The sequence below is a fragment of the Haematobia irritans genome, chromosome 2 (genome assembly GCF_050003625.1).
Source record: "Haematobia irritans isolate KBUSLIRL chromosome 2, ASM5000362v1, whole genome shotgun sequence".
Lineage (NCBI taxonomy): Eukaryota > Metazoa > Arthropoda > Insecta > Diptera > Muscidae > Haematobia > Haematobia irritans.
The window spans coordinates 137,909,815-137,981,903 of record NC_134398.1 but is presented as its reverse complement, the minus strand read 5'-3'; the positions used below and the strand labels follow the sequence as shown (position 1 = coordinate 137,981,903).

At 35.2% G+C, this 72,089-nt stretch overlaps 5 protein-coding genes across 5 annotated transcripts; 3 read left to right on the top strand and 2 right to left on the bottom strand.

Annotated features, from left to right (window-relative positions):
* Positions 1 to 9,617: 9,617 nt before the first annotated feature.
* LOC142225083 (trimethyllysine dioxygenase, mitochondrial-like) lies at positions 9,618 to 17,574 on the bottom strand. The gene is made up of 2 exons (XM_075294856.1): positions 17,442 to 17,574; positions 9,618 to 10,525 (listed from the first exon to the last, which is right to left on the bottom strand). The coding sequence occupies exons 1-2, from the start codon at positions 17,572 to 17,574 to the stop codon at positions 9,618 to 9,620; spliced, it is 1,041 nt and encodes a 346-aa protein (XP_075150971.1).
* A 3,778-nt stretch (positions 17,575 to 21,352) lies between these two features.
* LOC142225082 (trimethyllysine dioxygenase, mitochondrial-like) lies at positions 21,353 to 22,560 on the top strand. Its single transcript, XM_075294855.1, has 2 exons — positions 21,353 to 21,560; positions 21,638 to 22,560. Exons 1-2 carry the CDS (start codon positions 21,353 to 21,355, stop codon positions 22,558 to 22,560), a joined length of 1,131 nt encoding a protein of 376 aa, XP_075150970.1.
* Positions 22,561 to 36,406: 13,846 nt separating this feature from the next.
* On the top strand, positions 36,407 to 46,254 carry LOC142226310 (phospholipase A1 2-like). The gene is made up of 3 exons (XM_075296233.1): positions 36,407 to 36,811; positions 36,870 to 37,260; positions 45,396 to 46,254. The coding sequence occupies exons 1-3, from the start codon at positions 36,760 to 36,762 to the stop codon at positions 46,120 to 46,122; spliced, it is 1,170 nt and encodes a 389-aa protein (XP_075152348.1). The 5' UTR covers positions 36,407 to 36,759; the 3' UTR covers positions 46,123 to 46,254.
* A 7,399-nt stretch (positions 46,255 to 53,653) lies between these two features.
* Positions 53,654 to 56,256, top strand: LOC142226309 (phospholipase A1-like). Its single transcript, XM_075296232.1, has 3 exons — positions 53,654 to 53,980; positions 54,046 to 54,406; positions 55,407 to 56,256. Exons 1-3 carry the CDS (start codon positions 53,929 to 53,931, stop codon positions 56,128 to 56,130), a joined length of 1,137 nt encoding a protein of 378 aa, XP_075152347.1. The 5' UTR covers positions 53,654 to 53,928; the 3' UTR covers positions 56,131 to 56,256.
* A 14,145-nt stretch (positions 56,257 to 70,401) lies between these two features.
* LOC142226307 (uncharacterized) lies at positions 70,402 to 71,469 on the bottom strand. The gene is made up of 4 exons (XM_075296230.1): positions 71,326 to 71,469; positions 71,105 to 71,257; positions 70,869 to 71,045; positions 70,402 to 70,802 (listed from the first exon to the last, which is right to left on the bottom strand). The coding sequence occupies exons 1-4, from the start codon at positions 71,386 to 71,388 to the stop codon at positions 70,515 to 70,517; spliced, it is 681 nt and encodes a 226-aa protein (XP_075152345.1). The 5' UTR covers positions 71,389 to 71,469; the 3' UTR covers positions 70,402 to 70,514.
* Positions 71,470 to 72,089: the final 620 nt, after the last annotated feature.

The window sequence follows — 72,089 nt, the reverse complement described above, 5'->3', positions numbered from 1 at the left end:
AAATACGTCAAGTTTATATTGAACAAATTTTGACCGTATCACCCTTTAGACCCAGATAAACCGATCCCCAATCACACAATTATGCACCATATCGGTTCATAATTGAATATAGCCCCCATATAAAGCTACCCCCATATTTAAATTCTGGCTCTAAACACTGAAAAAATATTATCGTGAGGTCAAAGATTTCATGCCTTTAAAATACGAATACAAATTTTGCTTAGCATAGAAGACGAATTTCTCTAATATAAAGTTTTTTTCCTTGTCCAAAAGCAGATAAAGTTTCCAATGAAGTGGTGTTGTCCTTATAATTAAGTGATTTGACTTAAAAGTGGTTATCATAACATGAAAGAAAAAATGTTTGGGCTTAGGTCAACTTGACTTTAATAATTCACAAAACTTCTTTAAAATTAATGAAATTGTCTTTAAATTTGTTGTCTTTTTGCATCTTGATTACAAAGCAAACAAGTAAAGGGTGATTTGTTAAGAGCTTGATAACTTTTTTTAAAAAAAAAAACGCATAAAATTTGCAAAATCTCATCGGTTCTTTATTTGAAACGTTAGATTGGTCCATGACATTTACTTTTTGAAGATAATTTCATTTAAATGTTGACCGCGGCTGCGTCTTAGGTGGTCCATTCGGAAAGTCCAATTTTGGGCAACTTTTTCGAGCATTTCGGCCGGAATAGCCCGAATTTCTTCGGAAATGTTGTCTTCCAAAGCTGGAATAGTTGCTGGCTTATTTCTGTAGACTTTAGACTTGACGTAGTCCCACAAAAAATAGTCTAAAGGCGTCAAATCGCATGATCTTGGTGGCCAACTTACCGGTCCATTTCTTGAGATGAATTGTTCTCCGAAGTTTTCCCTCAAAATGGCCATAGAATCGCGAGCTGTGTGGCATGTAGCGCCATCTTGTTGAAACCACATGTCAACCAAGTTCAGTTCTTCCATTTTTGGCAACAAAAAGTTTGTTAGCATCGAACGATAGCGATCGCCATTCACCGTAACGTTGCGTCCAACAGCATCTTTGAAAAAATACGGTCCAATGATTCCACCAGCGTACAAACCACACCAAACAGTGCATTTTTCGGGATGCATGGGCAGTTCTTGAACGGCTTCTGGTTGCTCTTCACTCCAAATGCGGCAATTTCGCTTATTTACGTAGCCATTCAACCAGAAATGAGCCTCATCGCTGAACAAAATTTGTCGATAAAAAAGCGGATTTTCTGCCAACTTTTCTAGGGCCCATTCACTGAAAATTCGACGTTGTGGCAGATCGTAAGTCTATTCATGATGAAATGTCAAAGCATACTGAGCATCTTTCTCTTTGACACCATGTCTGAAATCCCACGTGATCTGTCAAATACTAATGCATGAAAATCCTAACCTCAAAAGAATCACCCTTTATATACGGCCGTAAGTTCGGCCAGGCCGAAGCTTATGTACCCTCCATCATGGATTGCGTAGAAACTTCTTCTAAACACTGCCATCCACAATCGAATTACTTAAGTTGCGGTAACGCTTGCCGATGGCAAGGTATCTTAAAACCTCCTAACACCATCTTCTAAATTGTATGTAAGTCCATACGTGGTATATATTAAATCAAAAAAGATCGATCCAACGATCAGTTTGACAAAGTAGACATAAAACTTTGGCAAAATTTTCTACAGAAATAAAATTTTAACAAAATTTTCTATAGAAATAAAATTTTCACAAAATTTTCTATAGAAATAAACATTTGACAAAATTTTCTATAGAAATAAAATCTTGGTAGATTATTTTTGGCTCGAGTGGCAACCATGATTATGAACCGAATAAAATTTGAACAAAATTTTCTATAGAAATAAAATTTTGACAATGATGAAAATTTTATTATGAACCGAATAAAATTTTAACAAAATTTTCTCTAGAAATAAAATTTTGACAAAATTTTCTATAGAAATAAATTTTTGGCAAAATTTTCTATAGAAATAAAATTTTGGTAGACTATTTTTGGCTCTAGTGGCAACCATGATTATGAACCGATATGGACCAATTTTTGTGTGATTGGACCAATTTTGGTATGGTTGTTAGCGACCATATACTAACACCACGTTCCTAATTTGAACAGGATCGGATGAATTTTGCTCCTCCAAGAGGCTCCGGAGGTCAAATCAGGAGAACGTTTTATATGTGGGCTATATATAATTATGGACCGATATGGACCAATTCTGGCACGCTTGTTAAAGATCATATACTAACACCATGTTCCAAATTACAACCGGATAGGATGAAATTTGCATTTCTTGGAGACTTCGCAAGCCAAATCTGGGGATCGGTTTATATGGGGGCTATATATAATTATGAACCGATGTGGACCAATTTTTGCATGGTTGTTAGAGACCATATACTAACACCATGTACCAAATTTCAGCCGGATCGGATGAAATTTGCTTCTCTTTTAGGCTCCGCAAGCCAAATCTGGGGATCGGTTTATATGGGGGCTATATATAATTATGGACCGATGTGGACCAATTTTTGCATGGTTGTTAGAGACCATATACCAACACCATGTACCAAATTTCAGCCGGATCGGATGAAATTTGCTTCTCTTTTAGGCTCCGCAAGCCAAATCTGGGGATCGGTTTATATGGGGGCTATATATAATTATGGACCGATGTGGACCAATTTTTGCATGGTTGTTAGAGACCATATACCAACACCATGTACCAAATTTTAGCCGGATCGGATGAAATATGCTTCTGTTAGAGGCTCCACAAGCCAAAACTGAGGGTCCCTTTATATGGGGGCTATACGTAAAAGTGGACCGATATGGCCCATTTGCAATACCATCCGACCTACATCGATAACAACTACTTGTGCCAAGTTTCAAGTCGATAGCTTGTTTCGTTCGGAAGTTAGCGTGATTTCAACAGACGGACGGACGGACGGACATGCTTAGATCGACTCAGAATTTCACCACGACCCAGAATATATATACTTTATGGGGTCTTAGAGCAATATTTCGATGTGTTACAAACGGAATGACAAAGTTAATATACCCCCATCCTATGATGGAGGGTATAAAAATCGTTCAAATATAGGATATGTTTTCCAACACTTTATTTTAGAGACGTTTTTTACTTGGAACATAGCAAAATTTCTACTGAAAGTCGAGTCTGAATTTGGAAAATTAAGTTGTCGTTAACTCGTTTTTAAATGACTTTGACTTTATGAAGAAAAAAGGCTGGAAAAGCGAAAAGCTAAAATTTGCTTCCTAGAAGCAAGTATACAAAACCCAAATTTAAAAGAGAATTGTGTCTTAAAACTATCCTTACTTGTATTCTCCGCTTCTTTGGCTCGGAATCAATACCAAACTTTTTAAAGTAATGACAAAATCTTTGGAACCGGGTATGCTTTTCTTTCAGTGTAATTACCGTACAAAATCGGTTCGTAATTATTTCCCATACCGATCATGAACTGAATTATATACGTATTTAATCTCCGTTTTTGTCTAATATATACCACGCATGGACTAACCTACAATTTAGAAGACGATATTTAGAAGTTTTAAGAGAGTGGAATTTCACATACACCCAAAAATAGTTTACTTGGATCCAAAGATTTTGACCTTCCCTTAAGGATTTTGGTATTGATTCCGAGCCAAAGATGCGGCTTCTTTAAAATAAAGAAATTTTTATCGACCTATATGGTTTTAAATCTAGGGCCAATAAACTTAAAATTATGATACAGATCTCATTTATCACATTTTCATACTCTTTTCGCGGTTTATTAATAAAGGTACTCACGTGCAAACAAATGCCAGCTTAAAAATTCAAATTATAACGGATACTTCAACGTAAAAAATGTTTTCTTGACTCCAAAAAAACAAACTCTAAACCAAAGACGAAAATTCTCAAAATAAGTCTTAGCCTATATTTGAAGCATTTTTATCTTAAATCTAAAGTTTCAATATTTCAGTTAATTTAAGGACAATTTCTTTAAATCAAAAATGTGTTCTTTACTTTAAGGAAAGTTAGCGACGGAGGGACGAAAATTTACAAAATTTGTGTCCTAAATTTAATAAAAAAATTTTTTGAAGCAAAGATTATTCTAATTAAAATTTCATTATTTCTGTCCTTAATATTTTGTAAATTTCGCATCCTAAAATCTAGGTTGCGTAATCTTTAATATCACGTAAATGTTTTCTTTTCAGTGTAGGTACACAATTTTATCTTCTAAATTTGTCAATTAAAAAAAACAAGGATTTGCCCAAAAACAGACCATCTAGGTTCAAAATACTAAGACTACTTTATTAAAATTTTTCAAAAAAAAACTAAATTGTGGGCCCTATATCTCACAAACTATACAAGATATTGGCACACACAACCGAACAAGTTCTATACAGCAAAAAAAAAAACAATCATCAAAATTGGATAATTGCGGATTTTGCAGCTAAAACAAAATTTCATACCCCCATGTGACCAATTTTCAATGACTACAGGTCAGCACGTGGACCCACAAACTTAGAGAAAAACACCTCAGCTTCGATATCTTTATCCGTTCAAAAGTTACAGAATTATTTTCAGAATTTCTGCTGACATTTCAAACTGTTCTTCATTTTTAATTCATAATAAAGAACGTCTCGAGAAGCAGTTCGAATATTATGCCTTGGTGTTACGATCATATCAGGTACATTTTAATTGGCGTTTCAATCTTCTTGTTCAATGGCGTTTGTGGCTCCGTGTGTTATGGTGCCAACACACCAAGGATGAACACCAGGTCGGAGCGAAAAAGTTTTCAAATTTAAAATTTAGATAATAAGAAGATAAAAGTGTTATAAAAAATATTGATCGGAATAAAGTGATATTGGTGAAAATAAAATTTTTTCGTATTATTAAATGAACTTCCAAGGCACAACTTCTAAAGCAAAAGATCCAAAAACGGGAGATTATTCATTGGAGATTATCCAAGTTTTCACTACTTTTGGATCACAAATTGGGGATCCAAACTACTTTTTTGGAAGCTCTTTTTTTGGCTGGGATTGTTATTACAACACAGACAGACACACAAGCATGATTAGATCGTCTTCGAATTTTATCCTGTGTTTTATAAACAGAATGACAAACTTTTTATAGCATCCTATGGTGTTGCTTATAAAAATTAATGCAATGTCTGAGTCACCTTAAAGTTAAATTTTTGTAAATACATATTTTTATGTATTTGTTGACAAGCAAATGACTTCACATATTTCTCAAATCTCACCTTGAATGAAGGTTTTTTCTATGCAAAATTCCACGTGCTTTTGTATTATATGACCGGATGTGGGTATGATAGCATGCATCACTCCATGATTTGAGATACGCTTACGTGCTTGGAATTAATTATAACACGGTAGCTTCTACACTACATTGACATTCTTTCCTGTCACATACTTTCAAAAAGATTTCTTAGAAACATGTCTGTATAAATTTGACAGTATTTTGTCATAAATGTCATTAAATGTAAAATATATGTTCTATGTTTATTTGAAATTGAAAATGTTGAAATAAAAACTAGGAGGTGTGAGAAAGATCAGAAGTCGAATTATTAGTATCAGTTAAGAAGGACTACTGAAAATAAAACTTGTTTTTTATACCCTCCACCATAAGATGGGGGGTATATAACATTTGTCATTCCGTTTGTAACACACCGAATATTGCTCTAAGACCCCATAAAGTATATATACATTCTGGGTCGTGGTGAAACCGATAAACCGATATAAACCGATCCCCAGGTTTGGCTTGCGGAGCCTCAAAGAGAAACAAATTTCATCCGATCCGGCTGAAATTTGGTACATGGTGTTGGTATATGGTCTTCAATAACCATGCAAAAATTTGTCCATATCGGTCCATAATTATATATAGCCCCCATATAAACCGATCCCCAGATTTGGCTTGCGGAGCCTCAAAGAGAAGCAAATTTCATCCGATCCGGCTGAAATTTGGTACATGGTGTTGGTATGTTATGTGGTCTTTAACCACTATGCAAAAATTGGTCCACATCGGTCCATAATTATATATAGCCCCCATATAAACCGACCCCCAGATTTGGCTTGCGTAGCATCTAAGAGAAGCAAATTTCATCCGATCCGCTTCAAATTTGGTACACGGTGTAATTATATGGTCTCTAACAACAATACAAAAATTGGTCCACATCGGTCCATAATTATATATAGCCCCCAAATAAACCGATCCCCAGATTTGGCTTGCGTAGCATCTAAGAGAAACAAATTTCATCCGATCCGGTTAAAATTTCAAGGGCCGATGTTGATTTTGAATAAAACAAACTATTTAAGAAATTATTGTAATTTTATTTTATTATGATATATTGGTATTACTCAATTATGTATGAAACAAAATATCGGCCAAATGGGCGCCGCGACCTCGGTGGCACACCTTCATCCGATGGTCCACATTTTCGATGACGCTGAGGCATAATGGAGGTTCTATGCCGTTAATGTGCCGAATTATCTCATCCTTTAGCTCTTTAATTGTTGCTGGCTTATTGACGTACACCTTTTCTTTCAAATAACCCAAAAGAAAAAAAGTCCAACGGTGTCAAATCACATGATCTTGGCGGCCAATTTACATCGCCATTACGTGAGATAACACGGCCATTGAATTTGTTGCGCAAAAGAGCCATTGTTCCGTTAGCTGTGTGGCAAGTGGCACCGTCCTGCTGAAACCATAAAAAGTTCGTTATCATCTCACGATAGCGAACACCATTCACAGTAACTGCCTGACCAGCCTCATTGGCTTTTCACCAAACATTGGTTTTTCGACAATCACTCTTGGATTCTCATTCGCCCAAATGCGGCAATTTTGTTTATTGACGAATCCACTGAGGTGAAAATGTGCCTCATCACTGAAGATGATTTTCTTCGAAAATTGATCATCCACTGTTGCCATTTCTTGGAACCATTTAACACTTTTTTGGATTGTGTATCTCTCCATGGTTCAAATTGAATAAGTCTGAAATAGAGAAATGTCAAAAAAAATTCGGAAAAAAACTTGGCGTTTAGGTGTGGTTCACATTCAACATCGGCTCTTACAATTTAACCACCCTTTATATGGTATCTAACAACCATGACAAAATTAGTCCACATCGGTCCATAATTATATATAGCCCCCATATTAACAGATCCCCAGATTTGACCTCCTGAGCCTCATGAAGAAGAAAAATTCATCCGATCCGGCTGAAATTTGGTAGATTTCGCTAGTGTATGGCCGATAACAACCATGGCAAAATTGGTCCGTATCGATCTATATTATACGAGGGCAGTTCGGAAACTTCTTAGCCTAGCACAAAAAGCGCGGTATAAACAGAAAAAAGTTAATTGTTTTAGAAACTTCCATCTCTGTTATGAACACATGTTAAATTTTGTTTCGATTTGGCATCTCCTTCATATAGAAACAGGTGTTCAAAAAAGACGCATCCTCAATTTTTTTAAAATGGAAAAATTAGAAATGCGTGCTGTCATTAAATATTTACATAAAAAAGGTTTATCGGGACAAGAAATTCATAATTATATGGTGAATATGTTAGGTGAAAGTGCTCCTTCATATGCAACAGTAAAAAATTGGGTTGCTGAATTTAAACGTGGTCGTACAAGCATTGAAGATGAACCACGTAGTGGACATCCAAAAACAGCAACAACAACATAAATTGTAGCCAAAGTGCATGATATGGTATTAAATGATCGACGAATAAAAGTGCGTGAAATTGCTAATATCATGGGCATCTCAAATGATCGAGTCCATTTAATTTTGCATGAAGAACTACAGATGAAACAGCTTTCTGCACGATGGGTGCCGCATTTGTTAACAGTCGATCAAAAACGCATAAGAATGAACATTTCTCAAGCTTGTTTGGATCGTTTTAAGCGAAATAAAATGGATTTTAAGCGTTGTTTCATAACTGTAGATGAGACATGGATCCACCACTATACTCCAGAGACAAAAGAACAATCCAAACAATGGACTGAAGCTGGAGGAAGAAGGCAAAAACAATTCAATCGGCTGGTAAGGTTATGGTTTTTTTTTTTTTTGGACTTCAAAGATATTTTATTGATTGACTATCTGCAAAAGGCTAAAACAATAAATTCACATTACTATTGCAACCTTTTGGATCAATTAAATGTACAAATTCGAGAAAAACGTCCTGGTTTACAACACAAAAATTTTATCAAAATTTTATTTCTATAGAAAATTTTTCAGAATTTTATTTCTGAAAAAGATGCATCTTCCTGCATCTTTTATTGCTAATATTTCAGCCTTAAAAACACGATAGTGATTAGGGTATCTTTTCGCTATTTGGGTATTATCCAAAACCCACATGTCCATCCAATTTCGTGTCGGGGACTCGTGAATAATTGTAACAAATTTCTTGCCAAAAATGTTTCGCCAGAGTGTAATCCACTGTGGTTTGCACCAAACCTCTGCAACAAATACACAAGCAATTACTTCAAGCACACACCAAACAATTCGAGTAGTAACTTCATTGTCCATTTCTCAAACGAGTAAAATATAAACCTTGCAAATTGTGAAACATAACAAATAGAACCCAGTAAAGCAAGCACCAAACAATGTTCTGAAGTATTCGAATGTAATCGGAATTCCAATTCCATTCGATTGTAATCGGAATTCCAATTTCATTCGTTTTATAATTTCCATTGCTGTGTACATGAAGTTATTTCGTTCTCTCAAATATACACACACACTCCATTCCTATTTTGTGTGTTGTTGGCACATACAATAAAAAGCACAGACCCGCTCACAGCCAGCATTCACTGACTTCTGTCAATCAACTGATCGACGATTGTGGTTATTTTTCGGTTGATAGTTACTTCGTGTCGCATACGAAGTTTCGTCTTTGCTAAAGCAAAATATTCTATCTTCACTAAAAATGTTATGGTTTACTCGTATCGTGACGATTACAACAGAACCAAAATATTGAAAAGAACTGTACAACGATTCCTTTTGAATGTGATGGCTATGCAATGCTTGATACTGTAATCGCTTTACAGTGTTTCTGTTCTATTCATTAATCGAAGTATTCGAAGTGTACGTGGAGTGTATTGTCTTCACTAAAACATCGATTACTTCGAATAGGCTTGTGCAGGCCTTTGGTTTGGCAAACTGAATCTTCGTTTCAACCTAACCTAACTTATCCTAAATATATTGGAAATACAATGTACTACTCGCAAGGTTGATACCTCTTGGCATAATCCGCCACTTGATGACAAGTATAGCCTGAATACGAGGAAAACCAGCGCATCCACTAAATCAACCGCGAAGGAGGAAAAGCCGATTGCGAACAAACCATTTTCACATACATAGTTAAGAGCTACTACCGGGAAAAACCAACCAAAATAGACCATCTGGCAAAAATCTCTCAAGATCACCAAACGAAAATTTGATGACCGGATATTCTTCTTAGTATGATGGAGAGCAGAAATTCGGATGAAGCACAACGACTGCAATTATAACAACTAAAATCATTCAAGTCTTATGATTTATGATATACAAAAACAATAAATAAAACTATAGTAGACTTCTAATCATTTTATTATTTTATTATTTTTAAAACATCGTCATCTAGTCAATAACGCCCATATTTCTTGCTTTACTGAGGAAATCGGTTCTTTGAACAAATGCCCCGATCATAACACGTTTTCCAGTATATGCTTGACGGCCATGCAATAAACGCCAATTATCAAAAATAACCGCCGTACCAGGATTCAATTTTAATTCGAACCAATTTTCACGGTCATGAGCAATTTCAAGAAACTCCCGCAAACTTTCATAGAAATCTCGCATCATAGTCTGTGGTAGAGTATCGAATACCGAACGATCATATAAATTCAAACGAATTTGATAAACCTTCTGTGTCAAGGGATCCACCCGAATTATAGGTGCCGAGAAACGATGACCTTCATCTTTATCGAAAAATTCCGCTGGTACATGAACTGTGGAAAGAATCTCAAAAGCTTTAGGATTCCGACGGCGTAACATTTCGGCAACATGATAGCCATCAATATAGAAACTCTCACCACCTGTACCATCATGTTCAGAACATTGAAAAATCTGCAAGGCTCCAGCATCACAAAAGTACGTGTGGTCAGTATGGGGACCAATGTAGTCCTGTGAGTAGGTGATATCATCATGTATGTAGACATTGGAGAAGCTAAACATTTCTCCATAGAAAGTCTTCATTATGGGAAACAGACGACGCAAAGTCATTTCAGTCATGGTAACGTTTGCTGGCACATTCTCAATAAAGACTAAGCCATAGCGTATTAAGGAGGTTATAAGATCTTTGACCACAGCATCAGATGTACATAGGTTTCCCAGATTATAATGAAGACTTTTAAGATTCGCTTTAATTTTTGGTAAATTCCAGAGAGTTATTAATTCATCATCTTTTGATAGTTTTTCTTGAAATTTCTCAAATTGCGAAAATGTAATGAAGTCGATGGAATATTCGGATACATGATCATCATTCCCTGCAAAAGAATTAAAAATTGTATTAATGCTTAGAAAAATTGAATTTGTTTCTTAAAATGGGAAGAAGAGCTAAAAGTATGTGGAGCTAATGCATAGAGTGGTGTTATGTTATAATACTTCGGCATAGAGCGGATCTTCACCAGATATGTAGAAAGTCGAGCGCGTTTTTGGAAGCGCATGCCCATATAGACAACAAATAACCCAATGCTTAAAATGTTTAATCAAATGGTATTTAGGTCCTGTTTTTTTAAGATCCTAAGCCTGAGAGGAAATATTTTCTTCCTATTTTCTTGAACGATTAAACGAGAAATTAGGGATTTCTCTAGAACTTAATTTTTTGTCTTTTGAATAATAAACTAAACAAGTATATATGGAGTTAGGTTCGGTCAGGTCGATGAGGATATCTTAAATAAAACAAATTCCTTTGAAAACTCTTTGTTGTAGTGGGTTACTTGAAAATGTATAGAATTTCAGGTGGATTTGATGACAGATACTCCCGCAAGCAGATCTCTTCAAATGGTACGCTTCCTGAAATTAAATATAAACTTTCTACACATGGAGACAACACCAGATTCTGGATTCATAGGAAGAGCATTTCGCCTATTTAAGCGTGCCAGAAACCCCGATAAAATAGCGCCATATTTCATATGATTTGAAATCTAATTTCTGTATATTTTCATTCGCATAATTCGAATAAGCACAAAAAATAAAATAGGAAAGTTTTACTTTTAGTTTCCTGCAATTTCGATGATCACGGCGCATTATATTCCCTCAAGAAGTTAAATCGGGAGACTGGTGTATATGAGGATTATATCAAACCCTTATCGATATAAGGTGGGTATTAAATTCGAGTTTAGCCGCTAAAATCTCCAATTTTTCACGATTACTTTTCTCTAATAATCCATTACAAATAATATAATCTTTGTGAAAAGTTGCTTTGGGGTATTCCCCATCAAGTTTTAATATAATTTGCATCAAATAGGTATAATTTACTAGTGCTTTTATACCCTCCACCATAGGGGGTATATTAATTTAGTCATTCCGTTTGTAACACCTCGAAATATTGCTCTAAGACCCCATAAATTATATATATATTCTAGGTCCTGGTGAAATTCGGAGTCGATCTGATCTGTCCGTCTGTTGAAATCACGCTAACTTCCGAACGAAACAAGCTATCGACTTGAAACTTGGCACAAGTAGTTTGGCTTGCGGAGCCTCTTGAAAAAGCAAAATTCATCCGATCCGGTTGAAATTTGGTTTATTTCACTACCATGCAAAAATTGGTCCGTATCAATCCATATTACATATAGCCTCCAAATAAACCGATTCCCAATCACAGAAAAATCTCGATTGCCACTCGAGCCAAAAACAAGTATATACGGCCGTAAGTTCGGCCAGGCCAAAGCTTATGTATCCTCCACCATGGACTGCGTAGAAACTTCTTCTAAACACTGCCATCCACAATCGAATTACTTGGGTTGCGGTAACACTTGCCGATGGCAAGGTATCTTAAAACTTCCTAATACCGTAATATATACCACATAGTCCATACGTGGTATATATTAAACTTAAAAAGGCCGATTAAATACGTATATAATTAAGTTTGACAAAATTTTCTATAGAAATAACATTTTGACAAAATTTTCTATAGAAATAAAATTTTGACAAAATTTTCTATAGAAATAAAATTTTGACAAAATTTTCTGTAGAAATAATTTATTTTTGGCTGGAGTGCCAACCATGATTATGAACCGATATGGACCAATTTTTGTGTGATAGGGGATCGGCTATATATAACTATAGACCGATATGGACCAATTTTGGCATGGTTATTAGCGGCCATATACTAACACCACGTTGCAAATTTGAACCGGATCGGATAAATTTTGCTCCTCCAAGAGGCTCCGGAGTTAAAATCTGGGGATCGGTTTATATGGGGGCTATATATAATTATGGACTGATATGGACAAATTTTTGAATGGTTGTTAGAGACTATATACTAATACCATGTACCAAATTTCAGCCGGATCGGATGAAATTTGCTTCTCTTAGAGGATCCTCAAACCAAATCTGGGAATCGGTTTATATGGGGGCTATATATAATTATGGACCAATATGAACCAATTTTTACATGGTTGTTAGAGACCATATACTAACACCACGTACCAAATTTCAACCGGATCGGATGAATTTTGATTCTCTTAGAGGCTCCGGAGTTCAAATCTGGGGATCGGTTTATATGGGGGCTATATATAATTATGGACCAAATTTTGCATGGTTGATAGAGACCATATACTAACACCATGTGCCAAATTTCAGCCGGATCGGACGAAATTTGCTTCTCTTTGAGGCTCAACAAGCCAAATGGGGGGATCGGTTTATATGGGGGCTATATATAATTATTGACCGATATGGACCAATTTTTACATGAGTGTTAGAGACCATATACTAACATCATGTACCAAATTTTAACAAGATCGGATGAAATATGCTTCTCTTATAGGCTCTGCAAGCCAAATTTGGGGGTCCGTTTATATGGGAGGGGGGGGGGGGGGCTATACGTAAAAGTGAACCGTTATGGCCCATTTGCAATACCATCGGACCTACATCAATAACAACTAGTTGTGCCAAGTTTCCAGTCGATAGCTTGTTTCGTTCGGAAGTTAGTGTGATTTCAACAGACGGACGGACATTCTCAGATCGACTCAGAATTTCACCACGACCCAGAATATATATACTTTATGGGATCTTAGAGCAATATTTCGATGTGTTACAAACGGAATGACAAAGTTAATATACCCCCATCCTATGGTGGAGGTTATAATAATCAACCAAAATTTTATTGCCGTAGAATATTTTGTCAAAATGTTATATTTCTATAGAAAATTTTGTCATCATTTCATGTCTTTAGGAAATTTTGTCAAAATATAATTTCTATACAAAATTTTGTCAAAAATTTATTTCTATAGAAAATTTTGTCAGAATTTTATTTCTGTAAAATATTTTGTCAAAATGTTATTTCTTTCAAAAATTTATGAAGCATTTCATAGTTGGAGAGGAATATTTTACAAAATCTTCCAAAACATCAAGAATTCTACCAATCTACCAAACAGTAAAAAATCTGTCATTTTTGGTAGACTCGTGTTCATAATTGTATATAGCCCCCACATAAAGCGACCCCCATATTTCAATTCTGGCTCTATAAGTACAGCTCAAAACTTCATATCGGTCCATAATTATTTCTTCCTTATATATACCGGTCAAGAACTGAATATATATGTATTTAATCGACCTTTCTTTTGTCTACTATATATCCCACATGGAATAACTTACAATTTAGAAGATGATGTTTAGAAGTTTTAAGACGCCTTACCATCGGCCGCAACCCAAGTAATTTAAGTGTGGATGACCGTATTTAGTAGAAGTTTCCTTTTATATGGGAGGGGGGGCTATACGTAAAAGTGAACCGTTATGGCCCATTTGCAATACCATCGGACCTACATCAATAACAACTAGTTGTGCCAAGTTTCCAGTCGATAACTTGTTTCGTTCGGAAGTTAGTGTGATTTCAACAGACGGACGGACGGACGGACGGACATTCTCAGATCGACTCAGAATTTCACCACGACCCAGAATATATATACTTTATGGGATCTTAGAGCAATATTTCGATGTGTTACAAACGGAATGACAAAGTTAATATACCCCCATCCTATGGTGGAGGGTATAATAATCTACCAAAATTTTATTGCCGTAGAATATTTTGTCAAAATGTTATATTTCTATAGAAAATTTTGTCATCATTTCATGTCTTTAGGAAATTTTGTCAAAATATAATTTCTATACAAAATTTTGTCAAAAATTTATTTCTATAGAAAATTTTGTCAGAATTTTATTTCTGTAGAATATTTTGTCAAAATGTTATTTCTATCAAAAATTTATGAAGCATTTCATAGTTGGAGAGGAATATTTTACAAAATCTTCCAAAACATCAAGAATTCTACCAATCTACCAAACAGTAAAAAATCTGCCATTTTTGGTAGACTCGTGTTCATAATTGTATATAGTCCCCATATATAACAAACCCCATTTTTCAATTCTGGCTCTATAATTACAGCTCAAAACTTCATATCGGTCCATAATTATTTCTTCCTTTTATATCCCGGTAAAGAACTGAATATATATGTATTTAATCGACCTTTCTTTTGTCTACTATATATCCCACATGGAATAACTTACAATTTAGAAGATGATGTTTAGAAGTTTTAAGACGCCTTACCATCGGCCGCAACCCAAGTAATTTAAGTGTGGATGACCGTATTTAGTAGAAGTTTCCTTTTATATGGGAGGGGGGGCTATACGTAAAAGTGAACCGTTATGGCCCATTTGCAATACCATCGGACCTACATCAATAACAACTAGTTGTGCCAAGTTTCCAGTCGATAACTTGTTTCGTTCGGAAGTTAGTGTGATTTCAACAGACGGACGGACGGACGGACGGACATTCTCAGATCGACTCAGAATTTCACCACGACCCAGAATATATATACTTTATGGGATCTTAGAGCAATATTTCGATGTGTTACAAACGGAATGACAAAGTTAATATACCCCCATCCTATGGTGGAGGGTATAATAATCTACCAAAATTTTATTGCCGTAGAATATTTTGTCAAAATGTTATATTTCTATAGAAAATTTTGTCATCATTTCATGTCTTTAGGAAATTTTGTCAAAATATAATTTCTATACAAAATTTTGTCAAAAATTTATTTCTATAGAAAATTTTGTCAGAATTTTATTTCTGTAGAATATTTTGTCAAAATGTTATTTCTATCAAAAATTTATGAAGCATTTCATAGTTGGAGAGGAATATTTTACAAAATCTTCCAAAACATCAAGAATTCTACCAATCTACCAAACAGTAAAAAATCTGCCATTTTTGGTAGACTCGTGTTCATAATTGTATATAGTCCCCATATATAACAAACCCCATTTTTCAATTCTGGCTCTATAATTACAGCTCAAAACTTCATATCGGTCCATAATTATTTCTTCCTTTTATATCCCGGTAAAGAACTGAATATATATGTATTTAATCGACCTTTCTTTTGGCTACTATATATCCCGCATGGAATAACTTACAATTTAGAATATGATTTTAAGAAGTTTTAAGACGCCTTACCATCGGCCGCAACCCAAGTAATTTAAGTGTGGATGACCGTCTTTAGTAGAAGTTTCTACGCAATCCATGGTGGAGGGAACATAAGATTCGGCCTGGCCGAACTTATACTGATTTGTTTTCGATTTTAGCGGCTAAACTCAAACTTAATACCCACCCATAGACCAAAATTAACATATCTCTTTATGGTTCTAACATACTTCTAGATTTACAATTTTAGGTGATCGGTCTAAATTGGGGCTTTACCAAAATATAAACCGATATAAACAAGATTCGACACAGATATCAAATCTGGAGACCGTTCTATATGTGGAGGCTATACCAAAATATAGGCCAATAAACACCATATTCGGTACAGGCTTACAATACATCTATAATTCTAATTTCATGCAAATCGGATGAAATCTACGTTTTCTAGAAGCCCGTTCGGGAGAACGGTTTATATGGTGTTTAGCCAAAACATGGACCGACACATCTATTTGTAGGCCCTAAATACCTCTAGATATCCAATTGCAGGCAAATCGCAAAAAACTCCGGTTTCTAGAAGTCCAAGAAGTCCCATCGGGATATCGGGATATCGGTCCATATAGGGGCTATACCAAAACATTGACCTCTACACACAATATTCGGTTCATCTATTTCCGGATCTAAAATACCTTTAAATTCTCAATTTCAGGCAAATCTTATAAAAACTACGATTTCTAGAAGCTCATGACCCCAAATCGGTGGATCGGTTTTATGGTGGTTACATCAAAACTGATATCGACCATCTTCGAACTAGCCCTGATTGCAAACAAAAAACGAATCTGCGCCAAATTTTAGGACGATAGCGCCATTATTTCAGACTGTAGCGTGATTACAAGAGACAATCAACCAGACAGACGGACTTGGACTTAGACTCGTCTTAGAATTTATCCTTGATCAAGAATATATATATATATAATTTATATAGTCGGAAATCAATTTTCCAATGTGTTACAAACAGAATGACAAACTTATTATAGCCCCATCACCATTCTATGGTGATGGAGTCTCATCGCCAAAAATGAAAAGGTGAAGCGTACAATTGCGAGATGTCCAGTTCTTCTATAAACTGGCCATCATTTGCTTGGAAGTTTTAAGTTAGATTTGCCCCATGTTGAAACTCCGGCTGATGTATACTTTCGGGTTCATACGCGTAAATCCATGATGTCATATACATATTTCGAAGCACCGCGACCGTATTTTTTGAAACATTTCTTTGGACCAATCGGCAGCTTTTTTTGAGCGATTGATAAATTGTATGGGATCCAACACGACGAAATTTTTATTGACGGTCAAATGTCTACGCAATATTGAATGTATGCTGGTCCCACTTATGTTTCCTCCATCTCACGATAGATCACATGACGATCTTGCAAATATCAATTGACGCACAGCATCACTGATTTCCATAACAACAAGTGAATTTGGACGACCCTCTCAAAATTCGTCGTGGAGTGAACCAAGACCTCGGTTGCATTTACCTTACAATCGACAAACACTGGTCCTTGACGGAGTCTCATCGCCAAAAATTGAATTATGTTCATCGATGCATTGTTGATAGGTAATCCAAGTGGAAAGTTATAAAAACTGACCGCACGAAAATGATTTAATTCCATTTTTGGGCGAGATGAATCTTTTAAGTTGCTGCAAACAACACAACTTGCGCAATTTGTTACCCACACTGGCAAGGAGCGAAGGCTCGGACTAACGACAACTATAGGACACATTCCCTCTGGGGCTTATTGGAGTCATATCGACTTGACTAACGTTAGCGAATGTGTGATGAACGTAGGTAGTCTGGTGTGGACGATTCTCGCCAAGGCTTGACATGGATCTTAGCATGTTATGTCGCAGTTACCCCAGTTTAACTACACTCTATATCTGTGAACATTCGACTGAAAAGATCCGACACCTCTGTTTTTGTATATAACCTGATAATATGCAAAAAAAAAACAACAACATTGATCTTACATGTTATCTCAACATTTCTTCCATCTTTGCTATATTTCATATCAATAGCTTTTAAATTCTTAGGTATGTCCAGCCAATTGAAAATTCTACGCGATATTTTTGGATTAAAACATTTTTTGCACATACAATGATCCCTCAACCATATCGATTCAACTTGAAGAACCTTTCCCTTAGAGTCAATTTTTATATTCAACATTATGAATTTTTACTAACGCGCTTAAATGGCTAACTTAAAATTATTATGAATTTTTAAACATATTTATATTACAATCGCAATTGAAAACATTTTAACTCGATATGATATATTTATTCAAAATCAATGGTATAATTTTTAATTATAATATAAAAAATGCGGGTATTTGAAATTCACAGTCAATTCTAAACGTTATTCATACAGAACAAATAAGAAAGAGCTTAACTCGAACGTACCCACCTATATAATACCCTAAACTCTACCTACTGTGTAACTATGCCTCCAAATTTGTTATAACCTCCACCATAGGATGGGGGCTATATTAACTTTGTCATTCCGTTTGTAACACATCGAAATATTGGTCTAAGACCCCATAAAGTATATATATTCTGGGTCGTGGTGAAATTCTGAGTCGATCTGAGCATGTCCGTCCGTCTGTTGAAATCACGCTAACTTCCGAACGAAACAAGCTATCGACTTGAAACTTGGAACAAATAGTTGTTATTGATGTAGGTCGAATGGTATTGCAAATGGGCCATATCGGTCCACTTTTACGTATAGACCCAATATAAACGGACCCTCAGATTTGGCTCGCAGAGCCTCTTGGAGGAGAAAAATTCATCCGATCCGGTAGAAATTTGGTACATGGTCTCTAACAACAATGCAAAAATTGGTGCACATCGGTCCATAATTATATATAGACCCCATATAAACCGATCACCAGATTTGGCTTGCGGAGCCTCAAAGAGAAACAAATTTCACCCGTCCGGCTGAAATTTGGTACATGATGTTGGTATATGGTCTCTAATAACCATGCAAAAATTGGCCCACATTGGTTCATAATTCTATATAGCCCCCATATAAACCGATCCCCAGATTTGGCTTGCGGAGCCTCAAAGAGAAACAAATTTCGTCCGATCCGGCCGAAATTTGGAACATGGTGTTAGTATATGGTCTCTAACAGCCGTGCCAGAATTTGTCCATATCGGCCCATAATTATATATACCCCCCTTTATAAACCGATCCCCAGATTTGGCTTGTGGAGGCTCTAATTGAAGCAAATTTCATCCAATCCGTTTATAATTTTGAACATGGTGTTAGTATATGATCTTTAACAACCGTGCCAGAATTGGTCCACATTGGTCCATAATTATATATAGCCCCCATATAAACCGTTCTCCAGATTTGACCTCCGGAGCCTCTTGGAGGAGCAAAAATCATCCGATCCGGTTCAAATTTGGAACGTGGTGTTAGTATATGGCCGCTAACAACCATACCAAAATTGGTCCATATCGGTATATAGTTATATATAGCCGATCTCCAATCACACAAACATTGGTCCATATCGGTTCATAATCATAGTTGCCACTGGTTGCCAATAATCTACCAAAATTGTATTTCTATAGAAAATTTTGTTAAAATTTTATTTCTATAGAAAATTTTGTTAAACTTTTATTTCTATAGAAAATTTTGTCAAAATTTTATTTCTATAGAAAATTTTGTTAAAATTTTATTTCTATAGAAGATTTTGTTAAAGTTTTATATCTATAGAAGATTTTGTCAAATATTTATTTCTATAGAAACTTTTGTTAAAATTTTATTTCTATAGAAAATTTTGTCAAAATTTTATTTCTATACAAAATTTTGTCAAAATTTTACTTCTATAGAAAATTTTGTAAAAATTTTATTTCTATAAAAAATTTTGTCAAAATTTTATTTCTATAGAAAATTTTGTCAAAATTTTATTTCTATAGAAAATGTTTTCAAACTGAATTATATACGTATTTAATCGATCTTTTTTATTTAATATATACCACGTATGGACTTACATACAATTTAGAAGACCGTGTTAGGAGGTTTTAAGATACCTTGCCATCGGCAAGCGTTACCGCAACTTAAGTAATTCGATTGTGGATGGCAGTGTTTAGAAGAAGTTTCTACGCAATCTATGCTTCGGCCTGGCCGAACTTACGTCTGTATATACACCCTCACAAAAAATCGCTTCTGTAACATATACTCCCAAACATATTTTGCTTCAAGCATATACATTTTTGGGTATTGTCCAAACATATATATGTTTGATCTCTACCAATATATAATATGTTTGAAAGCATATTGGTCTAAACAATATATGTTTGGGTAGTCTAATTTCCAAACATTTTGTATTTTTGCATCCAAATTCAATAATGTTGTCTTCCAAAAAACAATATGTTATTATGTGACCATATAATATGTTTGGAAGCAGTTTGCACCAAATTTTATTTATTTATTTATATATTTACAATCATAATGAATTATGAAAATAAACAGGTAATATAGGTGCTAACAACATAGGTTTTCGACCTGAATGCTCAAAATTTTGTTTCTGCCCCATTGTATATTCCCCGACATCTTTCTCACTTCCACGAGATTTTTTAGTTCTTAGCACCTTTTTCTATAATACAAACATTGTAGAAGAAATTATTCAATTTTATGATTTTTTTATTTTAATTTTACCTTTTGCCGGACGGGGATTCGAACAGCGGACCACACAGTTTGTATGGATCAAAGAAGTAGCTGATCAATTGCCCAAGGAAAAATAAAATTTTCATTTTGTAATAACAAGCAACAACCACCAACTTAATTCAATATCGCTCCCTCTTAAATAGCGCTCCAAGCTACTAAACACATATATGTTTATAGGCTATTTCTAAATTAATATATGTTTGCATCCAAGCATATTATATTTACAAACGTTTTATGTCCCAAACATAATATGTTCTAACATATTAACATATATGTCCCAAACATGTTATGCTAGTTTATGAACATTATATGCTTGCACTCAAAAATATTGTGTTTAAAAATTTGTGTTCCAAACATATAATGTTTATAGCCAAACATATGAAAAACAGTCTTTTTCATCCGTGTACTTGTTATGGCTTTTAATGCATTCTAACGCTTGTCTGAAACGTTTGACCTCAAATATTTTCCAAAATTCGCATTTTTTATAGAAAGGATTTAGCATTTTTACGACAAAATTTTAATAATTTGTATCATTTGATTAATTTCTACTTTGTTTTAACTTATTTGAAATAAAAGAAGTTAAAATTGCGTATTAAAAATACGAAGAAAAGAACGAGTTATAAAAAATTGAATTAAAAGAACTTCTTTTGTTGTTATAGTAAAGAGCAACTTTTGGAGCACATTTTTGGAAGTGCTTTTAAAGTTATGCCTTTGGAACTATTTCCAATCTTTTTTTGCTGGGTTATATAGTTGGAAATCAACATCTCGATGTGTTACAAACGGAATGGTAAATTTATTATACCCATGTATAATATATAAATCCAAACCCTTATGCTACAATATTATTAGTGCTGATATTAATTACCCAACGATATTGATAAATGGAATAGATATATTTTATAAAATTCAATTACAAAGCTCATTAGTTTTGAGTCTAGACAAACCAATAAAATGGATTATAATATGGTTGATATTAAATATAACCCTAACGGAGCGATCACTCAAGTGGACCCATTTTGGCTAAGAGATCATTGTAAATGCTCGAAATGTTTCAATTCCAAAATTAATCGGAGAATTTTCAATATTCTTGACATTCCAAAGGATTTGAAAACAAAGAAATTGAAATATTTGGAAAATGAAACTAAAGTTGAAATATTATGTAAGTTCATCTATGAAATGAAAAAAAAATAAGTTTTTAAGAATGGTTTTTTATTTTTTGTTTTTCATCATCCCAAGGGAGTGACAACCACTTTTCCAAATATGATATTGATTTCATAATTTCATCACAATTGGGTAATTTCCAAAACCCGTCTTCCAATAAAATATCTAGGACACTTTGGAATTTTTCGTTGATAAAGAAAAATCGGAGCAATTTATATTTCAATTTGGGTGAGCTATGTACATCGGAAGTTGTAGCCAAAAATTTTGTGACATCTCTGATACGCTATGGTTTGGCTTTTATCACAGCTGTTCCTCCAAATATTACCGCCACTGAGATGGCTATACGTCGCCTTTTTCCCCTTATGAAGACTTTCCATGGAGAAATGTTTTTATTTCCTGATAATTTTCTACGAAATGAAAGCACCAATTCTCAAGCCTATGTTGAACCTCATACCGATGGCACTTACTTTAGTGATCCCATGGGTCTCCAGGCTATCCATTGCATCGAAGAGCATGGAGAAGTTGGTGACATTTTTTTCAGCGATGGATTTTATATAGCCCAAAAATTGTGCCATGAAAATCCTAAAGCTTTTGAAATGCTTTCTACCATACCAGTACCTAGCCATTTCAAAAACAAAGACGAATGTCACAAATTTTCCGCACCCATTGTGAGTGTGAATCCCTTGACAAAAGATATCGATCAGCTTCGTTTCAATTCATATGATCGCTCGGTATTTAATAGCTTTCCCCAAAATAAAATGAAAGAATTCTATAGAAGTATGGAGGAATTTCTTTCGAAAGCAAATGATAATGAAAATCGTTGGCAAATAACTTTAAACCCTGGAACCATGGTAATTTTTGATAATTGGCGTTTACTACATGGTCGCTGTTCCTACATCGGACATCGGGTTTTAGCCAGGGGCTATGTTGCGCGGACCGATTTTCTTAGCAAGGCAAGAGTTATGGGAATAATTGAAAACGAAAAATCTATAATCTAGTGATATGAATCATAAAGAGATATGAATGCCTAGGGATTAAACTAAATGACCTCTTAATCTTAGAGTCACCAACACCCCGTAATTCAGTAAAAAATTATCAATTTACCATTCTTCTCCCTATCAAATCAAAATTAAAAAAAAAAAACATGTTCTAAAAACCAAAAATAAATTACTCTGGGAAAAATATTATCTCGACCATTTTATTATTATCAATTTTTGTTACACTTTTATTTTCTTACAACTAAAAAAAATTATGACTTAATGCATCGAAACGTCAATTCAAATGTTTGTCATATGATCGTGACATGACTCCAAGACATAACATTCTAGCTACTTCTCGATATGTCCTCTAATATCATGAATAAAAAAAGCAAAATACATAATAGCTAAAGCTTAAAACCTACAATGTCATAATATTATCCTCCTCATGCATGTAATTTAATTTAAGTATAAATATGAAATAAATAAATTATTAAGTAAAAAAATAACGAAAATAAAAATAAACACATACAACAATATTGCACCATAGGATGGGGGTATACTAACTTTACCCGTTTGTAACATAACACATCGAAATATTGGGAAAATTCTGAGTCGGTCTGATGATGTCCGTCCTTCGGTCCGTCTGTAGAAATCAAGGGGAACTTCCGAACGAAGCAATGTACCGGCTTTTAGGTATAGGTTAGGTTATGTTGTAAAGGATAACATAATTTTTTTTTGTTGAAATTGATGTCCACTTAGACCAGTATAGCTCCATTGTGATTCCTCGATGTGAAATTTCCATATTCTTCCTTCCGATGCGGTCCGCTTTGTCCCAGAGCTTCCTCCTGCTCGTTCTCTTTGAAAGAAATCTCAGAACAACCAACCAGAGGCCCTGATGAATGCAAGTATGTTCCTTAAGCTGCAGTCCCGCAGATCAGTGAGAGTCTGAAAGAAAAAGGAACCCAGTATCTCGTTTCTTCTAAAGGGTAAAGCTGGACACTGGCACAGGAAGTGGTACGAGTCCTCCGTAACTTCCGGGTCCAGGCACCATCTACAGATATCATCGTCTTTAAGTCTTATTCTTACCATGTGTTTCCCAAGTGTGTTATGTCCTGTTATGATACCAATCAGTGGCCGCAATTCTTCTCTGTTCATCGACATTAAAATTTCGCAGTTCCTACGTTTCTTTTCGTCCCATATCAACTTGGTTTGCTCGCAACCATTCGAAGAAACCCAGCGTCTTCGCCATAGTTCCTCTATGGCACAGACCTCTATCTTGTAACGATAACAAGATAGTGGAGGAAAAACGTCTGCTAGGACATTATTCGTTCCACGAGCGCCCTCCTTAGCCAGCACATCCGATTCCTCATTTCCTATTATCCCACACTGCCCTCGAGGAATAGAAACTTTGAGTCTTTTAGTGGAACAAATTTCATCCGATCCGGTTGAACTTTGGTATGTTCAAATATGGTAACGCTACGACTTCGACTAAGCAGTGGCGATTTTACAAGGAAAATGTTGGTATTTTGAACATTTTTGTCGAAATCAGAAAAATATATATATGGGAGCTATATCTAAATCTGAACCGATTTCAATCAAATTTGGCACGCATAGCTATAATGCTAATTCTACTCCCTGTGCAAAATTTCAACTAAATCGGAGAAATCGGAAAAAAATGGCCTCTGTGGTCATATATGTGTAAATCGGCCGAAAGCTATATATGAAGCTATATCTAAATCTGAACCGATTTCAACCAAATTTGGCACGCGTAGCTACAAAGCTAATTAAAAGATTGGCCACTGTGGACATATGAGTGTAAATCGGGCGAACTTTATATATGGGAGCTATATCTAAATCTGAACCGATTTCAATAAAATTTGGCACACTTGACTACACTACTAATTGTACTCCTAGTGCAAAATTTCAACCAAATTGGGGTAAAACTCTGGCTTCTGGGACCGTATTAGTCCATATCGGGGGATAGATATATATAGGACCTATATCTAAATCTGAACCAATTTCAATAAAATTGATTATAGTACTAATTGTTCTTCTTGTGCAAAATTTTAAGCAAATTAGGGTAAAACTCTGTCTTCTGGGGCCATATAAGTCCATATCGGGCGAAATATATATATGGGAGCTATATCTAAATCTGAACCGATTTCTTCCAAAATCAATAGCGATCTATTCTGAGCCAAAACACATACTTGTGCAAAATTTGAAGTCGATTGGACTAAAACTGCGACCTAGACTTTGATTACAAAAATGTGTTCACGGACAGACGGACGGATGGCTATATCGACTCAAGAGCCCACCCTGAGCATTTTTGCCAAAGACACCATGTGTCTATCTCGTCTCCCTCTGGGTTTTGCTAACATATGCACTAACTTACAATACCCTGTTCCACAGTGTGGCGCAGGGTATAAAAATATACCTACAAGAAATATTGATTTTAGACCTTATAAAATATATACCAATCAACTCAGACTCACGTCACCCATTGGAGCCACAGTGGTGCAATGGTTAGCGTGCCCGCCTTACATACACAAGGTCGTGAGTTCGATTCCTGCTTCCACCGAACACCAAAAAGTTTTTCAGCGGTGGATTATCCCACCGCAGTAATGCTGGTGACATTTCTGAGGGTTTCAAAGCTTCTCTAAGTGGTTTTACTGCAATGTGGAACGCCGTTCGGACTCGGCTATAAAAAAAGGAGGTCCCTTGTCATTGAGCTTAACATGGAATCGGGCAGCACTCAGTGATAAGAGAGAAGTTCACCAATGTGGTATCACAATGGACTGAATAGTCTAAGTGAGCCCGATATATCGGGCTGCCAACTAACCTATCCTAATGATTTTGGTATTGATTCCCAGCCAAAGAAGCGGAGAATCGAAGCAAAGATACTTTTAAGACAGAATTGTCTTTTAAATTTAGGTACTTAATTCTTTTAATTTATTCATTATTTTAAATATTAATTTATTCGTTTTTTTCTGTTTTTTTATTCATGCGCAATTAAAATCCTTTAAAAGCGTGTTAACGACAACTTATATTTTCAAATTCAGACTCGACTTCAATTAGAACTTATGCAATGCTCCAAGTAAAAATAGTATTAAAAATAAAGTATTGAAAAACATGTCCTATTCTTAAACGTTTTTTTGACAAAATTGTATATAGAAATGAAATGTTGACAAAATTTTCTATAGAAATAAAATTTTGACAAAATTTTCTATAGAAATAAAATTTGTTGTTGTTCTTGATCTCAGCTTAAAACCATGCATTGACTAAACTACAAGTGTAGCTTAATCAACAGAGGAAAAGTATGCTTGTCAAATTTATTTGGCCAAAGCCCTATAGACTGCAAGATGGTTGGATGTACAGCTGTTTCGGAATTACCACATTCCTCATGAGCATACTCTACTTGCAGCAACCCAAAGTGAACTACACTTGAACCTTCCGAAAAATAAAATTTTGACAAAATTTTCTATACAAATAAAATTTTGACAAAATTTTCTATACAAATAAAATGTTGGTAAAATTTCCTATAGAAATAAAATTTTGACAAAATTTTCTATAGAAATAAAATTTTGACAAAATTTTCTATAGAAATAAAATTTTGACAAAAATTTCTATAGAAATAAAATTTTGACAAAAATGTCTATAGAAATAAAATTTTGACAAAAATGTCTATAGAAATAAAATTTTGACAAAATTTTCTATAGAAATGAAATTTTGACAAAATTTTCTATAGAAATAAAATGTTGGTAAAATTTTCTATAGAAATAAAATTTTGACAAAAATTTCTATAGAAATAAAATTTTGATAAAAATGTCTATAGAAATAAAATTTTGACAAAAATGTCTATAGAAATAAAATTTTGATAAAATTTTCTATAGAAATAAAATTTTGAAAAAATTTTCTATAGAAATAAAATTTTGACAATATTTTCTATAGAAATAAAATGTTGGTAAAATTTTCTATAGAAATAAAATTTTGACAAAATTTTCTATAGAAATAAAATTTTGACAAAATTTTCTATAGAAATAAAATTTTGACAAAAATTTCTATAGAAATAAAATTTTGACAAAAATGTCTATAGAAATAAAATTTTGACAAAAATGTCTATAGAAATAAAATTTTGACAAAATTTTCTATAGAAATGAAATTTTGACAAAATTTTCTATAGAAATAAAATGTTGGTAAAATTTTCTATAGAAATAAAATTTTGACAAAAATTTCTATAGAAGTAAAATTTTGATAAAAATGTCTATAGAAATAAAATTTTGACAAAAATGTCTATAGAAATAAAATTTTGACAAAATTTTCTATAGAAATAAAATTTTGAAAAAATTTTCTATAGAAATAAAATTTTGACAATATTTTCTATAGAAATAAAATGTTGGTAAAATTTTCTATAGAAATAAAATTTTGACAAAATTTTCTATAGAAATGAAATTTTGACAAAAATGTCTATAGAAATAAAATTTTGACAAAAATGTCTATAGAAATAAAATTTTGACAAAAATGTCTATAGAAATAAAATTTTGACAAAATTTTCTATAGAAATAAAATTTTGACAAAAACGTCTATAAAAATAAAATTTTGACAAAATTTTCCATAGAAAAAAAATTTTGGCAAAATTTTCTATAGAAATAAAATTTTGACAAAATTTTCTATAGAAATAAAATTTTGACAAAATTTTCTATAGAAATAAAATGTTGACAAAATAACGTTTTGACAAAATTTTCAATAGAAATAACATTTAACAACAAGTATATACAGCAGTAAGTTCAGCCGGGCCGAATCTTAAACACCCACCACCATGAATCAAATATAATAGTTGCCGTTGAAAATTCTTCGTCGTAGCGGGTTACTTGATGATATAGACAATTTCAGGGGGTTTTATGACAAATATTCTCCCAAGTAGATGAGTTCAACCAATACGCTTCCCGAAGATAATTTAAAATTTCTTTCTATGAAGACTAGAGCAGATTCTGGATTTATAAGAACCATTTTTATTTAGGCTTTAGAGGAATCATAATCATCTCGTGTAAGTGATGAAAATGATTAAATAACGCCTTGATCTAAAATCTGTAGATTTTACTCCACATTATTTAAATGATTAGGAGAAGTAAAATCTGGAAATTGTACATTCAGTTTCAAGAAATTTTCCTGATCGGTGCGCCTTCTATGTCGGTCTATATGGCGGTTCTAGAACCTGGACCCCAAATCGGAAGACCGATTCATAAGGGGACTATATCACAATGGACTGAATAGTCTAAGTGAGCCTGAAACTTAATCGGGCTGCCACTTTAACCTGACCTAACCTTTAACCTAAGGGGGCTATATCAAAATTTTTACCGATACACAGTATATTCAACACATCTATTTGTAGCCCAGATTTTCAGTTTCAAATACATTGGATAAAAACTACGGTTTCTAGAAGCCGATAGACCAATGCACGCCATTTTCGGCACACGTATTTGTGGTCCTACAATACCTCTAGATTTCCAATTTCAGACAAATTGAATAAAAACTATGGACTCTAGAAGCCCAAGAAGTAAAATCGGAAGTTCGGTCTATATGGAGGCTATACCAAAACATTGACCGTTAATCACCATTTTCGGCACAACTCTTTATGGTCCGAAAATACCTCTAGATTTCCAATTTCAGGCAAATTGGATAAAATCTACGGATTCTAGAAGCTCAAGACCCCAAATTGGAAGGTCGGTTTATATGGGGACTATATGAAAACCCATTTCTAGTTTGTGCAAAATTTCAGCACGATAGCTTCATTATTGAAGACTGTATAGTGATTACAACCGACAGACGGACATGGTTATATCGTCTTAGAATTTCTCTCTGATCAAGAATATATATACTTTATATAGTCGGAAATCGGCATCTCGATGTGTTACAAACGGAATGACAAACTTATTATACCCCCATCTCCATTCTATGGTGGTGGGCATAAAAACAGATTTTTATACCCTCCACCATAGGATGGGAGTATATTAACTTTGTCATTCCGTTTGTAACACATCGAAATATTGCTCTAAGAACCCATAAAGTATATATATTCTGGGTCGTGGTGAAATTCTGAGTCGATCTGAGCATGTCCGTCCGTCCGTCTGTTGAAATCACACTAACTTCCGAACGAAACAAGCTATCGACTTGAAACTTGGCACAAGTAGTTGTTATTGATGTAGGTCGGATGGTATTGCAAATGGGCCATATCGGTCCACTTTTACGTATAGGCCCCATATAAATGGACCCCCAAATTTGGCTTGCGGAGCTTATAAGAGAAGCACATTTCATCCGATCCGGCTGAAATTTGGTACATGGTGTTAGTATATGGTCTCTAACAACCATGCAAAAATTGGTCCATATACGTATAGCCCCCATATAAACAGACCCCCAAATTTGGCTTGCGATTGCTCTAAAAGAAGCAAATCTCATCCGATCAGGCTGAAATTTGGTACATGGTGTTATTATATGGTCTCTAACAACCATGCAGAAATTGGTCCATATCGGTCCACTTTTACGTATAGCCCCCATATAAACGGACCCCAAATTTGCTTGTGATTGCTCTAAGAGAGGCAAATTTCATCCGATCCGACTGACCAACCATGCAAAAATTGGTCCACATCAGTCCATAATTATACATAGCCCCCATATAAACCGATCCCCCGATTTGGCTTGCGGAGCCTCTAAGAGAAGCAAATTTCATCCGATCCGGCTGAAATTTGGTACATGGTGTTGGTATATGTTCTAATGACCATGCAAAAATTGGTCCACATCGACCCATAATTATATATAGCCCCATATGAGCCGATCCCTAAATTTGACTTCCGGAGACTCTTAGAGGAGCAAAATTCATCTGATCTGGTTGAAAATTGGTACGTGGTATTAGTATATGGTCTCTAACAACCATGCAAGAATTGGTCCATATCGGTCCATAATTATATATAGCCCCCATATAAATCGATCCCCAGATTTGTCCTCCGGAGCCTCTTGGAGGAGTAAAATTCATCCGATCCGGTTGAATTTTGGAACATGGTGTTAGAATGTGGTCTCTAACAAACACGCAAGAATTGGTCCATATCGGTCCATAATTATATATAGCCCCCATATAAACCGTTCCCCAGATTTGATCTCCGGAGCCTTTTGGAGGAGCAAAATTCATCCGATCCGGTTGAAATTTGCAATGTGGTGTTAATATAAGGCCGCTAATAACCATGCCAAAATTGGTCCATATCGGTCTATAGTTATATATAGCCGATCCCCAATCACACAAAAATTGGTCCATATCGGTTCATAATGCCACTCGAGCCAAAAAAAATCTACCAAAATTTTATTTTTATAGAAAACATTGTCAAAATGTTATTTCTATAGAAAATGTTGTCAAAATTTTATTTCTATAGAAAATTTTGTCAAAATTTTATTTCTATAGAAAATTTTTTCCAAATTTTATTTCTATAGAAAATTTTGTCAAAAATTTACCTCTATAGAAAATGTTGTCAAAATTTTAGTTTGTCAAAATTTTATTCCTATAGAAACTTTAAACTTAATTATATACGTATTTAATCGGCCCTTTTGTTGTTAGGAAGTTTTATGATACCTTGCCATCGGCTTCAGTAAACGTTTCTACGCATTCCATGGTGGAGGGTACAAAAGCTTCAGCCTGGCCGAACTTACGGCCGTATATCTTGTTTTTGTTAAGTTTTTTGTAAAAGTTTCTTCAAATTTTGATAGATTATTTTGGGCTCGGATAGTAACTGTCGTCACATTGCAACTGTCGTATTTACTAGCCGAACATCGGCTAGTTCAACACCCTTCATTTGTGCCTAATTTCATCGAAATCAGTTCAGATTTAGATATATGTAACCCCCATCTCGATATGTGTCTCCCGATGTTCCAAAATTTGGCCATAAAACCGTTATGTATTAACCGATGTTTGTTAAAGATGGCAAAATCTAATCTTCTGTAGTACTAATTATACCTGCAACGAATCATACAAATCAGTTCAGATTTATATATATATATATATATATATATATATATATATATATATATATATATATATATATATATATATATATATATATATATATATATATATATATATATATATATATATATATATATATATATATATATATATATATATATATATATATATCCTATATATGTATGACGGATATATACCGGATTTTTAAAAATTGGGCCTTAATAGCCTTTTTTAATAACCGATCTTTCTCAAATTTTGCTCAAGTTAACATTCTGTGGTATCAACTAAACCTGTAAAATATCATCCAAATCGCTTCAGATTTAGATATAGCTCCCATATATGTATCGCCCAATTTTCAAAAATTTGGCTCTAGTAACCTTTTTTTTTGACCATAATGCCGTCAGTTATTAAGCGATTTTGAAAGTATTTTCTTTTAAAGCAAATAAAACCAAATTTTTGATAATCGATATAACGAGTCCCTCGAAACTTTTTTATTTGCTGTTACAGAAATTTTGTTAACATCAAAAGAAACAAAGTTGTTTGTCTGAAATTTCGTTCCTCAGAAAAGAAAACTCTTCTTAGTAAATTCATTAGCATAAAAGTTCGAAAATGACTCTATGAACTTGATCTTATTTAAGGCCTATTTCACTTGCATTGTATAGCAACTCAACCCTCATCCCATGCAATTTTATTGTGTTGACAATCAAATATTGATTTAATTATAATAATGGAACGGTAATTGCACATTCTCTTTGCAGCGATGTCATCCATATTTGCAACACCAGCAGTTTAGCTGCTAAGTAAATGCAATCAACAAACACGAAATTAGTTTATTTTTAATTTGTCCCCAAGCATATTATTAAAAGGGCAAAAGCTAATTAGTAGAAAATTAAATTATGTTTCATTGACATACTATAAGTGGAAACCAAATGAGGGGAGTATAAAAACGGGTAATAACGGCTTTATTATACACTGCGGCATATATGGGTTAATTATTATACACGGAATTTGTGTCTGCAAAACCAGTCATTTTTAATCACATTTTTAATCACAAAAAAAAAAATGTTTGGAGGGATCCAATGAGTTTGATCTTCCCCAAAGAATTTTGGTAGTGATTTCGAGCCGAATATGGCAAATAGTTTTCTTTCTTGCCTTAAACCTAGGCTCTATAAAATTAAAATTAGGACACAGATGTCATTTATCAAATTTGCATTCTCATTTGACAATATGTTATGTTATACAGTGCACTCGCGGTAACGTCACCACCGCCTAACGTGAACACGCTTCTTCTTACACCAACTACTCCGTAACGCTGAAAAATATGAAATTTGACATTAAAGGCAGATTCACAATGTCAAATGCTAATTCAAATACACCTACGGAACTTTTTTTGGTGATTTAACATAGATTGGCTTTTTCGTGAATTTTAATTATTAATTTAAATTGCTTTATAATTCCATACCCACTGATATTTTTCCGATCTCTTTATACCCTAAACCACATAGTGGTCAGGGTATAAAAAGTTTGATCTGCCAAAAAATGTGCCTACCAGAAATATTGATTTTAGACCCCATAAAATATATACAGATCGACTCAGAATCACCTCCTGAGTCGATCTAGCGCTTGGTGTCCTTCCGTCGTCCGTCTGTCCATGTATTTGTTGTTCATAGGATTCCGGGCGCCATTATAAACCGATTTTTATGAAATTTGGTACAGGGACTTTTTTGGGAACAAGGATGAACGCTATTGCATTTGGAAAAAATCGGATCAAATTTAATTATAGCTCGCATATATATGTATCGCCCGATTTCGACAAATTGGGTTACGTTGCGCTTTGTTTTCTAACCGATCTTCGTCAAATTTAGCACAAAATAATCTTTTCCATCTCCCTTCAAGTCTGCAAAATTTCATCCAAATCGGTTCAGATTTAGATATAGCTCTATATACGTCTTAACTGATATTACTCAAATATTGCACAAGGTAACCTTTTGCGGTATTAATCAAACCCGCAAAATATTATACAAATTGGTTCTGATTTAGATATAGCTTCCATATATATGCATCGCTCGATTTTCCCAAATTTGGCCATAGTACTCTTATTTATTAACCAATGTTACTCAAATTTCAAATTTTGATGTACTGGCCGATCGTATGAATACATTGCTCGATTTTTACAAATTTGGATTTATTACCCACACTAATTGAACGATTTTCTCTTTTTTTTTAATAATAGGCTCAATATTAGTGTCATACTAACTCCGTAGGTGCAATATCAACTACAGCCAGTGTTGCTAGAAGTAGGGGAAATTCCCTATATATAGGGTTTTTCTAATATTTAGCGTCTTGTAGGGACGTAGGGCCACAATGTAGGTACATTTTCACTCAACACAATTTGTAATAGTTTTTACATTTGGCTCTAGAGGAGGAAATTAGAAGCCGGCAAGGTTTGATCTTTAACAACATTTACCACTAGTGCAAAAAAAATCTAACAAAATTTGAAGATTACCACAAATCTACCAAACAAATATTTCTATAGAAATTTTTGTCAAAACTTTATTCCTGTAGAAAATTTTGTCAACATTTTATTTCTATAGAAATTTTTGTCAAAATTGTATTTCTATAGCAATTTTTTTCAAAACATTATTTCTATAAAAAATTTTCTCAAAATTTTATTTCTATGGAATTTTTTCTCAACATTTTATTTCTATAGAATTTATTGTCAAAATTTTATTTCTATAGAAAAATTTCTCACAAAAATTTGTTTATAGAAATTTTTTCCAAATTTTTTTTTTATATAGATTTAACAAAAGAAGTATATACGGCCGTAAGTTCGGCCAGGCCGAAGCTTATGTACCCTCCACCATGGATTGCGTAGAAACTTCTACTGAAGACTGTCATCCACAATCGAATTACTTGGATTGCGGTAACACTTGCCGATGGTAAGGTATCTTAAAACTTCCTAACACCGTAATATATACCACATAGTCCATATATTAAACTAAAAAAGGCCGATTAAATACGTATATAATTAAGTTTAAAGTTTCTATACAAATAAAATTTTGACAACATTTTCTATAGAAGTAAAATTTGGAAAAAATTTTCTATAGAAATAAAATTTGGAAAAAATTTACTATAGAAATAAAATTTTGACAAAATTTTCGTTAGAAATAAAATTTTGACAAAATTTTCTATAGAAATAAAATGTTGACAAAATTTTCTATAGAAATAAAATTTTGACATAATTTTCTATAGAAATAAAATTTTGACAAAATTTTCTATAGAAATAAAATTTTGACAATGTTTTCTATAAAAATAAAATTTTGGTAGATTATTTTTGGACCGATATGGACCAATTTTGGCATGGTTATTAGCGGCCTTACACTGAAAAAAATATTGTCGTGAGGTCAAAGATTTCATGCCTTTAAAATACGAATGCAAAATTTGCTTAGCATAGAAGACGCATTTCTCTAATCTAAAGTTATTTTCCTTGTCCAAAAGTCGATAAACTTTTCAATGAAGACGTCTTGTCCTTATAATTAAGTGATTTCACTTAAAAATGGGTATCATAACATGAAAGAAAAAATGTTTGGGCTAAGGTCAACTTGACTTTAATAATTCAGAAAAATTCTTTAAATTTAATGAAATTGTCTTTAAATTTGTTGACTTTTTGCATCTTGACTACAAAGCAAAAAATCGTTCAAAATATAGGATATGTTTTTCAACACTTTATTTTAAAGACGTTTTTTACTAGAAACATACCATAATTTTTACTGGAAGTCGAGTCTTAATTTGGAAAATTAAGTTGTTGTTAACTCGTTTTTAAAGGACTTTGATAGCATATAAAGAAAAAAGCTGAAAAAGCGAAAAATTAAAATTTGCTTCCTAGAAGCAAATACACAAAACCCAAATTTAAAAGAGAATTGTGTCTTAAAAGTATCCTTACTTGTATTCTCCGCGTCTTTGGCTCGGAATCAATACCAAAATTTTTAAAGTAAAGATAAAATCTTTGGAAACGGGCATGCTTTTTTTCAGTGTATACTAACACCACGTTGCAAATTTCAACCGGATCGGATGAATTTTGCTCCTCCAAGAGGCTCCGGAGTACAAATCTGGGGATCGATTTATATATCGATTTATATGGGGGCTATATATAATTATGGACCGATATGGACCAATTCTTACATGGTTGTTAGAGACCATATACTAACACCACGTACCAAATTTCAACCGGATCGGATGAATTTTGCTCCTCTAAGAGGCTCCGGAGTTCAAATCTGGGGATCGGCTTATATGGGGGCTATATATAATTATAGACCGATATGCATGGTCATTAGAGACCATATACTAACACCATGTACCAAATTTCAGCCGGATCGGATGAAATTTGCTTCTCTTAGAGCAATCGCAAGCCAAATTTGGCGGTCCGTTTATATGTGGGCTATACGTAAAAGTGGACCGATATGGCCCATTTGCAATACCATCCTACCAACATCAATAACACCTACTTGTGCCAAGTTTCAAGTCGATAACTTGTTTCGTTCGGAAGTTAGCGTGATTTCAACACACGGACGGACGGACGGACGTACATGCTCAGATCGACTCAGAATTTCACCACGACCCAGAATATATATACTTTATGGGGTCTTAGAGCAATATTTCGATGTGTTACAAACGGATGGGGGGATATCCCCATCCTATGGTGGAGGGTATAAAAATTACTATTTTTGGTAGAATTCTACCAACTGTGGCAACCGTGGAGGCAAGACAAATTTATTTTCTAGGTTATATACGTTGCATTTTCATGTTTTAAGATAATAAAGTACTTTGTTTTGTAAAATTTGTTTTAATTTAACGAAAAATATTGTAGGGAAAATTGTTTGAGAATGTATGGGAATGTAGGGAACTTTTTTTGTCCTTGTAGGGTAAACCGAACATTTTCCCTGGCAACACTGACTATGAACTATAGTCACATTGAGACAAAGCACCCATAAATATGTACCCCTTAATTTTCTTAAATATGCAACTGCGGTTTATCTCCCATACCTATATCAATGTAACCCCACAAATGCTTATGATTACTAATTCAGTAAGAGTGGTTTAGGGTATGATATAGTCGGCCCCGCCCGACTTTCTACTTTACTTACTTGTTTGTCTAATATATACACCGCGTGGACTAATGTTAACAAGTTTTAAGATACCTTGCCATCGGCAAGTTTTACCACAACTCAAATAATTCGGTAGTGGATGACAGTCTTTAGTAGAAGTTTCTACGCAATCCATGGTGGAGGGTACATAAGATTCGGCCTGGCCGAACTTAAGGCCGTATATACTTGTTATGAATAATAGAATATGAAGCAGATAGTTCAGGCTGCTGCAATAATCTAACCCAACCTACCCCAAACATATACATTTTTGCCGTCACAGATCAGTATTACAAAAGATGATAAACAACAAAATTCATAGATCGCTTTATTGAAATCTACCTAGGAAGAAATGTCTCATACCTTATTTTATTTTTTAAATTTCATTTCATTTCGTTTGTTTTCATTTGCAATTCTAAATCAATCAAAAATTTGACACTTTTAATGCTCAACAAAGGCACTGTTGCAAATAGAACGCATACTAATTGCAATTAAATAACAACAACAAAGACGCATAATAATTCATCAACATTAAATGTTAGTAACAAATTAGTAATCGCATGGTATCACACAAACTGTATATGGAGCTTTAGCAAACAAAAAAGGCTAAAAACCCCATAACATGTTTGATGCATTTATTCAAGCTAGACTCGAGAAAGAACAAATGGACATATAAAAGTCATTAATGCATCTTGGACAGGTGAACAGAATACTTAGGTCGAGCATCAAGTGCACTTCGAAGCGGTGTTTTGCGGGTTTATTTTTTAAGAAGAAAATCCAAAAATTTATACAAAGCGCTCGTTTAATAATAGGCAGTGATAGCTTACGAAATACGAAAAAATGCAATAAATCAAAGTCAATTAATAACACAAGAAATATAAGACCACAAAGTGCAATACAATTGGTTTTTATTGTAAAAAAAATAATTAATTAATATACAGTCAATAATTGAGTCTGACTTAGATTGGAAAAACCCCCCTTACGAAGTGTAAAAGCGGATGTTATTAAAGATTCTTAAAAGTGACTCATTAACCGATATTTGAAAACTAAAATCTAAACAATATAAAAATTATGAAATTATTGCATGCATTGTTAATTCTTTTGTGTTTAAAAGCAAAAAATTGTAAGTTGTTTTTAAAAGTGCAATTTAAAAAAATATAAATATCCTCCATAATTTCCAGTATCTTTGGCCTGTAATGATGCTAGGGAAATTGATTATCATAATGACTATAATGATCATTATGATGATGGTGATGTTGCCTCATATGGTCTAAGTGAATTGCGAGAACCAGGCGTTCATGAGAGAGTCCATTTCCCCGATGAGGATGATGATGCTGATTTTCATGAATGGAATAAATGTGATCAGTATTTGAGTAAACCTCGTGGATTAAAAAAATATTTGGATTTTTCATTTTTGAGGAAATTTTTCCGTAATCTTGTACCATTTGCCATGCCTAAGTTGCAAATGAATTTCTATTTGTTTAAGCGAAATTTTCCAGATTGCGGTCGTGAAATCAATATGGATGATGACTCAATTTATACTTCCGGACTCAATGCATCACATCCTACTAGGTATGTATTTAACATTGTTGACACCACAATACATAGTTGGTAAATTAGTCAACAAAAACACAGCTGAATTTGGCCGCGCTCAAACGAAGTGAAATTGATTAATTCAATTTTCAACTATTTTTATACCCTTCACAACTAATACGTTTGTGAATTTGTATATAACGCCAAGAAGCACTAGATGTAGACCAATCCTTTAGTATACCGATCGCCTTAGAATTAAATTTTGACTCGATTTAGGGATGTCCGTCTATCTGCTCATGTATTTTTGTGTGCAAAGTACAGCTCGGGTGTATGGGTACAACCAGAAAAAAAGCGACTCTAATGCCAACTGAACTTTATTTTAGTTCATGAAGATTAGTTAATTTTAGTTAAATTTTGCACAATATGAGTAAATGTTCCTTATTTGAATAATTTTTCGCTAACTTTAATGACGTGAACTAAAAATAAGAAAAAAAAGTTGTATACAAATATAGTGCACAATTTTACTAAAAAATAAAATAGTTCATATTTTCCTAAAATGGCAGAAGTTTGCTTAAATTGAGTTCATAAGTCTCTCAAATGAGTAAATTTTACACAAATTGTACCTGTCTCGAACTTCGTACAGCGCTAAAGACATTTTAACAATTTTTAAATCCAATTTTTTCTTCCAACATATGAAATTTTCTTAAACAACAGAAAAAAATTAATTATTTTTAAAAAATTTTCTTCAATTTGACAAAAAGTATTAACTTATTTGTAACATGTTGCAATTAGAAAACTATTTTAGTTAAAATTTTCTAAAATAAACCTACATTTTCTTCCACGGTGGGGTCACTTTTTTTTTGGGTGTATAAATTCAAATTTGTGAAAATCGGACAAATCTAACAACGATCGGCTAATACATCAACATTTGAAATTTGAGTAACATTGGTAAATAAAGAAGTATATACGGCTGTAAGTTCGGCCAGGCCGAACCTTATGTACACTCCACCATGGATTGCGTAGAAACTTCTGCGAAAGACTGTCATCCACAATCAAATTACTTGCGTTATGGTAATACTTACCGATGGCAAGATATCTTAAAACTTCTTAACATCGTTTTCTAAATTTTGAGTTAGTCCATACGTGGTATATATTAGACAAAAAAGGTATGTTTGGTTAAGTCTACAAATAATTACGAATCGATATGGACTTTTGCACGGTACTTAGATAGCCAGAATTGAAATATGGGGGTCGCTTATATGTGGGCTATATACAATTATGAACCTGATATAGACATATTTTTGTGTGATTGGGGATCTATTTATCTGAGAGTTAGGCATGGTTGTTAACGGCCATATTCTAGCACAATGTACCAAATTTCAACGGACTCGGATGAAATTTGCTCCTCCATGTGGCTCCAAAACCAAATCTCGGGATCGGTTTATATGGGGGCTATATATGATAATGGACTGATATGGACCACTTTTGGCATGGTTGTTAAATATCATGTACTAACATCACGTACCAAATTTCAACCGAATCGGATGAATTTTGCTCTTCCAAGGGGGTCCGGAGGTCAAATCTGGGGATCGGTTTATATGGGGGCTATATATAATTATGGATCGATTTCGAAAAATTTTGCATACCAAATTTCAACCGAATCGGTTGATTTTGCTCTTCCACGAGGCTCCGGAGGTCAAATCTGGGGATCGGTTTATATGGGGGCTATATATAATTATGGACCGATGTGGACCAATTTGTGCATGGTTGTTAGAGACTATATACCAACACCATGTACAAACTTTCAGCCAGATCGGATTTGGCTCCGCAAGCCAAATCGGGGTGATCGGTTTATATGGGGGCTATATATAATTATGGACCGATGTGGACCAATTTTTGCATGGTTGTTAGAGACCATATACTAACACCATGTACCAAATTTCGGATGAAATTTGCTTCTCTTAGAGGATCTGCAAGCCAAATTTGGGGGTCCGTTTATATGGGGGCTATAAGTAAAAGTGGACCGATATAGCCCATTTGCAATACCATCTGACCTACATCAAGAACAACTACTTGTACCAAGTTTCACGTCGATAGCTTGTTTCGTTCGGAAGTTAGCGTGATTTCAACAGACGGACGGACATGCTCAGATCGACTCAGAATTTCACCACGACCCAGAATATATATACTTTATGGGGTCTTAGAGTAATATTTCGTTACAAACGGAATGACAAAGTTAATATACCCCATCCTATGGTGGAGGGTATAATAAAGAACAAAGTTTCAAATCTCACAAGTGGTTATTATACCCTTCACCACTACTGTGGTACAGGGTTTGTGCATTTGTATGTAACGCCACGAAGGAAAAGTCTGAGGCCCACCGTTTAGTATACCGATCGTCTTAGAATTAAATTCTGAGTCGATTTAGCGATGTCCGTCTGTCTGTCCGTCCGTCTGTCTGTCCGTCTGTCTGTCTGTCTGTTGGTGTATTTTTGTGTGCAAAGTACAGCTTGCAGTTTTAGTCCGATTGTCCTAAAATTTGGTATAGTGTCCTGTTCCGGCTCAGAGACGATCCCTATTGATTTTGGAAAAAATCGGTTCAGATTTAGATATAGCTGCCATACATATTTTTCACCGATTTGGTCATAATTGGCGTATATATCAACCGATCTTCCTCAAATTCCGTACATCCGAATATTTTACGAGTCTCGAAAAACTTGCAAAATATCATCCAAATCGGTTCAGATATAGATATAGCTCCCATATATAGCTTTCGCCCGATTTACTCTCATTTGCCCACAGAGGCCAATTTTGTGCTCCGATTTAGTTGAAATATTGCATAGGGAGTAGAATTAGCATTGTAACTATGCGTGCCAAATTTGGTTGAAATCGGTTCAGATTTAGATATATCTCCCATATATAGCTTTCGCCCGATTTACACTCATATGACAACAGAGGCCAATTTTTAACTCCGATTTAGTTGAAATTTTGCACAGGGAGTAGAATTAGCATTGTAGCTATGCGTGCCAAATTTGGTTGACATCGATTCAGATTTAGATATAGCTCCCATATATATGTTTTTTCTGATTTCGACAAAAATGGTAAAAATATCAACATTTTCCTTGTTAAATCGCCACTGCTTAGTCGAAAAGTTGTAAAAATGACTCTAATTTTCCTTGACTTCTAACACATATGTATCGAGCGATAAATCATAAATAAACTTTTGCGAAGTTTCCTTAAAATTGCGTCAGATTTAAATGTTTCCCATATTTTTTTACAAAATTGTGTTCCACCCTAGTGCATTAGCCAACTTAAATTTTGAGTCTATAGATTTTGTAAAAGTCTATCAAATTCTGTCCAAATCGAGTGATATTTAAATGTATGTATTTGGGACAAACCTTTATATATAGCCCCCAACACATTTGACGGATGTGATATGGTATCGAAAATTTAGATCTACAAAGTGGTGCAGGGTATAATATAGTCGGCCCCGCCCGACTTTAGACTTTCCTTACTTGTTTGATATCATTTTGGTAGTACTCCTTCGGTTTTGCCTCAAAATAGGCCTCAGTTTCGGCGATCACCTCTTCACTGCAGCCAAATTTTTTCCCTGCGAGCATCCTTTTGAGGTCTAAGAACAAGAAAAAGTCGCTGGGGCCAGATCTGGAGAATACGGTGGGTGGGGAAGCAATTCGAAGCCCAATTCATGAATTTTTGCCGTCGTTCTCAATGACTTGTGGCACGACGCCTTGTCTTGGTGGAACAACACATTGTTCTTCTTCATATGGGGCCGTTTTGCCGCGATTTCGACCTTCAAACACTCCAATAATGCCATATAATAGTCACTGTTGATGGTTTTTCCAGTCCATTACTTTGCCAGCGGACTTTTGAGTCTTTCCACGCTTCGGAGACGGTCGCTGTCCACACAGCCGACTGTCGATTGGACTCAGGAGTGTAGTGATTGAGCCATGCTTCATCCATTGTCACATATCGACGGAAAAACTCGGGTGTACTACGAGTTAACAGCTGCAAACACCGCTCAGAATCATCAACACGTTGTTGTTTTTGGTCAAATGTGAGCTCGCGCGGCACCCATTTTGCACAGAGCTTCCGCATATCCAAATATTGATGAATGATATGACCAACACATTCCTTTGATATCTCTGCCTCTGCTATCTCGACCAACTTCATTTTACGGTCATTCAAAATCATTTTTTTGATGTTTTCGTCGGTAACCACCTCTTTCGGGCGTCCACTGCGGTCACCGTCCTCCGTGCTAATTTCACCACGCTTGAATTTTGCATACCAATCAATTATTGTTGATTTCCCTGGAGCAGAGTCCGGAAACTCATTATCAAGCCTAGTTTTTGCTGCCACGAAAACACGAAATTCCTTTTTTCCATTTTTTGACAAGAACAAAAGTTGCTTCACAAAAGACGCTCTATCTCACAAACTAATTGACTTTGAGACGTCAAATTTTGATATAAATCATTTGAAGGTTGGTACTATATAAAATATAAAAATAATATGCATTTAATACTACACTGAAAAAAAATATTGTCGTGAGGTTAAAGATTTCATGTCTTTAAAATACGAATACAAATTTTGCTTAGCATAGAAGACGGATTTCTCTAAAATAAAGTTATTTTCCTTGTCCAAAAGTCGATAAACTTTTCAATGAAGTCGTATTGTCCTTATAATTAAGTGATTTGACTTAAAAATGTGTATCTTAACATGAAAGAAAAAATTTATAGGCTAAGGTCAACTTGACTTTAATAATTCAGAAAAATTCTTTAAATTTAATGAAATTGTCTTTAAATTTGTTGTCTTTTTGCATCTTGACTACAAAGCAAAAAATCGTTCAAATATAGGACATGTTTTTCAAAACTTTATTTTAAAGTAGTTTTTTACTTCAAACATAGCATAATTTATACTGGAAGTCGAGTCCTAATTTGGAAAATAAAGTTGCCGTTAACTCGTTTTTAAAGGACTTTGATAGCATATGAAGAAAAAAAGCTGAGAAAGCGAAAAATTAAAATTTGCTTCCTAGAAGCAAGTACACGAAACCTAAATTTAAAAGAGAATTGTATCTTAAAAGTATCCTTACTTGTATTCTCCGCTTCTTTGGCTCGGAATCTATACCAAATTTTTTAAAGTAAAGACAAAATCTTTGGAAATGAGTATGCTTTTTTTCAGTGTAGCGACGCCATCTATGTGTCAGACCGGGGACTTATCAGCCAACCTGCTATAATATTGTCGGCCCCGCCCAACTTGTTTTTACTAACATTTTGTTGAACCCCACACTGAAGAAAATATTGACCTAATATGGAATATTATGCAACTTAAATTTTAGGACTCGAAATTTACGCAATGCTAAGGACAATATTCTTTAAAATAATGGCATTTTAATTAATAGAAAGTTTATAATCCTTGCTTCAAAAATTTTTTTCATTAAATTTAGGACACAAATCTTGAAATTTTGCGTCCCTCTGTTGAAGTTGTAGATCTTTGAAGTAAGGCAAATGTTTCTTAAAATAAAGAAAAACATTTTTAATTTAAAGAAATCGTCTTTAACTCGACTGACATATTGCATTTTCAAATTTAAGATAAAACTGCTTCAAATATAGGATAAGACTTATTTTAAGGGTTTGCATCTTTGTTTAAAGTTTTTTTAGCATTAAGAAACCAGTTTTTACTTTGAAGTACTTGGCATAATTTGGATTTTGAAACTGGAATTTGTTTGTACATGAATACCTTTATTAATATATCGCAAACAGAGAATAAAAATTCGATGAATGAGATCTGTATCCAATTTTACATTTATCGATCCTAGATTTAAAGCCAGGGAGATCCCTAAAAAATGTCTTTATTTTAAAGAAGCCGCATCTTTGGCTCGGAATCAAAACTAAAATCCTTAAAGGAAGGTCAAAATCTTTGAATCCCATTAAACTTTTTTTTTTTGAGTGCAGTGCTTTAACCGACTTAAATTTTAACTCTGTAGATTTTGTAGAAGTCTAACAGAAGTCAGATTTAAATGTATGTATCCAACACATTTGACGGATTTGATATAGTATCAAAAATGTGGGTTTAATATTGTCGAACCAGCCCGACTTTAGACTTTCTTGACTTGTTTTATGTTAACATCATTTTTATTTTGTTATTTTTTGCGTATATTTTTTTGTAAATATACAAATTTTCCCTTAAAAATGAACCAAAATTAAAACATATCATAATTTGTAAAACTTTCTCAAAACAAACTTCATTGGAAGTGAAAAATTCAAAAGGCACAGGTTCAAATTCCAGCCGAGATGAATTTTGTAATGTTATTTTTATTATTTTTTTACTTTTTATACCCTCCACCATAGGATGGGGGGAAACGGAATGACAAGGTTAATTCCGTTTGTAACACATCGAAATATTGATCTAAGACCCTATAAAGTATATATTTATATTCTGGGACGTGGTGAAATTCTGAGTCGATCTGAGCATGTCCGTCCGTCCGTCCGTCTGTTGAAATCACTCTAACTTCCGAACGAAATAAGCTACCGGCTTGAAAATTGGCACAAGTAGTTGTTATTGATGTAGGTCGGATGGTATTGCATAGGGGCATATCGGTCCACTTTTACGTATAGCCCCCATATAAACGGACCCCCAAATTTGGCTTTCGGAGCCTCTACGAAAAGCAAATTTCATCCGATCCGCCTGAAATTTGGTACATGGTGTTAGTATATGGTCTCTAACAACCATGCAAAAATTGGTTCACATCGGTTCATAATTATATATAGCCCCCATATAAACCGATCCCCCGATTTGGCTTGTGGAGCCTCTAAGAGAAGCAAATTTCATCCGTTCCGGCCCAGATTTGACGTCCGGATCACCTTGGAAGAGCAAAATTCTTCCCATTCGGATGAAATTTGGTACGTGATGTTAGTATATGGTATCCAACAACCATGCAGGAATTGGTTCCTATCAGTCCATAATTATATATAGCTCCCATATAAATCGGTCGCCAGATTTGACCTCCGGTGCCTTTTGGAGAAGCAAAATTCATCCGATCTGGTTGAAATTTGGTACGTGGTGGTAGTATATGATATTTAACAACCATACCAAAAGTGGTCCATATCAGTCCATAATCATTTATAGCCCCCATATAAACCGATCCCGAGATTTGGTTTTGGAGCCTCTTGGAGGAGTAAATTTCATCCGAGTGAGTTTAAATTTGTGGATGACAGTCTTTCGTAGAAGTTTCTACCCAATCCGTGGTGGAGGGTACATAAGATTCAGCCTGGCCGAACTTACGGCCGTATATACTTGTTAATATTATATTCTTTTTTGTAAAATTTAATTGTCCAAAACTTAAATTTTCACCTAAAATAACCTAATTGTGTACTTTCTAATACTTATCGAAAAGGACAGCATCAGAAGTGGAAAGAGATCGATAGGAGATCCCGGAATGCGCTTTAAAAGATATGTTTGTGAATTTCTCCAAAATTACTGCATCGGAAGTGAAAAACAAAATCCATTTGTGGAACAACTTCCGTTTTTTTTGCTGCACGCAGAGAAGGACTATGATCACCTCAAACATGTTTCAAGAGCAAAATGTTATTTTTGTATGGTGACCGTGTAACATGTTTGTCACTAAAATGTTATTTTCTCGTCAAATATAACCTGCTTGCCGAAATGAGATACATGATTTCCGAGAAAATAACATGGTTGCGAAAACCATGTTACATGGTCACCACCCAAAAATAACATTTTGCTCTTAAAACATGTTTGAGGTGATCATATTCCTTCTCTGGGTGTGGTGAGGTGATACATATATATGGGAGTTATATCTAAATCTGGACAGATTTGGATGGTATTTTACATGTTTTGCAAGTAAATTGCATGAGTTAATTTAAAAAGAAATAGATAATTTTCTGGCCACATACCAAAAGCTGAACATTCCTTTTCGCCTTATGTTAAGATTAAGACAAGCGGGAAATCCCAAGGTTCCCCGTCTCCAAGCAAGTATACTTATTGAGGTACTTAATTTTAATCACAAAATTAAGTTTTTTTGTAACACTATAAAGTAAATTGATACAGAATAATTAGTTCCTATCGATTCAGACGCTTCTGAGCTAACTCAAAAAAAATAAAAATTCTTAATGAACACTACCATTTTCTCTTTCCAGGATCATCATTCATGGTTGGATGAGTCAATCACGTGGTTCCTTCAATTTAGATGTTAAAAATGCCTATCTCAAGAGAGGCGATTATAATGTCATAGTTGCCGATTGGAGTGCCAATGCTGCGAATATCAATTACTTTCGAGTGGTGCGACTTATCGAAGCTTTTGGAGCATATTTGGCAAGATTTACTCAATTTTTGTATGAAAGAGGCAAAGTTAACTATAATGACATTTACTTAATTGGTCATTCTCTGGGTGCTCAAATTGCTGGAGCAGCAGGAAAACGAAGTTGGCCTAAACGTTATAACACTATATTCGCTTTAGATCCAGCTGGACCAAAATTTCGTAGACGTCCCACCGAATTTCGTATAGATCCCACAGATGCAAAGTATGTCGAGAGTATACAGACAAGTCGCAATTTGGGTTTCCTAGAACCCACAGGAAATGCCACATTCTATCCAAATTATGGAAATTATCAAAGAAAATGCTATTACGTTGGTTGCTCTCATATACGGGCCTATCGAATGTTTGCCGAATCTATAATATCGGACAAAGGATTTTGGGGCATACGCTGTCGAAGTCGAAAACCCAAATGGGATTGTGATAGTATGGATGCCAGAGAATATCGAATGGGTGGTGAACCATCACAACCAAAGGCGGGATTGTTTTATGTTAAAACACGTGCCAAGCCTCCATATGCTTTGGGGAAAATTTCTATGAATGATATGTGAAACATTTACAGTGAATATTGGGAACAATGTGAAATTATGCCAAAGTGGGATTTGTGCTTGAAATTAAAAGAGACTGAAGGGCAATTTTTAATAAATTTTTAAATTATTTTTAATAAATTTAATTAACATTAATTTGTTTTTTTTTTTTTTTAATTTTTATATTAGAACTCATGCTTTCAAAATTGGCCTTGAAACAATCGTTGATCATTGCATGGGCTGAAAAAATAGGTACCTTATTTCTTACCATACTACCATCTCATAAAAGTCTTTTGCGTTCCAGAAGGTATGAAGTACCCAGCAAAAATTTTTGAAAATCGTTCTAAAGATACAACTTTATTCTTTATTTTAATTACACACGAAGTTCTTGTAATTCAATTTTTTATAACACGCGTTTTTTTTCACATTTTTAATGGGTAATTTAAACCTAGTTTTTCAATGCAAATTTTTGGAAATATTTGAGGTCCAACGTTTCATACAAATCATAAACAAGTATGTACGGCCGTAAGATCGGCCAGACCGAAGCTTATGTACCCTCCACCATGGATTGCGTAGAAACTTCTTCTAAACACTGTCATCCACAATCGAATTACTTAAGTTGTATATATTAAATAAAATAAAAAAAGATCGATTAAATACATATATAATTCAGTTTGACAAAATTTTCTATAGAAATGAAATGTTGACAAAATTTTCTATAGAAATAAAATTTTAACAAATTTTTTTATAGAAATAAAATTTTCACAAAATTTTCTATAGAAATAAAGTTTTGACAAAATTTTCTATAGAAATGAAATTTTATTTAGAAACCATATACCAACACCACGTACCCAATTTCAGCCGGATCGGCTGAAATATGCTTCTGTTAGAGGCTTCGAAAGCCAAATCTGAGGGTGCATCAATAAAAACTATTTGTGCCAAGTTTCAAGTCGATAGCTTGTTTCGTTCGGAAGTTAGCGTGATTTCAACAGACGAACGGACGGACGGACATGCTTGGATCGACTTAGAATTTCACCACGACCCAGAATATATATACTTTATGGGGTCTTAGAACAATATTTCGATGTGTTACAAAGGGAATGACAAAGTTAATATACCCCCATCCTATGGTGGAGGGTATAAAAATGATAAAAATTATTTATTTGACAAAATATCACAGAATTTTTTAGTTCACACATAAAATTCGGATCATACCTTAAATTCAGTGCAACGGCCGTTGAAATGGTGGAAATCCGTCCTATGACAAGCCCATGTTAATTCCCCAATTTCGCACCACTTCCGATGCCTCTTTCACTGGGTAGTTCGGCCCAGTTCTACTCCATTAAATAAAGCAAACAAACGCCATGTTTCTCTTCAATGTGCAGGCCATCTTCTTCATTTAAATATTGTATTAAAACTGGTAACTCTACGTGTCTCCTAATCTGTACATTGGGGCAATATGTAAGCACAAAACAGTTTCTTAGCTAATAATAAGTATATATGGCTGTCAGTTCGTCAGGGCGAATCCTATGGACCCTCCAACATGGATTCGATTCATAATCGAATTACTTGTGTTGTGCTTACAGTTGCCGATGGTGAGGTATAGTTTTATTTTGAACATATCTTTTAAAGTTAGTCCATATGAGGTCTATGATAAATAATAAAAGAGCTCTTTTATTCTGTTTATTTCTATAGAAAATTTTATCAAAAATTTTATTTCTATAGACAATTTTCCCAAAATTTAATTTCTATAGAAAATTTTAATAAAAATTTCTATAAAAAATTTTATTAAAATTTTATTTCTATAGGAAATTTGGCTAAAATTATATTTCTATAGAAAACTGAAGTACATCTTAGCTAGAGGGGAATATTTTGTTAAATCTACAATTTTTGATTAAATTCTACCAAATAATTATTTACCGATATGGACCAATTTTGGCCTGTTGAGCGCACATCACGTATATAATTTCAAATCTACAAAAAAAAATCTGATTCAATCACGAAATTAATTGACCCCATAAAATATATACCGATCGACTCAGAATCACCTCCTGAGTCGATCTAGCGCTTGGTGTCCGTCCGTCCGTCTGTCCATGTATTTGTTTTTCGCAGGATTCCGGTCGCAATTATTAACCAATTTTGATGAAATTTGGTACAGAGTGTTTTTGGGCACAAGGACGAACGCTATAGAATTTGGAAGAAATCGGATCAAATTTAGATATAGCTCCCATATATATGTATCGCCCGATTTCAACAAATGGGGTCACGTTGCGTTTTATTAATCTCCGATTGTCGACAAATTTGGCACAAAGTAATATTTTTCATCACTCTTCAAGTCTGCGAAATTATATCGAAATCGGTTCAGAATTAGATATAGCTCTCATATATATGTATAGCCCGATTTTCCCAAATTTGGCCATAAAACCCTTATTTATAAACCGATCTTACTTAAACTTTGCTTACTATAATATTTTATAATACTAGCAATATTTGCAAAAAATCATGGAGATCGGTTCAGATTTAGCTATATCTCCCATATGTAAGTATCGCCCGATTTTCCCAAATTTGGCCATAAAACACTTATTTATCAACCCATCTTACTAAAATTTGACATAAGGTAACCTTCTATGGTATCAACTAAACCTGCAAAATATTATCCAAATCGGTTTATATTTAGATATAGCTCCCATATATATGTACCGCCCGATTTTTTCTAAATTTGGCCCTAAAACCCTTATTTATAAACCGATCTTACTTAAAGTTGGCTAAATGTAATCTTCTATAGCACTAACTGTATGTGCAAAATTTCATCGAAATCGGTTCAGATTGAGATATAGCTCCCATATATATGTATAGCCCGATTTTGCCAAATTTGGCCATAGAACCCTTATTTATTAACCGATCTTACTAAAATTTGACACAAGGTAACCTTCTATGGTATTAACTAAACCTGCAAAATATCATTCAAATCGGTTCAGATTTAGCAATAGCTCCCATATATATGTACCGCCCGATTTTTCTAAATTTGGCCGTAAAACCCTTATTTATAAACCGATCTTACTTAACGTTGGCTAAATGTAATCTTCTATAGCACTAACTGTATGTGCAATATTTCATCGAAATCGGCTCAGATTGAGATATAGCTCCCATATATTTGTATAGCCAGATTTTCCCAAATTTGGCCATAGAACCCTTATTTATTAACCGATCTTACTCAATGTTGGCTAGATCCAGTCCTCTATAGTACTAGCGGTATGCGCAAAATTTCATATAGCTTCCATATATGTATCGCCCGATTTTGAAAAAATTGCCCCTAATAACCTTATGTTTGACCATAGAGGCCTCATTTCTGAACTGATCTCACTCAAATTTTGCACAAGGTAACTTTTTGTGGTATTAATTTTATGCAAATTTGTTCAGATTTAGATAGAGCTTCCATATATAACATATGCAACGCTCGATTTTCCCAAATTGGGCCATAATACTCTTATTTATTAACCAATGTTACTCAAATTTCAAATTTTGACGTACTACCGATCGTATTTATACGTACTTGTAGGTCTTACATAAGAATATTGCTCGATTTTTACAAATTTTTTTAGGTGCAATATCAACTACAGCCAGTGTTGCTAGAAGTAGGGGAAATTCCCTATATGTAGTTTTTATACCCTCCAACATAGGATGGGGGTATATTAACTTTGTCATTCCGTTTGTAACACATCGAAATATTGCTCTAAGACCCCATAAAGTATATATATTCTGGGTCGTGGCGAAATTCTGAGTCGATCTGAGTATGTCCGTCCGTCCGTCTGTTGAAATCACGCTAACTTCCGAACGAAACAAACTATCGACTTGAAACTTGGCACAAGTAGTTGTTATTGATGTAGGTCGGATGGTATTGCAAATGGGCCATATCGGTCCACTTTTACGTATATTTACGTATAGCCCCCATATAAAAGGACCCCCAAATTTGGCTTGCTGGGACTCTAAGAGAAGCAAATTTCATCCGATCCAGTTGAAATTTGGTACATGGTGTCAGCATATGATCTTTAACAACCATGCAAAAACTGGTCCACATCGGTCCATAATTATATATAGCCCCCCATATAAACCGATCCCCCGATTCGGCTTGTGGAGCCTCTTGGAGGAGCAAATTTCATCCGAGTCAGTTGAAATTTGGTACATTGTGCTAGTATGTGGCCGTTAACAAACATGACTAACTAGGTCCATATGGGTCTATAGTTATATATAGTCCTCAGATAAATCGATCCCCAATCACAAAAAATTGGTCCATATCAAGTTCATAATTGTATATAGCCCCCATATAAGCTACCACCATATTTCACCAGGAGGAAATTAGAAGCCGGCAAGGCTTGATCTTTAACAATGTGTGGTAACAACAGTTACCACAAGTTACCACAAATCTGCCAAACAAATATTTCTATAGAAATTTTTGTCAAAACTTTATTTCTGTGGAAAATTTTGTCAACATTTTATTTCTATAGAAAATTTTGTCAAAATTGTATTTCTATAGCAATTTCTAATAATATTATTTCTATAAACATTTTCTCAAAATTTTATTTCTATGGAATTTTTCCCAAAATTTTATTTCTATAGAATTTATTATCAAAATTTTATTTCTATAGAAAAATTTCTCAAAAAAATTTGTTTATAGAAACTTTTTCAAAAATTTTATTTCTATAGAGATTTAGCAAAAAAATACTATTTTTGGTAGAATGTTTGGGAAAGTAGGGAACTGTTTTTGTCCTTGTAGGGTAAACCGAATATTTTCCCAGGCAACACTTACTATGAGCTATAGTCAGATTGAAACAAAGCACCCATGCGGTTTATTTATCTCCCAGACCTACATCAATGTTACCCCACAAATGCTTATGATTACTAATTCAGTAAGGGTGGTTTAGGGTATGATATAGTCGGCCCCGTTCGACTTTCTACTTTACTTACTTATTTAATAATGGAGTCAATATTAGTGGCATACTCTCTGTTCGAAAAAGGAACTATAGCTTCTAATATCACACATTTCTGTTCGGATTGTGATAAAACTCCTATAAACATGTATCCCTTAATGTTCTGAAATATGGAAATGCGGGTTATCTCCCAAACCTATGCCAATGATAACCCACAAATGTTTATATTTCCTAATTCAGTAGGGGTGGTTTAGGGTATGATAACATATAGTCGGCCCCGCCCGACTTTCTACTTTACTCATTTGTTTTTAGTTTACATCCAAAACACTGAATTCGGATCACACCTTAAGAAGTGAAGCAAATTCAGTGCAACGGCTGTGAAAATGGTGGACATCCGTCATATGGTAAGCCCATGTTAAATTCATTGCTTCTGCGCCAATTTTGCACCACTTCCGAATCCAAAAAGTACATTTTCACTACTTTTTTGGCAACGCTTTTGTGTTGGGTAGACGATATGTTTATGATTTCTCTACAACTCGAACAAAATTGGTACTTATAAATCCAGAATCTGCTATAGTCTTCATAGGTAGAGTATTTAAATTTATGTTCGGGAAGCGTACTGGCTGAACTTATCTGCTTGGGAGAATATCTGTCGTCAAATTAAAACTATGATTGAAACTATCATTTTCATCATTGCAGACATTTCAATTAAAAAGTTAATTGGATCAATTAATTTCGTCATTGAATCAAAACTATTTTCTGTGTAGAATAATAGGCCGATATCGGCTAATTTTCGCATACTTTTTGGAGGAGATATAATAATATCACGTATCAAATTTGGAACAAATCTGCATATCGGTTTATATGGGAGCTATAAAGGGTGATACGGTCAACATTTGGTCAATATAATCTTGACGTATTTCTTTCAATTTTGCATTTAAAAAACCTGAACACCCCTCATTTTGAAGGTGTGTGTGTGTAGAATGTTGCTCCTATTTTGATTTTGGAATTCACTCTTCAGTTGTCAAAATGCCGTCCAAGCAAGAATATCAGCGTATCAAAATTTTGCTCGCGCACCGCGAAAATCCGAGCTACTCGCACGCAAGGCTGGCAAAATCGCTAAAAGTTGCCAAATCAACCGTTACAAATGTAATTAAAGTGTTTGGGGAACGTTTGTCGACAACCAGGAAGTCTGGATCGGGGGGAAATCGAAAACCGGAAGCCGCTGAGACGACAAAGAGAGTTGCCGGTAGTTTCAAGCGAAACCCTAACCTCTCTCTCCGAGATGCCGTAAATAATCTGGGTGTATCGTCTACAACCGTGCATCGAGCCAAAAAACGAGCCGGACTATCGACTAACAAGAAGGTAGTGACTCCAAATCGCGATGATAAACAAAATACGACGGCCAAAGCGCAATCCCGGAGGCTGTACACGACGATGCTGACGAAGTTTGACTGCGTGGTAATGACGACGAAACCTACGTCAAAGCCGACTACAAGCAGCTTCCGGGACAGGAGTTTTATACGGCAAAAGGAAGGGGAAAGGTAGCAGATATTTTCAAGCACATAAAACTGTCAAAGTTCGCAAAGAAATATCTGGTTTGGCAAGCCATCTGTACCTGTGGCTTGAAAAGCAGCATTTTCATAGCTTCCGGGACTGTCAACCAGGAAATTTACGTGAAAGAGTGTTTGAATAAACGTCTGCTGCCTTTCCTGAAGAAACACGGTTGTTCCGTACTGTTTTGGCCGGATTAGGCATCTTGCCATTACGGTAAAAAGGCCATGGAGTGGTACTCCGCCAACAACGAGCAGGTGGTTCCCAAGGACAAGAACCCTCCCAACACGCCAGAGCTCCGCCCAATTGAGAAATACTGGGCTATTGTCAAGCGGAACCTAAAGAAGGCCAAAAAACTGCTAAAGAAGAACAGCAGTTCAAGGCAAACTGGCTTTCTGCGGCGAAGAAGGTGGACAAGGTGGCTGTACAAAATCTGATGGCAGGTGTCAAGCGTGAGGCCCGGCAATTCGGATTTGGAAAAGCGAAAGCCTAACTGAATATTTTTCCTGAATTTTATACTAATTGAACTTGAAAAAGAAATTTAATTTGATTTTTTAAATAAACGATTTCACCGATTTACAAGCGTTTTCCCTTGACCAAATTTTGACCGTATCACCCTTTACCTAAAAGTAGTCAGACAACTATATTGCCAAATTTCAAGTCGATAGCGTTTTTCGTTCAGAAATTGGCATAACTTCAACAGACGGGCGGACCGAAAATGTATATACTTTATGGTTATAAACGGAATGACAAAGTTAATATACCCCATATTATATGGTGGAGGGTATAAAAAAGGCCACCACGATAATCTGCTAAGTTGAAGCCTTCGCTCCGTCAACATTTGAACTTAAGGATTATCACATCAGCTTTTCCTAGCTGCTACAACAACTTAGTCATTTAATATTGAAAGTTCAACCCTATACATGCATTCTTACATTCAGCTTCTAAATATAAACACGGCAGAAAATGCCGTAAAGAGTAACTATATCATGTAAATGTAAGGAATGCTTTAATCAATAATGAAATTCCCTTAGTATTGTGCATACAAAAATTCAATATTCACGGAAGCTAAGTTCGCTTATAATATCGCTCTGATGGTATTGAACCCATATAAGAAGTAATCTTACACCACAGCTAAATTCAAACGAGATTTTACAGTTGAAAAGAGTACATAAAGTAATCAGGGACTTTGCCTTTTAAAGTGAGATTTGAAATCAAGAAGATTAAGTAAAATCTAAAATAAATCAAAGCCCTACTACAAAGAATTATAAATAAAACACGAGTTAAATATAACCAGCAAAAGTGAATGATATTCCATCGTCTTAATATTCCCAAATAATTTAGTAAAATGAAGCGAATATATGTATATTCCATTATATTCTATTTAACAATGAAATGTTGTAAGTTTTAATTTTTACAAACTTTTTTTATTGTTTTATTTGAAAAAAAAACTTAATCTTTTCAGTATCTGTACAATGTCATGTTGTTGAACCATTCTCTGATAATGGAGACGTTAAGCAAGATGCTTATGATATGAAGAACCAAGATAATGATGACACCTTCGAATTTTCAGATGAAGATGATGACGCTTGTTATCATGAATGGAATAAATGTGACCACGAATTGAGAGAGCCTCGTGGTTTTGAAAAATATTGGGATTTTTCATTCATAAAGAAATTTTTTCGCAATCTTATACCATGTGGAAATGATATATTGAAAATTAATTACTATCTCTTTAAACGAGATTTCCCAGATTGTGGCCGTGAAATAAATATGGACGATAATTCCATAATCAGTTCGGAAATCAATGCTTCACATCCTACCAGGTACACGCAAAAAAATAATTCTTTCCTCCCAAACGAAATTTTAGACAAACAAAGTTCGTTTCTCATTTGCTTTTCGCTGTAAGGAAGTGTATTTGGAAGAAAAGTATATACTTTTTGTGATAAACGTTTATTCTTTTCCCGGATGTAAAAACAATTTCATAAGGACAAACTAAAAAAAAAAAACATTGTTTTCTTGCTAATTGCATTTTCCCTCACATCTTTCTCAAGTCCACGATGTTTTTTAGTTCTTAACACCTTTTCCTGTAATACCAACAATGTAGAAGAAATTATACGATTTTATAAATTTTTCAATTTTTTTACCTTTCGCCTGGACGGAGAATCGAACCGCGGACCATGCACTTTGTAAGCCAACACACTAACCACTGAGCTATGTACCTGTTATGGTCATCAATAGATAAATATCCATATAAGTTATATTTATATAGCATAGCTTGCGGCGCCCACGAACCGAATAAACAAAGTTTATTTAACAGAAACAAACATTTAGTTTGGCACCGTGGTTCAGTGGTTGCTACGTCCGACTTGCATGCCAAGGGTCGTGGGTTCGATCCCTGCTTCGACCAAAGTTTTTTTTTGTTTTTTTTACATATATTCCAGATATGTTCGGAAGATTCCGAAAAAATGTTCAACATTACATTGTAGTATATTAAATTTTGAACTGTAAAATGTGTCTTATTAAAGACCTAAAGTCAGAAAAGAACAGTGTTTGATATAAACGAAATGGACTGTGTTGTTGTTTCAAAAATAACTTTTTTTATTGAAAAAATAAAAATCTTGTAACAAACGAATTTTTTTGGTGATAAAAGTTTAAAATTTTGGAAGCAATTCAAAAAACTCTAACAAAAGAAAAACGTTTTCGGTACACGTTTTCCAAACGTTTTTTTTCTTTGCGTGTATGTATAAAGGGGGATTCTGGGAAGAAATAATATGTTCTTCGACCCTAATGCAAAAATTTGTCACATTATTTTCTTCGTTTCAGAATCATTATCCATGGTTGGATGAGTCAATCACGTGGTACCTTTAATTTGGATGTTAAAAATGCCTACCTCAAGAGAGGCGATTACAATGTCATTGTTGTCGATTGGAGTTGCAATGCTGCTAATCTTAATTACTTCCGAGTTATTAAACTCATCGATGTATTCGGAAGTCATTTGGCTAATTTTACAAAATTTCTTCATGAAAAAGCACAAGTCAACTATCACGACATTTATCTAATTGGCCATTCATTGGGTGCCCAAATAGCAGGAGCGGCAGGAAAATATAGTTGGCCAAATTGCTATAATACAATATTCGCTTTAGATCCAGCTGGACCTAAATTTCGCAGACGTTCAAATGAATTTCGTATAGATGCCTCCGATGCTCTGTATGTCGAGAGCATACAGACAAGTGGAAATTTTGGTTTTCTAGAACCTACAGGAAATGCAACATTCTATCCCAACTATGGAAAATATCAAAAACGATGTTATTACGTGGGATGCTCTCATGTTCGGGCTTATCAAATGTTTGCTGAATCGATAAATTCTAACACGGGATTCTGGGGTATTCATTGCCGAAGCCGTGAACCCAATTGGGAATGTGATAGCAAAAATGTGTCGGAGTATCGCATGGGTGGTGAACCATCACAAAGAAAATCGGGTTTATTCTATGTCAAGACAAATGGCAAATCACCTTATGCATTGGGAAAAAATTATGTTAGTGATTAATAGACAAGAAAAATAATTCATAAAAAATATGATTGAAAACAAAAATGTATGATAAATTTCAAATTAATATATTAAATTAATGTTGTTTGTAAATGTAGTAATAAATATGTAATTATTAAATATGTATTTGGTGCTTTTTGTTAAATTTTGTTTAAATTTTTATAAAGCCATTTGAAATGTCTTCCATTGAAGGACAAAGAAAATTTAAATTATTCTATGTAACAACAAGAGGAAAATCGTCATTGAATAAGAGAAATATTTAGAAACATACCATATGTTTTACTAAAATGTATATTATAGATTAGAAGAAAGCTCCATAAGTCAAATATAGAGATCTACAGCGCTCCTATAGGGTCAATTGAAAATACCGACCTCCTTCAACTACCAGCTACCTGTCCCAAGTTTCAAGCCAATAGGTCATTTCGTTCATTGTCCTGTGATATCCCAGTTTCGACGGAACACCGTTCATTCGCCAACGCCTTACACAAAATGCAGGACACTGCCACAGAAGGTGTTTAATTGTTTCCCTTTAATTCGCATCATGGCAGCTTATGAAATAGTCATTATATTTCACGCCAATAGTTTCTGCAAACTCGACGATATATAGCAGATATCAGAAGTGATATCTGACGTTTTGAAAATAATAGCATATGTAGTGTGCGGTTTAAGTTCATATTTGGTGTCGTTGCAAACCCTTGCAATTCTCCCATCGGACATTTGCAAGTAGTCATATACGCTTGCAAGTAGTCAGAGGCATACCAACAGATTCTAGTAAGATAGTTCTCGCCTTGCTAACACACCCGATTTGCAATTCCCTTGTATGTACCTGTGGTCAGACACCCTTATTAGGTGAACATTGTATTGCTCAGCGATCACGCCTCTCTGCTGGGAATTAGAGTTTCAAACTGTTTGTCGAAAAGCGGTTTCGCCAGGGTGTAATCCACTACATTTAACACATCAGAGATTATTTTGAGAACTGAACTGTGACCCTGCCTTTTTTCCGACCACAGCGGTATCTCGGCCAATAGTACGACCGTTGTTGCAGCAGATTGTTTGGCCAATATGTCTAAAGGCAATAGATGCAGCATGACATTATGGAAATATGTTCTTATCTTACTGAATACGCCCGAGATACACATTGCTAGACATCGTTAGATCGGCACAGAATTTCACCACGGCCCAGAATACACAGTTTGGCTGATATCTATTGCAATCAACTTCAGGTTGCTATCAATTTGAATCTGCTGGTCTGATATCTGACAGTTTCTGTAACAGTTCATTTTATTATTTGCAAGCAGCAGTTGGGAGCCACCGTGGTGCAATGGTTAGCATGCCCGCCTTACATCGTGGGCTCGATTCCTGCTTCGACCGAACACCAAAAAGTTTTCCAGCGGTGGATTATCCCACCTCAGTAATGCTGGTGACATTTCTGAGGGTTTCAAAGCTTCTCTAAATGGTTTCACTGCAATGTGGAACGCCGTTCGGACTCGGCTATAAAAAGGAGGTCCCTTATCATTGAGCTTAACATGGAATCGGGCAGCACCCAGTGATAAGAGAGAAGTTCATCGAAGTGGTATCGCAATGGGCTGAATAGTCTAAGTGAGCCGATACATCGGGCTGCCACCTAACCTAACCTACAAGCAGCTTACAAAAGCATTTTGATGTATTGCATTTAGAAATATAAATTCTCATGATTTTAGGGTGAGAGTATGATTGCTTTATTTTTGGCTGGAAAACCAAAAGTTTTTTTTAGAACTCTCTGGCAATTAAATGCGCATAAATCTTTCGGTTCTCGTAACATTGCTCGGTTCAGTGATTCTAGATGTGTTGTAACGAGTCTAAAAAGTGTACGAAAAACAACGTAGAAGGCCAGAATTTATCGAAATCCAGGCCAGAAAAATTGCTTGTGAGCCCTAGGCAGATATTTTGGCCACAGACCATGCACATTCCAGGATCGGACTCAACACGCTTCAATCAAAACTGAGTTAAAAAGAAGATTCCTCACTTCATTTCTATCTTATAAGGGAAAAACAAAATCTCCAGATCTCAATCAGTTAGACCATTGCATTTGGGCCGCTTTGCAGAGCAAAAATAATTATGAACCGATATGAAGCAATATTCGCACTGTAATTAGAGAGCCTAATTTCAACCGGAAATGATGAAATTTGTTCATCCATGAGCCTCTAGAAGTCAAATTAAGGTCGCTATGTGGGGGTTATATAAGTATGAACCGATATTGATCAATTTTTGCATGATTAGTAGACATTATATACTGACATCATATCGAGTTTCAACCGATTGGAATGAAATTTGCTCCTCTAAGAGATTCGGTAAGCCAAATCTGAGGATCGTTTTATATAGAGGGTATATACTAAAATCGGGTATATACTAACCAAAGAGGCTCTTCAAGTCACATCTGCATAGAGGCCGATATGGCCCAGTTGCAATTCCATCCGACCTGCACTAATAGCAACTATTTGTGTCAAGTTTTAAGTCGATAGCGTGTTTCGTTCGGATAACAGAGATTTTTTAACAGATGGACGGACGATCACCGCTAGGTCGGCTCAGAATTTCACCACAACCGAGAATCAGTGATTAAAGCCACGAATCACACCGCCGATTTTAGCCGCTACCGACCGTTTTTTGCCAGATAACGCCGCCGCCGAATATGTCGACTCATCTCGACTCAAATTTAGCCGTCAATTAATCAAAAATATTGATTTAAATCAAAACAAGTATATACGGCCGTAAGTTCGACCAGGCCGAAGCCTATGTACCCTCCACCATGGATTGCGTAGAAACTTCTACTGAAGACTGTCATCCACAATCGAATTACTTGCACGCAGAGATTAAATGTGATCACCACAATCATGTTCCAAGAGCAAAATGTTACTTTTTCACGGAAAACATGTAGCATGTTTATCGAAACCATGTTCTTTTCTCGGAAATTATGTATCTGATTTCGGAAAGCATGTTATGTTTGAGGAGAAAAGAATATTTTTGCGACAAAAATGCTACATGGTCGCGGTGAAAAAGTAACATGGTGCTCTTGAACCTGTTTGAGGTGATCATATTTCTTCTCTGGGTGTGGGTTGTGGTATCTTAAAACATCGTTATCTAAATTGTGAGTTAGTCCATACGTGGTATATATTAGACAAAAAAGTTGTGTATAGTTAAGTCTACAAATAATTACGAATCGATATGGACTTTTTGCACGGTACGTAGAGAGCCAGAATTGAAATATGGGGGTCGCTTATATGGGGCTAAATACAATAATGAACTTGATATGGACCAATTTTTGTGTGATTGGAAATCGTTTATCTGAGGGATATATATAACTATAGACCGATATGGATCTAGTTAGGCATGGTTGTTAACGACCATATACTAGCACTATGTACCAAATTTCAACTCACTCGGATGAAATTTGCTCCTCCAAGAGGCTCCAAAACCAAATCTAGGGATCGGTTTATATGGGGCTATATATGATTATGGACTGATATGGACCACTTTTGGCATGGTTGTTAAATATCATATACTATCACCACGTACCAAATTTCAAGCAGATCGGATGAATTTTGCTTATCCAAAAGGCACCGGAGGTCAAATCTGGGGATCGGTTTATATGGGAGCTATATATAATTATGGACTGAAAGGAACAAATTCTTGCATGATTATTGGATACCATATACTAACATCACGTACCAAATGTCAACCGAATGGGAAGAATTTTGCTCTTCCAAAGGGCTCTGGAGGTCAAATCTGGGGATCGGTTTATATGGGGCCTATATATAATTATGGACCGATACCGACCAATTTTTGCATGGGAGTTTGAGGCCATATATTAACACCACGTACCAAATTTCAACTGAATCAGATGAATTTTGGTCTTCAAGAGGCTCCGGAGGTCAAATCTGGTGATCGGTTTATATGGGGGCTATATATAATTATGGACCGATGTGGACCAATTTTTGCATGGTTGTAAGAGACCATATACTAACACCATGTACCAAATTTCAGCCGGATCGGATGAAATTTGCTTTTCTTAGAGGCCTCGCAAGCCAAATCAGGGGATCGTTTATATGGGGGCTATATATAATTATGGACCGATGTGGACCAATTTTGCATGTACCATGTACCAGCCGGATCGGATGAAATTTGCTTCTCTTAAAGGCCTCGCAAGCCAAATTTGTGGGTCCGTTTATATAGGGGCTATACGTAAAAGTGGACCGATATGGCCCATTTGCAATACCATCCGACCTACATCAATAACAACTACTTGTGCCAAGTTTCAAGTCGATAGCTTGTTTCGTTCGGAAGTTAGCGTGATTTCAATAGACGGACGGACGGACATGCTCAGATCGACTCAGAATTTCACCACGACCCAGAATATATATAGTTTATGGGGTCTTAGTACAATATTTCGATGTGTTACCAACGGAATGACAAAGTTAATATACCCCCATCCTATGGTGGAGGGTATAAAAATGCATATCACAAATTTTGAATGAAATGTAAATTTGATTGTAACATTGGTTGTACAACTAATCTTATTACCATTCGGATAACTTCAAATTGATTTTATAATTTTACTCCACCGAATAGACAAATTTATATCGGCTTAACCGTCAAGACCAAAATTTCGATATGTAACACATGATGCCAATAGGCTCGAAATATAATTTCGGCATCATATGATTCACCAATAAAGTCGCGAGATCGATTTGTATTAGATCATAAAGAATAGCTTCCCAAAATAACAACAAAGGAAAATTTAACAATCGTTCTACATGTAGGATTACATTCATTAAATAGCTGTTTTTTAGGTTGAAAACGATCACCTCCTGTTTGTAAAAATACCGTTCGCACTCCTGCAAAATAAACAGCGCTAAATTCTTCTCCTGATCCCTGTTTTGAAATATATTAAATCAGTGAAATTTTAGTTTTTAAATATAAATTTCAAACTTTTTAATGCGAATTTCAGAGTCCTTCTCAAACCCATGAAATTCCTCAATTTCACATGTGCAATTATTTTTGATGGGAAAATTATCATTCCAATCGTGATTTCATTAACCCAGCCTTACATTATGCATTTAACCCGCACAACATTATCATTTTTAATTAGTGGCTGGCGAAATTAAAATTGTTCACAAATATTTATTTTCAACTCCCAAATGATTTTCTGATGTATTGCAGTGATGCCATAGACAGTGAGTTTATTGTCAAACAATGAATCTCTAAAACAAACTTTAACAAGCTTCAACATGAGTTATCGGCATAACATTCATTTTACCCAAATTTATAAAAAATATTTCCAGAATAAACCTAATTTATTATAATTTCACATAATATTAATTAAAGGTAATTGAAGGGAGAACGAAGTCGCTGATTTTATAAATACTATTATAGGCAATTTCATATATAAAAGAGTGCTTCGACAATTTAATACATTGGCTATTTTCATAAATTTTCAAAACGAAATAATCGAACGCCCCTTTTACAACTGTCCGATGCCAGCAAAACCAGAATGACCACCTGCAAAGAGGAAGAGAAATACGAGTAGTGGTTTATCCCAAAAATGGCTATAAAATTTAAACCAGTGGTTAACAAAAGCACCTAACCACAAAAATGTTCACACCAAATTGAGCCAATTAGAAAAATAGCAAAAAGTTCAACAGCCCAAATTATCACGTGCCATAGCTAAATAAATTTATTTTATAAAAACAAAAAACTGCGAACCAAAATATTATCGTTGACATTTTCATTGTTATGGTAGTGCTGGATAGCGGATATGTGGGTTACACTCGTCTGTTTGAAAAATATGCAACGAACTGAAACAGAAACTAATTTCAACGTGCTTAAAATAAAATTGAAATTTAAATTAAATTACAATAAAATTCTCCCTTGTTCTGGTTTACAAATTCGTAAAACGCAAAATTTTGAATTGGCAAAAACTAGTGAAGTGTTCCACATTTTTCTTTTTTTTAGATTGAATTTCTTTCCCCATCGTAAAGAGGGCGCTAATGTACACAGTCAGCAAAAAAAATGTTTTACACCAATCAATTTAAAATAAAATAAATAAATAAATTGTGAAAGAATAACAATAATTAAAACAAGTATATACGGCCGTAAGTTCGGCCAGGCCGAAGCTTGTGTACCCTCCAACATGGATTGCGTAGAAACTTCTTCTAAACGTACCAAGAGGCTCCAAAAACAAATCTCGGGATCGGTTTATATGGGGGCATATATGATTATGGACTGATATAGACCACTTTTGGCATGGTTGTTAAATATCATATACTACCACCACGTACCATATTTCAACCAGATCGGATGAATTTTGCTTCTCCAAAAGGCACCGGAGGTCAAATCTGGAGATCGGTTTATATGGGGGTTATATATAATTATGGACCGATTTCGACCAATTTTTGCATGAGTGTTTGAGACCATATATTAACACCACGTACAAAACATCAACTGAATCAGATGAATTTTGGTCTTCCAAGAGGCTCCGGAGGTCAAATCTGGTGATCGGTTTATATGGGGGCTATATATAATTATAGACCGATGTGGACCAATTTTGCATGGTTATTAGAGACCATATACTAACACCATGTACCAAATTTCAGCTGGATCGGATGAAATTTGCTTCTCTTAGAGGCTCCGCAAGCCAAAGCGGGGGATCGGTTTACATGGGGGCTATATATAATTATTGACCGATGTGGACCAATTTTCGCATTGTTGTTGGAGACCATATACTAAGACCATGTACCAAATTTCAGCCGGATCGGATGAAATTTTCTTCTCTTAGAGGCTCCGCAAGCCAAATCTGGGGATCAGTTTATATGGGGGCTATATATAATTATGGACAGATGTGGACCATATACTAACACCATGTACCAAATTTCAGCCGGATCGGATGAAATTTGCTTCTCTTAGAGGGTCTGCAAGCCAAATTTAGGGGTCCGTTTATATGGGGGCTATACGTAAAAGTGGACCGATATGGCCCATTTGCAATACCATCCGACATCAATAACAACTACTTGTGCCAAGTTTCAAGTCTATAGCTTGTTTCGTTCGGAAGTTAGCGTGATTTCAACAGACGGACGGACGGACATGCTCAGATCGACTCAGAATTTCACCACGACCCAGAATATATATACTTTATGGGGTCTTAGAGCAATATTTCGATGTGTTACAAACGGAATGACAAAGTTAATATACCCCCATCCTATGGTGGAGCCACCGTGGTGCAATGGTTAGCATGCCCGCCTTGCATACACAAGGTCGTGGGTTCGATTCCTGCTACGACCGAACATCAAAAAGTTTTTCAGCGATGGATTATCCCACCTCAGTAATGCTGGTGACATTTCTGAGGGTTTCAAAGCTTCTCTAAGTGGTTTCACTGGAATGTGGAACGCCGTTCGGACTCGGCTATAAAAAGGAGGTCCCTTGTCATTGAGCTTAACATGGAATCGGGCAGCACTCAGTGATAAGAGAGAAGTTCACCACTGTGGTATCACAATGGACTGAATAGTCTAAGTGACCCTGATACATCGGGCTGCCACATAACCTAACCTAACCTAACCTAACCTATGGTGGAGGGTATAAAAATCGCTTGACGTTTAAGGACGTTTTTGAGAGGTTATTTGCTATAAATGTTAAAATTCTACAGCTTTGTTGTCATATATGTGTTCAATTGTATTCAAGTCCATGCTCTGTGGAGGGTGAGGAAATATTTTTTGGCTCTATATTAACAGCCTGTTCATGGAATTTTTTTTTCGCCTCGAGACGAACGATTCGCCAAAAAGCACATATTGATATCTCGAAAACCAGGGTCTGTGGAATCCCAATTGTTTAGATATCTAAACGTACACTATCTGCGATATGTGTATTTAGGATCAATAAGGTTTATGGCATAATAAAATGAAAACGCATTACATGTGTAGCCGTAGCTGATATACAAGATAGTGTTGTATAATTATTTGCTTATCTTTACTCTCTAAGAATATTTAGATTGTAGCTAGTTTAAGATTTAGTGTATAAGGATGAATATTTTTTAGAATAAATAAGTGACATAGAACCACTCAACGCGTAAAGTATTATTTCTTTACAATTTGGTCCTTCGAGCCGGATCGAGTTTCCCCCACCCGTGGTAAGAGACTCGAACGGTAAAAATAAGCCTTTCGAATGGATCGGAGGCAAAATCTGCACAGTGTTGCAGAAAGGGAATTCAATCCCTAGATTGGAAATCCTGCACACTTGTGTTCATTTGGGAACCACGTTTTGTGTGCAGGTAATTTTAAAGTTAAAATGTTCTTTACTAAGGGGTAAAGAACAAACAGATATTGAAGGTTTGAGTGACTTACAACCACTCAATCGTGTAAGAAGTTATTTTTATTTCTTTACATTTTGGTCCTTCGAGCCGGATCGAGTTTTCCCCCACTCGTGGTACGAGACTCGAACGGTAAGAATATAATAAGTCTTCCGAACGGATCGGAGGCAAAATCGGCAAGGGTTGCAGAAAGGGAATTCACTCCCTAGATTGGAAATCCTGCACACTCGCGTTCATTAGGGAACCCCAGTCTGTGTACAGGTAAATCTTAAAGTTCAACTGTTCTTTATTAAGGGGTAAAGAATAACAACTTATTGGAGGATTAGATTGCTAGGAAGCATCTAGTAATGGAACCGAATATGGAAAAATGATAGGTGATGAGATTCCAGTGGCAAGTGGAGCTACTGGAAGACAGAATGTCTGTGCTTAAATATGAATTGGGCCATTATTCCAGAGACTTGTTGAGAAGACAGGAACGATGGCTACAATAAGGCAGGACCCATGCTCCAATGGAGGGAGCTCTGACACTGAACCTATCATTTGGGTCTATAGGAATAGATCCAAAGAGTCGCCGGAGGAACAACCTACACAAAGTACGATTAATGATACTGCTGCCACTCCACAGGAAATTCAAACAGAAACGACAGTGATGCCGGAATTAGGGTCCATTCGAAGGAACCCTGATACTATTTGGGTCTATAGGAATAGATCAGATGAGTCATACTCGATTGTAAGGAGCGCTGATGTCAATCCTACTATTTGGGTCTATAGGAATAGATCCCAAGAGCCATCAAATGAGAAACAGTTATCTACAAGAACTGAAGTTGATGGTACTGCTCCCACCGCAACTGATGGTACTGCTGCCGAAAGATCAGTCGATGCTGAAGAGTCTGGTCCAGCCGCAACTGAAGAAGACATTGGTGAACCACAAAAAGGCGTCAAATCATCTGAGATTCTGGGAGAATCTCTTAATGTTTCTGTTTTATCTTTATAGGAAGTAGATTTGGCATCTGAGAGTCAAGATGACGTGGAGGCTTCGGAAGTAGAGGGAGGAGCTGTTGTTGCTGAAAGAGCAACATATCCAAGATATTGGCGCAAGGCGGTGAAGAAGTTTCGAAGAAGACTATCACTCACCGCCGGAATGCAACGAGGTGAAAAGTTGGTGCGTTTTAGAGTAGCGATTATCTCCAAGGAACAGTTCGCTAATGATGGGTACAGTTTGCACGACGAAGGAATTAAAAGCAGGAAGACAATGCTGCATTCGCGAAGAAAGAGAAAAGACCCAAAAGAGCCGGACTGGTCATATGTTTTTCTGTGTTACGCTATAAGAACTTAGCGTAAAGTATAATTAGTTTTTAAAAATTGTGTATTCTGTTTAGAATAAGAGGTTTGATAAGATATTTGTTATAAAGTAATGTGTAATTGGCCGTTTTGATTTCTAAACGTGCACTATCTGCGATATGTGTATTTAGGATAGATAAGGTTTATGGTATAATAAAATGAAAACACATTACATGTGTAGCCGTAGCTGATAACGCACCAATGTGCTGGATATGCGTGGCCTTCTTTACTCTTTAAGAATATTTAGATTGTAGCTAGTTTAAGATTTAGTATATAAGGATGAATATTTTTTAGAATAAATAAGTGACTTACAACCACTCAACGCGTAAAGTATTATTTCTTTACGCCAATTGTTTCGGTGTTCGATAGTAAATCATAAATAATGAGTTCAAGACAAAATTCAGGATTTTGTAGAAAATATATCTAAAATTATTTTAGTTTCAATCTAGACGAACGATTCGTCTCGAGTCGATTTTGTGTTTCATGAACAGGCAGTAAGTATTCTTTAACAATATGGGACCAATGCTTGGTGGCATTATCTTGGACAAACACAAATCTATTTTTTGGACATATTCAGCCAAATTATTCTTCAGAATATCTATTTTGTGTATATTTCCTTCAATAAATTCATTCCCACCTACGTGGTTAACAGTATGTGTAATATTTCGGTGTGTCCCCATATTTGTGCGTAATGTGTTCTTTTATATTCACAGCGTATCAAAAACTGCCTAAAAGTATGCTTCACAATCTATGTATAAACGCACATTGTTGCCATCTCATGCGATATAAAAGTCAAAAATTGCCTCTTTGTAAACAAATATGACTTTATATAGTCTTCAAATTGAAATTTTCATATTTATGAAAATCGACTCAAATCGAATATTGGCCAAAATAGACTAGTCGACTTTTAACGAAATTCGGCATAGGACGAAAAGGGGAATATGATGCAAATATATCTATGATAACTCTTAGTGTATGTGAAGATGACATTATTTATTATACCATCTGATGAGGATTATTTTAACTTTATCATTTCGTTTGACCTCAGACCTCAAAAATTATATATATTCTGGGGGATTGTTAAATTTTTAGTCGATCTAGCGATATCCGTCCGTCTGCTGGCATCACGCTAACCGAAAGGACAAAGCTATCGACTTGAAACTCGGTACAAATAGTTGTAATTGATGTAGTCCGGGTGGTAATGCAATTGGGCCTTACTTCACCACATTTAGGGATATCTTTTATGTAGACCGACTCCTAGATTGGACATACGGAGTCTCTCTTGGAAGAAAAGAATATACTTTTTGTGATAAACAAAAGACAAACCCAAAAAAATTTTGTCTTCTCTGGCTAATTGCATCTTCCCTCACACCTTCCCCACTTCCAGGTTTTTTAGTTCTTTGCACCTTTTTCTGTAATACAAACAAAGTAGAAGAAATTATTTGATTTTGTTTTTTATACCCTCCACCATAGGATGGGGGTATATTAACTTTGTCATTCCGTTTGTAACACATCGAAATATTGCTCTAAGACCCCATAAAGTATATATATTCTGGGTCGTGGTGACATTCTGAGTCGATCTGAGCATGTCCGTCCGTCTATTGAAATCACGCTAACTTCCGAACGAAACAAGCTATCGACTTGAAACTTGGCACAAGTAGTTGTTATTGATGTAGGTCGGACGGTATTGCAAATGGGCCATATCGGTCCATTTTACGTATAGCCCCCATACAAACGGACCCCCAAATTTGGCTTGCCGATCCTTTAATCCGATCCGGCTTAAATTTTGTACATTGTGTTAGCATATAGTCTCTAACAACCATGCAAAAATTGGTTCACATCGGTCCATAATTATATATAGCCCCCATATAAACCGATCCCCAGATTTGACCTCCGGAGCCTGGTGGAAGAGCAAAATTCAACCGATTCGGTTGAAATTTAGTACGTGGTGTTAATATATGGCCTCAAACACCCATGCAAAAATTTGTCGAAATCGGTCCATAATTATATATAGCCCCCATATAAACCGATCCCCCGATTTGGCTTGCCGAGCCTCTAAAAGAAGCAAATTTCATCTGATCCGGCTGAAATTTGATACATGGTGTTGGCATATAGTCTCTAACAACCATGCAAAAATTTGTCGAAATCGGTCCATAATTATATATAGCCCCCATATAAACCGATCCCCAGATTTGACCTCCGGAGCCCCTTGGAAGAGCAAAATTCATCCGATTCGGTTGAAATTTGGTACGTGATGTTAGTATATCATATTTAACAACCATATCAGTCCATAATCATATATAGCCCCCATATATACCGATCCCGAGATTTGGTTTTGGAGCCACTTGGAGGAGCAAATTTCATCCGAGTCAGTTGAAATTTGGTACATTATGCTAGTATATGGCCGTTAACAACCATGCCTAACTAGGTCCATATCGGTCTATAGTTATATATAGTCCTCAGATAAATAGATCCCCAATCACACAAAAATTGGTCCATATCAAGTTCATAATTGTATATAGCCCACATATAAGCGACCCCCATATTTCAATTCTTGCTCTCTACGTACCGTGCAAAAGTCTATATCGATTCGTAATTATTTGTAGACTTACCTATACATACCTTTTTTGTCTAATATATACCACGTAAGCACTAACTCACAATTTAGAAAACGATGTTAAGAAGTTTTAAGATACCACAACCCAATTAATTCGATTGTGGATGACAGTCTTTCGTCTACGCAATCCATGGTGGAGGGTACATAAGATTCGGCCTGGCCGAACTTACGGCCGTATATACTTGTTAAATTTTACTTTTCGCCAGGACGGTGAATCTAACCGCGGACCATACAGTTTGAAAGCCAACACACTATCCACTAGGCTACGTTGAGCTGTTATTCTCATCAATAGACAAGTATCGCTATGGCCATCAATGCGCTAGCAACGCAAACAGTGAAGCAGTTATATTTATATAGCATAGTTTTCGGCGTCCACGAAACATATTTTATTTAGTTGGCCACCTTGGAGCAATGGCTAGCATGTCCGCTTTGCTTTTTACATATTTTCCAAAAATGTTCTGAAGATTCCGAAGAGATGTTCGACATTACTTACTACCATATTAATTTTTTACAATGAAACTCCAAAATGTGTCTTTTTAAAGCCAGAAAAGAACAATGCTTGATATAAACGAAACTGTGTTTATACATCAAAAGTTGAATGACCGTAAAATGAAGTTGATCGAGATAGCAGAGGCCTTAAAGATATCAAAGGAACGTGTTGGTCATATCATTCATCAATATTTGGATATGCGGAAGCTCTGTGCAAAATGGGTGCCGCGCGAGCTCACATTTGACCAAAAACAACAACGTGTTGATGATTCTAAGCGGTGTTTGCAGCTGTTAACTCGCAATACACCCGAGTTTTTCCGTCGATATGTGACAATGGATGAAACATGGCTCCATCACTACACTCCTGAGTCCAATCGACAATCGGCTGAGTGGACAGCGACCGGTGAACCGTCTCCGAAGCGTGGAAAGACTCAAAAGTCCGCTGGCAAAGTAATGGCCTCTGTTTTTTGGGATGCGCATGGAATAATTGTTATCGACTATCTTGAGAAGGGAAAAACCATCAACAGTGACTATTATATGGCGTTATTGGAGCGTTTGAAGGTCGAAATCGCGGCAAAACGGCCCCATATGAAGAAGAAAAAAGTGTTGTTCCACCAAGACAACGCACCGTGCCGCAAGTCATTGAGAACGATGGCAAAAATTCATGAATTGGGCTTCGAATTGCTTCCCCACCCACCGTATTCTCCAGATCTGGCCTCCAGCGACTTTTTCTTGTTCTAAGACCTCAAAAGGATGTTCGCAGAGAAAAAATTTGGCTGCAATGAAGAGGTGATCGCCGAAACTGAGGCTTTTTTCGTTGTATCGCTCTTGAAGGAAACTATAATAAAAGCGAATTTTGACAAAAAAATTTTTCTTTGTTCTTTGTTTCTTTGTTAGACCGGGGACTTATCAGCCAACCTGTTAGGTATAGTGGCAGCCCGATATTTCAGGCTCACTTAGACTATTCAGTCCATTGTGATACCACAGTGGTGAACTTTTCTCTTATCACTGAGTGATGTTCGATTCTATGTTAAGCTCAATGACAAGGGACCTCCTTTTTATAGCCGAGTCCGAACGGCATTCCACATTGCAGTGTAATAACTTAGAGAAGCTTTGAAACACTCATGCTTGACAACGATTTCTATAGAAATAAAATGTTGACAAAATTTTCTATAGAAATAAAATTCTGACAAAATTTTCTATAGAAATAAAATGTTGACTAATTTTTCTTTAGAAATAAACTTTTATATAGAAAAAAAATGTTGACAAAATTTTCTATAGAAATAAAATTCTGACAAAATTTTCTACATAAATAAAATTTTGACATCATTTTTGATACAATTTTCTTCAAATGTTGGTAGATTCTTTTTGGATCGAGTGGCAAACGTGGTTACCAGCCCTGTAACACGAATGCTTCTACACTGACATTTCTATACAATAGTAAACTTTCAATTTTGGAATAATCCCTGTTATGAAATGAAAAATCTGGTTTTTGGATCCATTTATAATTGTTTTATTTATTGTCTATCCAATTGATCCCACAATAATAAAATGCCACAATGCTACTTAACAATTTTAGCTTTTTCAAATCTAACCTCATGCTTACAGAGGTTCACTGTAAGAGGATGTGGTTTCGCTTTCGCTGTTTAGAGGAGCAGATGTGGTTGTAGTTGCTCCAGTTTTGCGATGCGATTTTCTATCTCCAAACTTATTCCCTTTGCCAAAATGATTACCTGATCCAAAATCAAATAAAACTGGCTTGGGTTGGACATTATTAAAGGGTACATCAAGTGGTTGTTGGCCAAAATTTCCAGAAAATCCATTCTTATGATTTGGTAAAGGGCGACGGGGTTTTACCGAAGGATCTTCAACATTTCCACGATTATGTTTCTATCACAAAAATATATGAATATATAAATGATAAAAATATGTAAATTAATTTTCCTTAATCCTTACTCTAGATTGACCACGGTTTAGTCGCGGTTGTTGAGAAAACCCAAAGAAGTCTTGTAAATCAAATGGTAATTGAGGAAGTTCAAATCTTAAGCCATGAGAGAAAGATCCACTTAATCCATTGCCTCTTCGTTTCGTTCCAGCAACTTCACCATTGCCATTGCCAAATGCATTATAATTCTTAGAGGAAATTTGGGTTATTGTAGATAAATATTTGGAGATTTTTCAGAAATTCTTACTTCAGGACGTCCTTGATAGCGTTTGGGATATTGAGGTCTCTTATAGTAGCTATCAACATCAAGGGGTTGTTGTCCTACGCCATAACCTTCAGATCCAGGTCTATGATTTGGTAAAGGCACTCTAGGTTTTACCGCTGATTCCTCAACATGTTCCTTGTTAAATGGGAAGTAAGATGACTACGTTATTCTGATCTGATACTGTATTCACTTGAGGGACTTACTTGAGTATAGCCTGAGGCTATTAAGGCCAACAGACCCAGAGTTAAAGCAATGAAATGTTTCATATCGCTGAATTGTAACTTTTGTTTTCAAACTTTCAAGATCGTCTGCATTTATATAGTCTGCAGTTCCATAATTTTTTTCGCCAGACCTCACTATAGGGAACTGTGTTTACCAACTCATTTAGATATATTGTGCTTTTGTCCAATATTTACATTTAATTGTTAATTGTTCCATCACAATGGCATTACACAATTCTAGCTCCATATGAAATTCCAATGATTGACGACTTAGTTAGTTGTATTTAAATCAAATATACTTTTATTTTATTAATATCACAAATTTATCGTAGAAATTATATGACAATATCTTACTGATATATTTGTCATACTAACAATGGCATCTACAGTATATTTATCTAATATATAAAAATTACTCGGGGTTTCCTTCCTGACGCTTTAACTCTAGAACGCACGAACCGGTTCCACGGTTTTGCATTCGTTGGAAAGATCTCGAGCTCCGTAAAGTTTATAGCAAAGAAAATTTTAGAAAAGTTTCAACGCAAAAGCGGGAAAATCTTTTTTTATATGCAGCGGCATCACTGATGCAACTCCAAGAACGCACGAACCGATTTCCACGGTTGCATTCGTTGGAAATGTCTCGGGCTCTGTGAGGTTTATGGCAAACAAAATTCAAGAAAATTTTCAACGGAAAAGAGGTAAAATCTTGTTTTACATGCAGTGGACATTACATTTATAATTTGAAT

Coding starts and splice junctions, on each gene's coding strand:
- LOC142225083 (XM_075294856.1), bottom strand. CDS start 17,574: ATGCTAAGATCCATGTCAAGCCTTGGCGAGAATCGTCCACACCAGACT. Junction 10,526..17,441: donor GAATGTGTCCTATAGTTGTC/GTTAGTCCGAGC, acceptor ATTCTTTTGCAG/GGAATGATGATCATGTATCC.
- LOC142226309 (XM_075296232.1), top strand. CDS start 53,929: ATGAAGCGAATATATGTATATTCCATTATATTCTATTTAACAATGAAA. Junction 53,981..54,045: donor CTATTTAACAATGAAATGTT/GTAAGTTTTAAT, acceptor TAATCTTTTCAG/TATCTGTACAATGTCATGTT. Junction 54,407..55,406: donor AATGCTTCACATCCTACCAG/GTACACGCAAAA, acceptor TCTTCGTTTCAG/AATCATTATCCATGGTTGGA.
- LOC142226307 (XM_075296230.1), bottom strand. CDS start 71,388: ATGAAACATTTCATTGCTTTAACTCTGGGTCTGTTGGCCTTAATAGCC. Junction 71,046..71,104: donor GCTATCAAGGACGTCCTGAA/GTAAGAATTTCT, acceptor ATTTCCTCTAAG/AATTATAATGCATTTGGCAA. Junction 70,803..70,868: donor TAAACCGTGGTCAATCTAGA/GTAAGGATTAAG, acceptor TTTTTGTGATAG/AAACATAATCGTGGAAATGT.
- LOC142226310 (XM_075296233.1), top strand. CDS start 36,760: ATGAAATTATTGCATGCATTGTTAATTCTTTTGTGTTTAAAAGCAAAA. Junction 36,812..36,869: donor GTGTTTAAAAGCAAAAAATT/GTAAGTTGTTTT, acceptor CATAATTTCCAG/TATCTTTGGCCTGTAATGAT. Junction 37,261..45,395: donor AATGCATCACATCCTACTAG/GTATGTATTTAA, acceptor TTCTCTTTCCAG/GATCATCATTCATGGTTGGA.
- LOC142225082 (XM_075294855.1), top strand. CDS start 21,353: ATGGATTATAATATGGTTGATATTAAATATAACCCTAACGGAGCGATC. Junction 21,561..21,637: donor AACTAAAGTTGAAATATTAT/GTAAGTTCATCT, acceptor CATCATCCCAAG/GGAGTGACAACCACTTTTCC.